Genomic DNA, 51,932 nt, shown 5'->3' with positions numbered 1-51,932 from the left:
TAAATTATTAACAGCAATGTATAAAAACGATACATTGGTTAAATTGAGACTCTGGCAGCCAATTTTGTAACAAGTTTAATTAAGTTAAAATATCATGCCCTAATATTGTATTTAATATGCTTCTCCTAATTATATAATTATCTTTTTAGTAATTTGAAATAAATGTTTTTTTGTTAGATATGGTAGATAGTGGATACGAAATATTGACGATCGCTTTGCAGCTGTACAGATTAAGATTCATAAGAGACATTAAAATAAAATTATGAAGGATAAGAATAAATATTTCTTTAATCATATTTTAAGATTAAATCTACTATTTGCTACTGTGATAGAGGCTTTAATGAAATGTAGTACAGATAGAATTCATTACTTACTGGTATTTAATAGAACTGAAATTTAAGTATCATTGAAGCAAGATTAATTTCACTTCATATCAGACAAAACTAATGTTAAAAGGATGGAATTTTTTGTTTCCTCTACTATAATAATGAAATGATATCATATACAAAAAGCTGTGATGGATAAATAAAATTTTACCAACTATAGTACCCGCATAATCCATTTTGCCTCAATTCATAAGATAATGAAAGGAATGAAAAGAAAAAGGAAATAAAATGAAGATGGAATGGAAGATATAGCAGCATTAACAAAAATTAACCCTACGAGAGTAGCCTATCGACTTTATGATGAATGTCTAAGAAAAGGTTGATATTGTTATACATCATGACGTCTAATAGGTGCCGTGGTGATATTTGATAATTAAAAAATTTAGATCATTCTATTATAATATGTGATAGACAGAGAATTACACATAGATAATTTATAAATCAGACAACAATATTAAATTATCATATCATTATTCTACTTTCAATTGAATTGAATTTTAATAAAATTGATGGTATTAGAAGGATAATTTCAATCAACAAAAGATGTTGGATTATAGTTGTCGATATTTTATAATTCCAGATTAATATTATTGAACTAAGAAGAAAAATATGGATCAATAACGGAAGGGAAAATTTGAGATTTCCACAGAATTAAAAGTATCGAATGTAGGAGAAGGATTAGTATGGAGGGAAATGACTGCATGACTATCAAATTAATAAACGATGGAACACTTTGAAAGAGAGTATGATTTGATGAAATGAATACCTAGCATGAATAATTAAGTAGAAAAAAAAGGTTGAAGGCTTTACTTAATAAGAATGATCGAGTCAGGCTAGGATATGAATAAATGTAGTTTTATTTATGTGATGGGAGGTTATATGACAAGAAAGATTGAGAAAATGTTAGTTGGAATAAATACCAAACTACAATATTAGAAGTAAAAGCTTGAAGATTTTATGACATTACAACGAGTCAACAAAGGATCATAATAAAAACGGGATCATAAATAAAAAGTTTGTATCTTAGGGAGAAAAATACCATGCATCAATAAAGAAAAGAAAGCTCGAAGATTTCGTAGTATGAAAAATTTCGAGCTATGAAACATTAGAAAGAATAGGGTTAAAATAAAAATTATTTTATCATATTCGAATTAAACAAATGAGACTTTGGCAGTTATTATTGGAGAGTACTAGATTAGTATGATTACCTAAATCAGGAAATTTGCTGGTATTTCATTTCTAATTTCATAGAAATAGCAGTATCTTGAGAAGAAATAAAGAAATGTTAGACGGAGAGATTACTTTACCTAAGAATTTTTACTGATATTTCACTTAAGTTGTTATAAGATCAGTAATAATTCTTAAAGATCAAGCAAAGCTGGATAAAATAATTATTAAACCCAAATTTCACTAATAATTCATCCACACTCTTGCAAAGATGACTGTAAAATATTTACGAGAATGAAAAAACGTAGATGGAATAAGTGTCTATCCAATAAATTAATCGGTATTCCACTTCCAATCTAGTAAAAACAAATAAGAGTGTATGTATTATAACAAAATAGGGAAAATGATATCAAGATGTAATGAATTAAATATCGAGTATTCGGGTAGTATACATATTTATAAATATTACAGACTTTTAGAAATGCCTATTCAAAATCTAGCAGTAGATAATAGGAATTATTTAAGCTATAGGCATGAATGAACATATTTATATTTTGATCTCCATTGAAAAGCAAAAGCATTAGACGGCCATCCTCTACTATTAATAACTTTTTCGACGTTGAATAGAATAAACATTGACTGGGAATATGGAGGAGAGAATATTCATTATAGCTCAAAGTTGTTTGCAAAACAAAATCGTATTGATAGAGAAAGTTCAATGTTATTGAATAGAATAATTAATTATTTACAATCCTATTCTACCAGAACATGAATGGGTTGTTCGAAGTCCGATTCATCTCTAATTAATGCTAATCATTCCGTTCACAAAATATTGCAATTAATGGTACTATTTTAGCCTATGCAATCAGTTGATCTATTAGGACTTTGGTTAACCAAGAAGAATAAAAGGAATTGTCTAAGTCGTTTATCATTTAAGAATCAAATTGTAATTAAGAATGCAATAATTGCAGTTGATTTATGAAAATGACTACTGAAATGATGAGCTTCACAATCAATGTTTTCTTCGTTCTTTAATAAGTCCTAACTGAAACTAGTAACGAATTATACAAAATTATAGGTGTTTGGTGCTAGTGTTGTTAAATAATGTATTCCTAGGTAGAATTAAAATAGAGTGCTATGTTGTATAAAAAGTGAGATTATTGAGATCTTTCACGACGTTTTGTCGTTTTTAAATTTCAACTGAATTGATAATGGGCAGCTTCGATTTGGAAGCAAGTTCCATGTTTTAATAATTGAATAAAGGGCTAAAAGTAAAGAATATCAGCAAACTTTGTATGCTATATTCTCATGCTAAAATATGTAAAATTACTGCATATAATTAATGTATAAAAATAAGATATCGCAATATGAATGACTTAATGGATGTGAAAGGTTGATAGCATTAAATTGATTTCAAGTGTTCAATATTGAGTAGATTAATTGTTTTTATTACTATCCCGTTGAAATAATTTTGACCTCAGAAATGTTTCTTTTAAAGGTCAAATGAGGAGATTTATTTCACTAGTTTTTCAAAAATTTAATTTTTAAAATGTTGAGAAATACAATTATTCATTTATAAGACATATAAACTCAATTTCGAAAGGTCAAAATTCAGTCATTTATCAACTTTTCTATTGAGCCTTTAGCAGGAATTTAAAAATAGAAAGCATATACTTTACTTGCCTAGTATGGTATTTGGCTACCTTCTAGATAGAATACGGACATGAAGTCGAATTTATAATTAATCATTTTACGGATGTAATTGATTTTAATGCAGACAGAATAAATTCTATTGTCTCAATCAATGGATATTTGGGGATTTTAATATTATTTCGGCACAAACGAATTTAAATAGTAAAAATAAAATAATTCGGATAGTTTGAATAGTCTGATTGGAATACTTTTGATATTCAGTATTTTAAATACTAAAAGGACAAAAGTTTAGAAATGGCTGGAGATTGCGGTATATGTGTAGCTAGTAAGTGAAGAAAGTTTTAGATAGATTTGCAATAGACTGATCAGTTAAATGAACTACATTCAAATCTCTGGTATCTGGATGGATCATTATTTAGGAAGAGTTATCGTGTCATGATTTCACTTATCTTGCCTCTACTATACAGAATCACAGATTTTTCTACTTTCTTTATCAGTGATTAATTGAAAGGTACTAACTTCCTTCTATGACTTATAATCCTACCATAATAAATGATGCAGGACGATAGAATAAGCTTCAAATGTCGTATAGCTTCCTATCCAGAGTTTATGCTAGCAAAAGGTAATAATCATTATTTAATTGTGAATGAAACTAGTAATGGTAGCTGGTAGCGTTAACCAGCCTATAGTGTTATTATGTCAGTAACAGATTCGTTGTGAAAATATCCCTAAGTAGTATTGAATAAAGAAAGTGAAGACCAATTGGAGGTAAAGTGGTGAATTAAGCAATCAATATCCTCATTCCTTGCTATATTTTAATATAAGTGATCTGCGCTAACTACATAGAATTTGAGTGTAAGTAATCATCAGAAAGCAGTTATCCAGTTCTCTTTCCCCAACATTAAATAATGGATGTTTTAGTAGCAGAATAATCATCGTTCATTGAAGTTATAGAATTGAAATGAGTAATAAATATGAGAATGTTATGCGATACTCTTAATAAGCTTGTATGAATTAAAATGGCTGTATTCGATATTCGTTCAATCTACTGAAGAATACATCGAAACCTAAAGAAAATTACCGTTAGGGATGCAATTATTTCAGTTTCCTTAACAAGAAATGAAATGATTAATGATTTAAGAAGCGAATGATCATCATTAATCTATCTACTATATCCATTAAAACACAGGCTAGGCCATCGATAAGGAAATAATGCATCCAAGATTAAAACTTTCATATAGCCATCAAATCTCCAACAGGCTAATGTATGCAGTGCTTTTGTCGTCAGTTTTGTGCTAGCACTCCTTCATTTTAAATTTTCATCCAGCCGAGTAAACGATCATTGTATTAGAGATCATCATGGCAGAGAAAAGAATGTTTAATAAGTAAGATAGGCTAAGTGGAAATCGAACGACGATTCGATTTGGTGTCCGATAAGATAGATTAGCTGATACGATTGCCAATTAGTATGAACAAAAGAAATTACAATCTTAACCGCTATATCCAATGACTAATAGCATCAGAAACAAAATAGAAATTGAACTATTTTTTTGATGAATTTTATTTCTCTCATGCTATGGTGGAATCTATTGACTATGCTTTCGTAATATGTTGATTAAATACTTGGGTATCAGCGACAATTAGTACTGTCCGGAGATGATAGGCATTATGGGAGAAGATTAAGAGTAATCGCGGCTGTCCTCGTATCCGTAACCATGAGCCCATTAAAGTGATCATCGCTAGTCAACTGCAAAATTATAGAAATGAATGTATGAACAAATCAATTCTTAATTACGCTACCTAATCTTGTTTTATAAGTTTAATTGGATCCCTATTGCTGAATGAAAATGTAGGCTTGAGCAAAACCGGAAGATCGAATGGAAATGGTGGCACCAATAATGGAGACGATCGTTTCGTTCAAGTCTGTACAAATCAATTCAAGGCTAGACTAGTTCCGTAGCTTGACCATATTTTTATGTCTACCATCTTGAATGTTTTACCAGCCAATGGCTATAATGAGACTTTCGTATGGTTTTCTATTTATTGCATTCCTCTTATTATCATCATGTCCATCAAATTATTAACGAATAAAATACTATTGATGACGTAAATTGCCTTTTTATTCCTCAGCCACATACTGTCTCTATATGCACTATCCGACATTAATTAATTCAATAGATATGTTAATCAATTATGTATTTATTTTAATTATTGAAAATTGGTAACTACCCGAATAGAAGACAATGTGTTGTGCTAGCTCAGTTTAGCTATACAAATTCTATACCCAATAGCCATAATCTTAGACTAGAAATTAGACGTATAGAAGCCTGTATGCTTCCTCCGTTAATTTAGCAAGGAATCAAGTGATAATTGTTTAGAAATTAAACAGGAAATTTGCTCATCACCCTGACGGATCTATTTGTCCTTATATGAAAAGGAAAGCCAATAAGCTCTTATATTGGTCCTCGAAGAAAATAACAAGAGATTTACTCGCTTTTGGGTATTCATATGCCGACATTTGAATAGTATTGAATACTCCTGCTAAAATTTTACTAGGTGTCTGTTTGAATAATAATTTATATACACCCACGAGGTTTTGTAATCAGAGAAATACGGCTAGCTTTAATTCTTCTTTTATGCCAATTTTACGGTAAATGGCGATGATTTATAACTTACTTTTGGGTGATAGTAAGAAAATTATCGGATTGAAATTCATTTGGGCCACTACGAATTGATAATTTAAAATTTTTCATCTATACAACAGTATCTTGTTCTATACCGTATTCTAAATAAACGGTCAAAATCATGAATATCTACTGATCTGAAATTTTAATTGAACCACTGAGAGCACGCATCTTGGTTATTACTTTACTTTAAAATCACTGTAGGATTACTGAGCAAATAATCTCCTATCTCTAATTCCTCAATATCAGTATTTAAACGACAGTATTAGACACGTAAATTTGATGCTTTAAGAGTGCATTTCAGTATATTTGGGCTTAGATATACAACTTCTACAGTATAACCATAAACTAGAATCTTCTACCAGACGCCATAAGTATAGAGAACAATAATAACTATCCTATGATTTTTAGCTGGAAAATTGATGATGACAGTCCAGACATAGAACAGGAAGTTCTATTCACAATAGAGACTTTAATGTATATTCGTCATGTATGTAGTAAGGTATTAACTCGGTTACAGATATTCATATGGGGTCATTCGAAAAGCATTCGTTTTAAAATAGTTTGGATCATTTCTACACTGATATCTAAAAAATTCATTAGTTAGGATATCATTTAGCTAATTTATAAATTGCGATGCGAATACATAATTATTGATCAAAAAATCGTTCTAAAACTGCCAAAAGGAGAAACTATCGATAATAACATATTGAAATTTCTCTTATTTTATAAGCGATCGAATTGGCAGCAGAAGCTTAGCACGTTAAAATGTTCTAATTGCAGCTAAATCATTTGAAAGATGGTAGGATCTTGATTTATTGTTTTAAATTCTTCGATGACATTGATGAGTTTTCGATAACGTTTACACTAATCAAACGATAGAATTAAATAAGTGGTTTGATTCTATTAAAATATCATCGCTCTAGCTAATCCTGTAGGACGACAGTTTTAAATTCAAAATTTGCAAGAATTTCACACAGATATTGATGTTTTTCTTTCGATCGTGGTTCCATATATAAATTCCTTAATCCAGAATCATTTCTAGAATAATTTGACAATAACTACTGTCTATTACCTACTATAATTAATTTGAGAGTAAATGTGATAAAGTTTGGAGCTAATACATTATATTTGTATACTATACAGGAACAAGTCTTTATTGATTTAAAGCCCTCATCATTACTGAGGAGACTGTTGACTTGTTGTAAGCTGTGTGTTATCTTCAATATAATAGGATTAAGAGCTTTACATATTAAAAAATCCGTTCGCAGAATGTTGAAATAGAGGCACATCGATTGGCTTTCGTAGCTATCTAAAATCAGACTGGAAAAACTGGTAGCATTGTCTATTAACGTTTGGCTGTCTTTGCACTTTGCTTGTATGATTGATATTGAGCATTTATCCATCGTTCTATTAATGATGATCCCAGAAATTACATAATTTTACACACGTCTATATATCATTTGTCCTTATTTCTTCGCAAGGTGGTGATGTATACTGGTTAGGCTATCATTCGAAAGTTATGCCCTATTCAAATAAGTTATCGTTTAAATTGTTTATTTTGCTATATGAAAATCATAGTAAATTTTGTTTGGGTAAGGCTAATTATCAAGCATAACATCATGAGATAGTTATTTCGTTTAATTAGACTCTAGCTATCAGTATATGTACACGTACTTGGATATAGAATTACCTTGCTGCTAAATGTGATTCTTACATTTTATCGTAGTGTTACAGTGTTATATACTGTATTACAGTAGAAATATCAATGTTAGGATAATTCTATTAGACTATCCTTATTTAGTTAACTTCTAATTTGGATATACTGTATTTTAATATAGCACTGACTTTTTATGACAGTGACACTTATACACATACTGAAATTAATAGTTATAATAGGGAATGCAAATCATCTGCTTACAGTTCGAATCATTGTGATTGTAATTTACTTATGGTAGACTGTAAATTATCATGGAAATGTTCCGTGATAGGACATATCGTAATCTGACTATTCTGTATTAGTCATTATATGTCTATGTTCGTAAATACTGTTGTCTGCGTTAAGGGAGCAGTAGCTAAAATTAATATCTAATTCAGTAAATGATTCTAATGTTAATTGTATTAACTATGACTCATGAACTATTGAGGAATAGTATATAAATGCAGTATATCGTGAAATAAAGAAGAATTGTCCAACTTAGTGTTTAACGTAAAATATGAGGCGTTTAAGTCTTTGTGTAGTCTACTAGTAGAGCAAAAGTGTTTGTGATAGTGCAGATATCGTTCCTTGATACGTAGTTCAAGGAATTGACTTATTGATCGTATATTGCGTTATCTTGTTGCAAAGCTGTTTTATGACACGTAGCCTATGCAAACCAAAACCCTGATCAATCTAGTAATCAGGCTTGATTGTTAGGTTAACCAAAGGCTCTTTACAAATACTAAGATAAGCAATTAATTATTATTAAGATCTAAAGGCTGAGTTTCATGGTTTGATTGGATTAATGCTAAGGGGCTATTAGCACTGATCGAGATAGAAAATTAAGAACACTTTATTTCAATATGGTCGATATAAGCTTTCGAGCTCTTCGCATAGATAGGATAATTCAAAACATATTACATCCATAAATGTTGAAATTGATCAATTAGGAAAATCGAATCAAATATGGTACAAAATTCGCGTACATCAGTTCAGGGGATCGAGCACCTGATTGTAGTTGGCTAATATCACAAATGGAGATTGGAGAATTCAACTTTACTTTCTATTTAAAATGCGATAATTGATTGCACTATGATACCAAACGATATGTCAGCCCGTGTGTTCATTGCCATTTAACTAATTAGCATGTTACATTTCTTGCTGCTACGTCCTGCTTTCTTTAAATATATAACTAAAATAACGATAATAATAATTAAGTATGACGAGATCTTTACTGTACGATTATGTTCAGGGAAATATATTCGATGTAAGGCAGTAGCTTGGAGCTGATCTTTATTGCATATTAATGTCATTTTAATTAGTTTATTATTCTTGGTTATGAAATTGTTACTTTCGTTGACTTCATTTGCTTGAATAGTAGATTAGCATTGGAGTTTGTATTCCTTTTATACCATAGTCGAATTCTTAGGATAGTACAAATGCTAAATAATATCATGGAATTTTTATGATATTCTTAGCTGATATATCGTACATTTTACCTTTAAAACACTAAATTAATATTTGAGAATAGCGGCATAGAATATCCAATATACACTAGATATTCTAAAATAGCAACCAACTGACATTAGAAACTGCATTTTTTCTCGAACTAAAGCAGTGTATTTCAGATTAAAAATTTGATATCGTAATTCTGCTTTTATATCATTCTGTAATATTAAAGCGAGATATAGGGGTATAAAATGTAGGATATATTTTTACTCTAAGCAAATTTTAAACTATATTATTTGCGTTCAAGGAAATAATAAATTATATCTACCTCTAGATATTTTAATACGATAATTAGCTTACATTACAAACTGTATTTTTTTCTCAAACGAAGGCGATCTGTTTTAGACTAAAATTTATTGTTGCAATTAGACTTGTATATCATCCTGTAATATTATAGCAAGAAATATGCGGGTGAAGATAGTTTGATACCTCATTCTCTTAACGAATTTTAAGACGACATTTGCGTTCATGATAATACAAAATTACGTTTACCTTGAAAAATATTCAATACTATCCATTCTTATTATATTATATAAAACAGATTGCCTATTTTATTAATGTAGAATTACTTTCGGTAACGTCAACTGATATAGGCCGAATGGTAATAGTAGATGTAGGAAAAAATTTCTCTTCGCTTTCGGGTCTTTTATAATTAAATCGTATTTTTTTATTCATGTCTTATTGGTAATGTAAGGACTTAAAAAATCTTTAACTCTCTATCTTTACAAAATTATTATCGTACAGCTAAGCATTCTCAAATCAGAATTCATCGTAAATGAATATAATTGCGAATTCATACTTAATGAGTATATTGATTTTTATATGCCGTAAACTGGAGATTATCCAAATTTCAATCTTGTAATTGCATGCTAGTCTATCATCCTTCGTAATTTAACAAGAATACATAGTACGATTTAATTATGAAAAGTTTTAGATTTTATACTCATGAGATTCATGTCCATTAAAAATAAAAATTATTATATATTCTATCTTCTTGAATACGGTAATTGATAATCTACTGCTAGCGAGGCTAATCCAGATAAAGATCATGAATATGATTTAGAATATCGAATTCTCTAGATTCTACTTAAGAATAGTTTGATGAAGAAAATGAAGATCAAGACGAACTCAATCTCATTTTCTGATTCCAAATTCTTATGGTAGTCTACCAGTATACCACAAGATCGCTGTGAGATACTGGTCTGCAATTAAGTATTGAAATACTCGAATTTCAATCCAGAAAAATAAGATTGAAAGTAACAGTCATGCAAAGTTCTTTCCATGTAACTTTTATTAATTGGCATGAATTAGAATAGCATAAATAAAAAGAGCTGTAAATATGTTTAGGATTTCAAAATTCTTAACTTTTGATTCAGAACAGCTGGATATAAAAGTGGATATTATGGTCTACTCTACAGCTTAATCAAAACCCATCTACTATTTCAGACTCAAATTTTCAATTGTTTTGAAAGCCTTTTCGGTTTTCTAGCTTGATAATTTATTGTTATATTTCCTGAATGCGTACTTTTTATCTTTAAATTATTTTACAGGATTGATAGAATCAAAGCAATTGCTATATACAAACTCTTTAACATCGTACTACTATTTTTAACCCATTCTGTAAAATCTATTCGGGATATCATAAGAATAGACGAAATGTAATCGACATAGTTTGCAAACGGAGTTTCTATATTTCATGTTAAGCTTAGTTCATGAAAGAGAATTGGTTAAAATCTGTACTCTAATTATTTCCTATTTTCATCTTAGCGGCCTCTCGCAGAAGAAAGTAATAAATAGTAAATAATCCTTATTAATTCTTCCCTACTCAATCCATGAATGTTAATAGCTCACCTTCAGTACTGGGAATGCTATTTATTTATTAAATACTAGCTATATGATTATTCTACATCATAATGTAAAGCAATTATCTATAACTCCACACCGACTCATTTCCGCGTCGCTTAAAATAAAGTACACATTACATTGTAAGGCTTTCTTAGCATTATCAAGTAGATTCTTCTAAATCTATTTTCGGTTAATGTTGATGTAGAAAGATCTATAGCGGTAGATGTTAAACATATTTGATGCTAGTTTATAGCTAATTTAATGAATAGAGTTTAATTCTTTTATATCTACTATGACTTTTCAGATATACAATAATTATCATTAGTTATTATTACCCTATTCGGTACTTAAAATAAGCACACATTGTATCGTAAGATTATCTTAGTTTTCTGGTCGCCGGCTTTAATCTGTATTTGATTATGGTTTAAAACACGTCTTAAAAATAAATTTTTTAGCACATCTAATTCTAGACTATAGCTATAGATGTTCTAATGAATACTTTACAATTATCAATATCCTATTTTAATTTCTAGGGATGACGATATCATCAGTTAATGTTGCTTTCTTCTTCATAAAATAAATGCAGGTGGTATCATAAAAGTTCCTTAGCCGATTCAACCAGTTGATTCTAGTTCTACATTTGGCTAACTTTGATCTAGAAGAGATCTATAAAATATACATTCTAACACATTTAATTCTAGAGTTTGGATAATCTAAGTAACAGACTGTAGTTTTTAATAATTCTAGATAATTTTCTGGGTATGATATGATCATTGCACATTGATATTGCCAATCTTACTCCTTAAAAGAAATACTCATAGTATTATAGGATTTACGTATTCTTTACTAGTAGCTGGTTTAAGCCTACTTTTGATTATTATGATTTATAAGAGATCTATCGAAAAATTAAATTTATTAATTTCAGACTATAAATAATTAATTAATCTAATGGATAGACTTTAATCAGCTGATTTCAACCTAGGTTGGGTTAATTGTTAAAGTACAAGAGATCTATAAAAAATTTAACTTATCCAATTTCAGGCTATGGATAATTTAATAGATAGATATTAATTTCATATATATCTAGAATAAATTTTCAGGGCTAGAATATTATAAACATTAATGAAAATGTATCTATTCTTAATTATTCCAGCATCTGCATCTGCATACTTGTTGTTTACGAGAATTAATGCCTAACTAAAATAACAAATAGTACGTAGCATAGAAATTATTATTGTATGGTTGACATCATAAGGATAGAGTTGATATGAATTATTCATGGTCTAAAGAGCGTTACGAATAAAATTATTCTCCTATATTACTCTAGAATAACGTAGCCCTTTATTAATTCGAAGAATGTATCGTACCTGACTAAAGATTCTTGGTGGCTCAAATGAATATTCATTTATCTTCCTAGAAAAACGTGTCTTGAAATCCTTTCTACATATTTAAGCAGAGAATTCATGTGATCTCCTATTTTAATGCGGCTTGATTCCTTTACAATTCCAATAAGATTAATTCCTCTGCCAGGTTATTTAAATAACTCAAGTTATTCTCCTCTGTTAATTCTCAATTCTCGACATCGTAACAGGTTAGACAGATAAATTAGTATCTCTGTTTAAATGCCTATTTTTTGTTATACTGAAAAGCTTTAAAAACCGATTGGTGTCTGTATTCGTGCTAGTAAATTCAGCAATCGTTTACACCTTAAGGCAGAATGTTAGTTATAAATTAATCTGAAAATGACTTCTTTGCAAAAGTAATTTAGTTACAGTAAAGAAACTAAAAGCATTTTTTCTAGCTATCCATCGTCGATTTTGTTAATTAGTACCAGTAAATATTCTGAGCATAGGCCAGTAAGGTACCGTAATTTACCTCTTATAAGACTATTACTGATATGCAAATTAATATCAGAGTTTCCTTCTAAGAATAAAATAAAACTGTGAGATAAATTATCTACGTATTCATAATCTTAATGATCTATTACTGTACATCTTGGTTTTATCATATAGTTATAGCCAACTCTGGGGGAATGTAGTCCATTAATATGCAGACTGTTTAATACTTACTGGATAAACATCAAAGGATAGTAGTCTTGGTAGTGGCTATAATCAGTTCATAATTCAATTTAGAGAAGCAATACTCTAAAATTTCTACTGTCATCAGAGTAGTAATCTCCGTTTTGTATCACAGTTCGCTTCAGAAATAATTTATTTTAAATATTAAATCAATCTCGTTAGTGTTCGCAACCAGGATAAAAGATTGGTTTACCTTTTAGTTTAAGGAGGAGGGCTGATAATTAAAAAATGAATGTGCTTTCTTAGGATGAGCGTGATCATTTATTCAATTATTATTAATAAACTGTGATAATTCGCTAAAATAGATTAGCGTAAGAGTAAATTAAAGCATATGGGAATATTTAAATTAATATTTTGCGCCATTGCTAACATCGAGACAAACTCTTTGCCAGAAAATCGTATTATATCAGACATAGCGAAATCATTTATTTTGCCGTAATAAACTGTGATTTTTCAGTCAAAATAGATTGGCGTTGGAATAAACTAAAGCACATAGAGGAATTTTAATGTTCCAATTTTAATGTTTGATTCTATTAACTCATATGCGGACAATTTCTTTCTCACAGAATCGTACTACAGTTGACATAGTGAAATCATTTATTTAGTCATAATTAACTGCGATAATCTTGCTAGAATATATGATAACTGGCGTAAAAATGAAGTAAAGCACCTGACAATATTTTAATGTTTGGTTTCATTTACTTACGTGCAGACAAATTCTTTCTCATAAAATTATACTCTAGTAGACACAGCGAAATCACGGTTAAAGGATCAACTTGATTTGAAGGGCGAATATTTGTCCTTTACTTATGATTCATACAGTCTTACTCCATATATTTAAAATTAGTAAAAGTCCAATATATATTTGGCCCTATTAAAATTTACGATTCGATATGGAATAGCAACAATATCCATGAATTAGCATTGTAATTTTTTTATGTTTAAATGCTATCCACTACACATTTTTGATGCAAGACTTGAGCACTAACTTCTCTATTCCAGCCAATTTACGGGATTGGTGGTCATATTTTGATCATTTATACTTTAATTTCATGAAAGCTTTCTTTACTTTGAGGAAACATCAAGTGGTAAATGTGCCTACATATTCGTCGTTGCCCATGCGTTCCATATTATCCACAATGTTAAATTATTGAATGATAGTAGAGTAAACATCGAAAAAGCTAATAAATTCTATTATTATTCGGTAAAGTCTTTTCCTGAAATGTAATAAAAATTAAATTTGGATAGCAATACTAAGCCATTCCACTCATACTTATCACTGCGTCTTGCTAACCACCACTACCGGAAAATTTCTAGCACCTTTTATAAAATAAAATTATTTTGACCGTGAATGACTCAGTTAACCATTGTTTACAGTATATGGCAACACTACCTTAGCTCATTGTCTTCATTATTGATGCTATCTATGATAGAGATCAATTAACTAAATAAGGCAGTCCAATATAGAAATTTGGAAATTATAATTGAACATCAAGCATGAAAGATTGAATTTTGCCTTTCATTTTATATTCTAATCTCTCTATTTCATTTCTATCATGTTAACAGTAAGCAATTCGCAATAATAAACGCTAATTAAATGCTTTCATGAGTCTGATTAGAGTCGAGTTCCTTCACAGTTTGAATTGAATTCTATGTAAGAGCGATAGTGATCTTTTACTAAATGTAGCTAATAATATTATGGAATGAGACCAAGGTCAACAATTATAATAGACAAGAAATATGTAATTCGATCTTTGACGGAGCAACTACAATTTTTGACTTCAATTGGTAATGATATATATTAGTAAACGAGAGTTGTAAACGGAAACTAAACTTAAGAGAATTTTAGAATATTGCAAGTGGAAATCTAAAGACTTACCACAGCTTATGGTACATTTCTTTTGATTGTAGATTGACATCGATTTATTCTCTTGTACGCGTGTTTGGCCTTGAATGTTATTTTACTAACCAATTTCTCACATTTCGCTCATTTCATCTCATAAATAAAAAGCGACAATCATCATCTACTTCTTATACAGTAAATGAATGTTTTCTGTAATAGAATAAACAAATATGACAACCCAAAATATCTGCCTTTCGTGCCGTCATTATTGACATTATATTCTGGCATCATATTATGCCGCCATTTGATATTTTAGTATTAAGGATACTTCCATACTGTAGTATACTAATCAATAATAACTAGATATGTAGTAATTACGTAAAAACTTCAAGTAGGGCATATAATTAGTGTTTACGTTTAAGAAAGAGACAATTTATTATCATGGGAATTTTAATTTCACACCACGTACTTGATATTATCAATCTATTTCATAATTACGCTTTCCTTATAGCATCAAAGTCGATATAATCATTCCTTCATTCGCCGGAATTTTTGGGTTAGAGATTTTTCACATAAATATCAATTGACGCGGATGATTTTTACTATTTTACTGAATATATGATATAAGAATCAAGCTATAACTGCGAAATATTGATAATTTCGAAGTCGACGTAATCATTCCATCAAGTACGCAATTTAATAGCATTCATTGCATTCCTTGTAGTATCAAAGTCGATAAAATCATTCCTTCAGATAATGGTACTCGATGGTAGGGATTTTGGGGTGGAATTAAAAATTTTTATATACAATATAAATTGACCTTGTTTTATTATTTTGCTGAATATTTAATAATGAGAATCAGCTATACAATTGCGGATTTTAATAATTTCGAAGTCGATATAATATTCTGCCAAGTAAGCTATCTATTTGTATCTACTGCATCACACGTTAATTCAATACAAGCTAGAATTGATGTTATTCAAGTAGCCATTTCGAAATTAGATTTTACGATATAATATCAGATTATACAAACTGTAAAATCGATTGAACAATTCCATTTGACGGTAGGAATTTTAACATGTATCAATTATTTGCGTATGACATAGAGACTGGCGTTTTATGACTCTATCAGGTGTTTTGCCGCGTAATTACATAATCTGCACAACTGCAAAGTCAACATAATCACCCTGAAATTTGGAGTGAGAATTTTACAGTATAATTACTTATTCCACAAAGCATGAGAACTAATATTGTCTAGTAATTTTGCAAAATATTTTTTACTTAATAGTTTTCTTATGAAGGATAATAACACGATATTAAGCAATTTTATTTTATATCACTATAGAATCGTCGATATTTTATCATGAAACTGATAGCGTAAGCTTAATGATATTCTTAGTTTTCTTTGTAACGTCGATAAAATTAATCTACTATATAAACCACAAGGGTTGTCTTGAGCTGGCATGATAGGAAAGCTTAAATAATCCTTTTAAGATTTTGCTGTTTGTGAAATGTTGTGTAAATCAAAAATTAAAAATACTTTCAGTGGAAAATAAGATCGGATTAGATAATATATCGCAAGAAGAAAATGTTGCTATTTCTGAATAATGTATAAATAGAATATCATTAGATAGATTGGTATTTGGATCACATAATAATCAGCAAATTTATATCGTTATTAAACAGGTTACCAATTCATTTCTAAGCTATAGTTTTTCAACTTTACTTTTAGATTACAGCGGGCTTAAAAAGATCTCGTTATTAGCACTTTTTGTATGATTAATTATACTTCTATTTAGATACCGGTAATGGAACATCAATTTTTACTAAGATGATTGATTTTACCTCCTATTTTTATCTTAAACTACATGCACAACAAAATATAATAAGAGCAAACTGGATATAAGATATCAATAGATGGCTAATCCTTATTTTTCTGCATTATTTTACAGACTAAGTCTTTTGTCAGCTTTATTCTCCTTGAACACTATTAAACGTGAAAGCAATCCTGCAAGAAAAATCATGAACAATACCACAGCTCAAGAAATGCTAGCTAATCTACGAGCTACTGTCTTGCCGACCTACATATTTACGGGTATTTTCGCTATTGGATTTATCGGCAATTTTCTTGTTTGCTTAACCATTTTTCGTATCAATCAGTATCATACATCTACGTATATCTTAATTGCTAGTATGGCAGTTTCCGATGCTTTTGGATGCTTGTTCTTGATTATCTATACTGTGATATCAATCTATCTCTTGCGTCCCAACGACCTCTCTCTATCTACTAAAGAAATCCTGTGCGATTTCTTAGGTGTATGCAGTTATTCATCATATTTTACATCAACTCATACGTTAACGATGATTAGCATCGATCGATATTATGCATTTGTTAAAGCACCTTTTAAGCCATTATTACGCAATCCATGGCGTATAAAGTTAGCTGTCGTTCTTACATGGGTTTTTGGTTTCCTAGTTGCCTTGCCAATAATTCCTGCAGGAGGAATTGATCCTAACTATCCTTTCATCTGTGATTCAACCCATGCGTCATTACTACATAATCAAATTTATTTTATGTTAATCTTGGTGATAGAAGAAATTATTCCTGCTGTCATTATCGTTTATGCGTATGTTTGCGTAATTAAAGCACTGAATCGATCCAGCTTCAGCATTAAGGGTAACGTGGTTAATAATTTGAAAAATTTACAAAAGCGTAAATCCGCTATACGTAAAATTGTGATCGTCACAGCTGTCTTCCTAGTTTTGACTGCAATCTTACATATTACTCGCTTAGCAGTAGCATTAACCAATGCTACCGTGGCTAATTTATTTATCGCTAATGAGACTATTTTAGGTATGATAACCAATATTTGCTATGGAATTGCTTTCCTTCAGCCTGTAGTAAATCCGATTATATTTTGTGTGATGAGTAAATCATTTCGAAAGTCTATCGTAAATTCTTCCCTTAAGAGAAGTCGATCGCAAACGATAGGCGTAACATTTGCTCCTTAATTAAAGTAAAAATGTTTAAATCTTTCCGGCTTAAGTATTATTATAATAGTCTTAACGTTAGCTTATTTGAATTAATTCAAAAAATGCTGTTGACATTGTTTATCGTTAATAAAGTTATTTCAGAAGTGATTGTGCAATATCAATCGATAGTCTTGATTGTCTTTTTGATGGGTTAAAAATTAATAATTTTGACACAGTTTGTATCTATAAAAAGTCTAGGAATTTAATTTAGTCATCGATTGATTACTAAAACAGCATGCAAGTAACCCTCGAAAGCTTCTATTGTCGTTGTTGATATTACATGGTCAAAATATCAGATAGTAAGTATTAATTTCGACACTAAATCGAATATACAGACTCACGCTTGCTAAATTAGGAAAGTTGCCAGTAAATTTTGCACTGAAATTAAATGGATTGGCCATCAATTTTCGAATGAACAATGATTAATGCACTCTTAATTCACATTCTAAAGTTTTTCTTAGACTCCCTAAATATTTAATTTTGGTTTGGTGCAATTAAAAATCAAATATTTTATATATTCCAACAATTTTCTAGCTTCAAATTATTTTGGATGGTGTCAATTATATGACTAAAATTCTTATTTTTAAAGGGGTATACGAGCCTTACTTGAATGTGACGTAACTAAAAGTAGATTAATCCCTTCAACGTGCTATCTAAGAACGCTCGGTAAAAAATGAAATTTTAAACTAGAATGCTTGTGAAAGATAGAATTAAGAGTTTAAATAAATATTTAACTCATTTACAGCAAGCTTATTATGATCGATAAATTCTTAGAAATTCAGTATGCCGTATGGTAGAATACGATATAAAATTGCGAAATTATTATCGCCTATTGAAACACTAACCTATTTAAAGCTAAACTGGTCCGCTTGAAGAACACAATTAAAATAGATCTACTCTATGCAGACTTGCTCGTATAAGAAACTTTAGTCGATTCAGTTCCCCATGATTAACTATAAAATCATGCCGGAAAAGCGAATTTAGCTATGCCTTGACTACTTAGCATCAAACAGGATGCCAAGATTGCTAGATTATTAAAACGTTAGGTATTTATGCAAATACATAAATCAAATATTGGTCCAGCCTTCCTTCAGACTAAACAATAAACTTGTATTAAATTTGCAAATTAATTAATAACTTAATCATGCGAACAACAGATATAATAACTTACCATACAGTACTAACAGATTTTAATGTTAAAGTATCCTGTTGCCTATAACAGACATACATACATTGTTGCAATAAGTATAATCTCTCCTCCTAACTCAAACTTTTATTCGATTAAGCAATTTAAAGCTTGTGATACTGCCAGAATGTGCTGTGATCTAGGTTAATGCAAAACATATTCTAATTAGCCTCTCTTCCAGTCTTGAATCTTTATTAAATCTACGAAGTAATTTGTAGCGGATTATGAAAGTATCAGATAAAATGACTTAGTAGTGCCGTTTAAATAGATTGATATGCAAATACAAAAACTCTCTTAACTATTATACTATATGCCTGTTATTCAACCTTGAATTAGATGAACGAGCTAAGTTATAGTTTGACTACTTTACATAAGTAACAATTATAGTGTCCGATAGTTTCGTTATAATAAAATATTACTCCTTTGGTACGGTACAAAATCACGAACAAGTGAAGCTTTTCCTCACTTTAAACTGTCTATTCCAAGTGATAGAAATTAGATAGAAATACAAAATATTAAGTACACATATTGGATCGTTATCGCTCAAAGGTATACAACAATAACTATTTGGTCGTTACTAGTTACTTCAAACTATAAAATACGATGCAACGCTGCAAATATCCCCTAAAGGTTGATTCAATATCAGGATTATTCAGCTATTCTACAAAATCTACATCACATAATTTATAAAAGTATACAGGACTGAAAACTTTTTATGACTGCATCAGCTACTTCATTGCATTACCAGAAATAATTTTGGTTTTACGGTTAACTATCCCATAGTAGTAATCGACGATAACATTCAACGTGATACGGCAGATATCTCTCAAAAGTTGAGGCCGTGACTGATTAATTCAGCTATTCAACGAATTCTATAATGCATAATTTATAGAATAGCACAGGATATCAAAATCTTTAGTACTGCATCAACACCTGCTCGTATTAGTTAAGGTGGTTTTGGTTTTATGATTAATTATCCTATTGCAGGAATCGATCATAATATACTATGTAATGCCGCAGATATCCCCAAAAGGTTGTTGCCTTAACCGGATAATTCTGCTATTCAACATATTCTATAATATATAATACACACTGAATATTTAACGTAAAAGCAAAGTCGTCCAAATTCTTGTGAGATAGTTAAGGGATACTGAATCCCAGAGACTGCATTAATTTAGAGGTTTGTTTCACGTTATCTTTGTCACGAAGTTGATTTGTGACTGGAATATATCAGCCTATATTATTTCTGTAAGATTAAATAAAGCAGCCATTTTAGAAGTGAATGAATAGATCTTATATAGTAATGATTATTTCCACCATACTTACAAAGTTTAGGCTTCAAGTTGATTTTTAACTTTGGTCCTTCATGTACTTGTAATCTCAAGGGCGTGTAAATCATTGCGTAATTCGTAAGACTAAGAGTAAGTAATCTCAGAAATTCCATTATGGTATGCTACCCGGATACATGGTTTTAGAAATCAATTTCTGATCTATAGAATTACACTACCATATGGCGGAGCTAATTTCTAACATCTAGCTACTTAATTTCCTCTGAAAACTTTGATTAAATTTTGATTACTTTAGATTTAATGCATTTATTTCCTTATGTCCAATTACTTTTTATGGCATTATCTATTAATTTAAATGGATATCACCTAACCCTGTAAAATTCTGAAATATTTTGTTAAATAGGAGCCAAGAAATCAACACTGGGTAGCATATGATTAAACAAGTCCTATAAAGCCCAAAATTAAGTGTTTATACCGCCTATCAACCATATGGGTTTCATAGCTGATTAATAATTATTTGATTTTATTATTAATTTGATTTGTGGATTTTAAATGGAGAAGTGACAGCAAATGCGGAAGAAACTGAATTTATTATAAATAAGAAGTGGCAACCAATAGTCAGTAGGATGCACTCGATACCTTAATTGAATTAAATTGCTATTTTAGCCATACTTTATCTTGTGCAAATTAAAACACTTCTAGCTGATTTTTCTCGCTGCACGGAAAAATCGCTTCAAACGATGTTAACATAAAAAATTGAATATTCTGTTTGTATTAACTCTATTTTCTGTTATGCAAATTAATTGAAAGGCTTTCAGCTAAGCTGATTGGATAACTGGTACATTATCGTAAGTGATGATACAATCGCCTCTGCAACCTTTGTAGGGAAATTTTTAATAGGCTTTAAAAATAGCGATTCTAGAAAAGTTGTGGTAATTCTTTTGTTTTACCCAGTCTGTAGAAGGTATGATGAGTATTAGGCGTACAAATTCATCGATTTATTTTCATACTCTTTCCAACATAGCCGTGATAGTTACCACATCATACATACTACAAAGTTAATATAGAAATCTTTCTTTCTTCAAGAGAAGAACATCTCTCGCGTCCAAAGACACTAAATAAATTGTAATTTATTATTGCCAGTGAGGTATGCCGAATTAAAATAACTATTATTTCGAAACTTTTATGTCAATCAAAGTGTTTGATCTTGCACTTATTTAAATATGGCCTTATGATTTATTGCAGCTCCTATACGTAAGGTAGTAATCACAACAAGTTTACGAAATATTCTATTTATTTAATGTTATAATGACCTTTCATCTATCGAAGGCAAAGTAATTTTATATAAAATTTTTAAAGTAAATTTACAATATTATCTTGACACCAAACTATTTCGTTGATGAAGGTACTTTATGGGTTCTATTATAGCTCAGGTGTCCATTTTTCTAACGTAGTCATTTTATGGATCGTATTATATTTTGTATGGAGTTGGCTAGATTCTGTAACTAGCTGTTGGCTGATTAAGAAGAATTCTAGTATAGCACAATACGGCAACCATTTCAAAAATAGACAAAGTAATGCCTTTTCTTTTTCCGTATCATCTATTGCAAGTAAACTTTCAATCGAATGTACATATAATAGTCAGAATTAGATTTAATCTTTCAAATCCGGTAATTATTTCGAAACGAAATCTCTTTCTCCGTTTCAACATTTTCCAAAGTAACTGTTGTCTTAGTCGATTCTAGTCACAGGCACTAATCAGCACTAATAAAATTGGATTTTTGAGATTCTTCTAACGCTTCTTCCTAATAATATAAAATTTGAACTCATTAAAAATAAAGTAGCTCTTTAATTTCCTGCACACAAGCATGCGATTAGATCTTAACTGTTATCCTAATCCTGCAGCTTATTCAGAATATGGTCACCTTTTATTTCCTATATTTAGGAGTAGTTCCACACTTCTTTTGAATTTTCTATACGGCATAAAACGTTCATTCTCTTAATTGATTTTAACGTCTGCTGAGAATTAGACCGAACCATTTACCCTTATGCTATTTGTAGACAGTGTTAGAACTTTTGGAAGATTAGATTCAATGCTGATTTTCTACCATCTACTCTATAGAGTCCATTCTCTTGATTTGTTTCGCTATCCTATCTACTGCTATATATATATTCTTCTAGCCAGTTTTTTCGAATGCGTGTACAATTAAGTCGGATGATGATATAAAAACAATTTACAAAAGTCCAATTTTATCCTACTTTTAATTTTATTTTTCCGACTAGAAGGAATAAATACAATCCAGATATCGATGAATAATTCCAGTTACAATAATTTATTAATTAGTCTTCGTGAAAGACCGATTTTGACTTATTTATTTACTGGTATCTTTGCCTTGGGATTAATTGGTAATTGCTTGGTAGTTGCGGTGATTGCATGCCAAAAGCGATATCGTACATCGACCTATATTTTAATAGCTAGTATGGCTACTTCAGACGCTTTTGGTTGCACATGTCTAATCGTTTATACAACCATGGGAATCATTCTATTACATCCTAACGATTTCACCTTAGTTGGGAAAGAAATTTTCTGCGATTTCTTTGGTGTTACCATTTATGCAAGTTATTATATTTCGACCCATATATTAGTCATAATGAGTGTTGATCGATATTTCGTTTTTGTTAAAATACCGTATCAAGCTTTACTGTATAATTCATTTCGCCTTCGACTAGCAATTATTCTAAGTTGGGTAACTGGTTTGTTGGTTGTATTGCCACAAATTTACACCGGAGGTATTGATCCACGATTTCCTTATATTTGCGATGCTATCAATGGACATTCGCTTACAGGGCAAATCTATTTCATTTCGATCGTCGTGTTTGAAGAAATTTTACCTGCAATTATCATCATCTACGCCTATAGCCACGTTGTGAAAGCAATTAATGAATCTAGTGCTACTATGCAACATTCATCCGCAAATAATATGAATGCTGGCAACTTGCAAAAACGCCAGTTTGCTGTACGAAAAATTATTGTCATTACTACTTTGTTTCTCATTTTAACAGGCATTGTCCATATAACTCGATTAGTGGTGTCATTAACGGATGCAACAGTTATTCACTTATACATGAGAAATGAAAATAGTTTAGCATCGATTATTAATATATTCTATGGTATTGCTTTCTTACAACCAGTTGTCAATCCAATTGTGTTTTGCCTCATGAGTAAAACTTTTTGTCAAAAGATATTAAGAACTTCGAAAGAAAAACCCTCTATGGTTCCAGCAATTTCTTTAACTTACGTTAGTAACAATTAAAACGGAATTTTAATAGTAGTACTATCGTATATTTAAAGAGCATTTTCTGTGATAGTTGTCGATTTTATAATCACCACATATGTGTGTCAATCACTATTGAATAAGAAATTAAAATATGCTCTCTTGAGTAATGTTGTATATGATGGCTACTTTATCCATAATTGTTGCAAATAAAAGCCTTCCTGCTTTTGTTCATGAAAACTTGCGCTAAATAGCGATATTGTTAAGCAATACTTTACTACTTGCTCAATTCGTTAGTAATCGATGCTTCTAGGTATATATTAAAGTGTAAATAAAACGGAATTAGCATCGAATCGTGCAGAAAACCTATCAAGTAGATTCACTATTTGAATCCTTGGTTAATCATGACTAAGAATTCAATAATATATTTCAAGCATGAAATATGATATAATTAATTTATTGATAAGTGCAAAGATAAATAATTTTGTTGAAATAAGTATTCAATTCATTCTTCTCGCTTATTATTCGATAAATACATAAAGTAAAATTAGTAGACAGCAAATGATCCACTGATCCGTATTTGCAAAGCGCTGTAATCGCGTGAGGATACATTAACTTAGAGAAAATATTTCAAGTTAAGACAAATATTATATAATTAATAGAAGGCATTAATTGAACATGAAAAATAAAGTCTAGATATGGCAATATAGTAACAGTACATTACCTGAGGTAAGCACGTCAATAAGATGGTCCTATAGGTGTTGTATACAACAAAACAACTATCTATTTGCATAGTTTTCTACTCAAATTTGGCCAAACTGTAATGGCGCCCTTATATTTACCATAGTTTACAAGCTTTTTTAACTCAATGACTAATTTGCAGTTTTTGAACATTATTTATCGTAAAATAAGTAACACCGATTAAATTTCCGATTGGATACTAGGTTCTATCGCAATAATTGGTATTGTTACTGTAGATGTCTTAAAGAATCCGTTAATAGTTTCAAGAAAGGTTCCATTCGCACCTTAGTAATAGCGAAGAATAGAAAGTAGATACTACTAGCTGAAATGAAGCACTGACAGCAATAGCAAATACATATAGCAAATTAATTACAGATCGTATTACATATTTTTAGACGGTAAAGTATACGTGATTCGATCACTTCTGAAGCTAGAAAACGTTCAATTGGAATATTATTACGTCGAAATAGCTACCAAAAGATCGTTTCAAATAAATTTGTAAATTATTTTGATTTTTGTCCCAAAAGCCTCAAGGATAATTCAAAAAAGTTTAGAAATATTGCAATGCAAAATCATCGATAAATAACAAAATGGTCTACTAGAGCTAGCTTCGTAGTTTTCCGGCTTCTCTTCATATAAAGATAGGTTTCATATTGGTAACAATGCAGCTACGTTTATGGGCATCATTATCGAGACTCTAAAAGACCAGCTTGCTAGCTTAAAGTAGATAGTCATCATCCTTTTTTACTCTTTCCTTTACTGATTCCAGAACTTCTTTCTTTACATTGATAATATCTTCTTTATTTGTAGCGAAGCGTTGAAATACATCTGACCGAAAGTCATCTAAACGATCCAATATAGCCTTGATACTAATTTTAAAAAGCATACATTAATTCTATATTATTTGAATTCAAATTCCTTATTAAGTTACACCTTAGCATAGGTATTACTTATATATCATCATTAAATAAATAATCTATTATTGGTTCAATAGTTGTAATTATACTAACAGTAGTTCTTGCTGTTTAATTTGATTGTATACGTCATGACTTTCACGTTTATCGGGAACAAGTACTTCTACGCTGGGTATTAATTTAACACCGGCCGTTAACTCGTTCCATTTCAACTGCAAAAATAGATAAAGGTGAATATTTTTTGTAGCATCAAGTATCTAATGTAACTCTTTTAAGTAAAAATATCTGTAAATTTGATGTTTCCTAAAATGGCAAGGATATGTATTGAAACTAACTGAACTCAACTGCAAAGCAAAAATAGTGTACTAAAATCTCATAATGTTACGCATCCAATGAAAACCTGCTAAAGCAATATACGCATAAGTTTGATATCATAAAGTGATGAGAAGACATGCATAATGTTGTATATTCCAAGTTATTCATAATTAGTTATACTGTAATGTAAAATAATAGAACAGTGAAAAAATATTTAACGTTAAACTTTCTAAGATTGCCGTCTTATGGAAATATTTGCGGGCATCCATTCATGACAAAAGGAGAATTACGTATGTTTAGCGCACGACAGGCTGTTTAATTTTAGAACTAAGAATTAAATCGCGTTAAGCACCTAGTCCAGCCATTTTATATAAAAATTTAAAATAAATTTATCATGGCGTAAAATGACAACGATACTAAAATCTGTTTAATGCTTTTACCTTATCATAAAATGACGTCTGTTTATTAAGGCGAACAACGTAAGAAGAGCGATAGCCCATGCTTCGCAAACGAGGTGGTAAGAGACATGTAGTTGTGTCGGTAATAAGGGATAAATCCATCTCAATAAGACTTATGTCAGCATTTTGCATTACTTCATGAATATCTCCAACAGCTAAACCAACCTAGTAGAATACAGCGTAATTTCAGCTCCAGTTGCATTCATAATTTAATTCTTAATATAGCAGTGTTCAATTCTGATAAAATTACGGGTTCAAACTAATCAATTTGTGATTTACCAATAAATTAGCAAAAGCGATATTCATGACGACAACAAATAGTACAATAAGTGTTAATGCCAATCCTGAATTTTGCAGTTGACCGCTAAAATAAAGTTGTTGAAATGTTTCAGCAAAACCAATATCACCAATCATCATCGTTATTACGCGTACAATAGAATATCCCATTTCGCTAAATTCCGGCTAATCGTTGATAAGATTAATAAATAAAATGGTAGTCAACAAAGCGCAAAATTCAACTCATACACTGGTGCCTATAGGCTAATTTTAATACATATGTTATTTAAGAAATAGGTATCATGTTCTACGTGTATAGAGTGTTAATTGATAGAAGATCCCACAAAATTGAATTAGTAACTGTCTGTATTTATCTCGATTTGATTCAAACTTACAATTTGTCGCAGAACCATATAGAAAGCAATAGCAAAAGCTAGTAAAAATAGAATTATGACCAGTGATGCTCTTATAATGGTCTTCATAATGGTGATAAACATAGTAAGATAGAGACCAATACCGAAAGCCCTATAATTGAAAAAAGTTATTGAGCAAATAGACTATTGTAAAATTCCATAGATCAAAGCAATTCCCTTCCATTTTTGCTCCTTGTGCAAGCACTTAATATCAAGAGCTACGTTATGAAGATATTAAGAATTTCCTGTATTTATCACAATGCATAAATAAACTAATTTCGTAGCATTTTATAGAACAGTTAAACCATATATTGGACTACTATATAATTGGCTTCTCGAAGTTTCGATAATTAGAAGTGTATTGATAAAGCAATTTTAATGTTCCTTGTCTCTCGTAACGATCTATAACACCTATGGTCATCGTATATTATGCTAATCGTCGAAATATTTACACTTTAATTAGAGCTAGCATGAGGTAGTTATTATAATAAAATGCAAACCTTTTTAATTGGGCTAGGAAATTGACGATTGCTAGAAATATGCACATAGCTCCAATCTGAACCGTTAGGTTGGTTACCTCACGTTCAAATGGAAGACTTATACTGAGAGCCATAACTTCAATGGCCAATTCAAGGAATGACTGGGATATATTTTTTATATAAATTTTCGGCTATCCATCAAGTAAAAAATAGCAATTAATTGTTCTATATGTGGATTATTTCTTTCCTACATTTTTTGAGCTGTAACTGTTCTTATTTGAAAAAAATCGAATATATCAAGAGTACACTCGTATAGCATGGTATATATATTACATCAAACAGTAGAGAATGTAAAACATAATTGACATTTCGCTTTCTAAATTTCTCTTATATGAGTATATTTCTGCCTCTGCAGTATCGTACGCTACTTAAGGATCAAGTATCTATAATAGACAAGGGTCCTTATTGTGCATAAAAATCTTCCTATTTGAACGACCTACTAATATTATTTATTAGTACTACAGCTCTCTTTTAACGAATCGCCAATGGTTTTAAAATACAAAGGCAAAAATTTAAACAATAAAATACTTCTGAAATAGCGTATCAGCTGAATATTATTCGTTCATACTTGAAGATGAAAATATCACACTGAATTGTTAGATACTCACTGCCAACAAAAATTTGAAGATGTGCAATATTGCATTGAATATTATCGCCGTCGTCAGGATGATATATCTGTTATATATCTCTTGGGAATGCTATGGTCATAGATAATTAGAGAAAATGAGCACTAGTATGCTTTTATATATATATAAACTTACTGCATATTAAATTTTAAAAGTTAGAGTTTTAAAAATTGCCAATTCAGATTTTAGACTTTAGATATGACATAGTGATAAAGTGTCTTCTCGAGAATACAACAAGAAATACAGTTTCTTGCAAACTTCACTTTATTACATAAGATTATGTTCGTCTCATAACTACCAAGGACTATCTAAATGCTATCAGACTATCTACACATAAGATAGCTCTAGTCGAAAATAGAATGATTATTTATTAAGTAAGATAGTAGCTGACTTATATTACCACTCGCACTGGCTTATTTGTTGGAGGTGCCACATTGCCAGTCGTATTTCGAATATATTCATAGTATTCGCGAATGTTTAAACCAATAGGTACCGAAACAGCTAATAGAAACAGTAGGCATACAGCAATTCGCACATAATAAAAATATTTGATGCTGGTATTCCTATGAAAGGATTTGTCCAAAATTTTTTAATAGGTGATAAAACCCCGTAAAGGATGAACATCTACCCCTAAGGCTTAAACTAATACAAATGCATAGCATAGTTAACTAACCATTTATAATGACGATAAGCACGTATTAAAGGATGTGTCATCAAACCAACTCTTTGTGAAGCTAATAGGCTCTGCAAGAAATGTTATAGCTTACTTATTGACTAATATAACATTCGCCGTATCCAGTAGAATAATTTTATATAACTTAGAATTAATACAAAATTTTGCTATACGCAAAAATTAAAATGAAGATCTTACAGAGGCAGCGGTGTAATTATCTCTAACATCTTTTAATCTTGTATCAAACGGGGGAGACTCCAGATATCGAAAGTTAAATACAACCTAAATTATAATGTTAATAAACCAAGATAGAGCGTTTAAAGTGATCATCGTGACCGTTTGAAGTAGCAGTTTGAGTAACGACATGTATAAGATCATTTATTTTTCCCTTTGTTTACTGATACTTATTCTTAAAATCAATAACCTCTTTATTGCCATCTTCGGTTTGATTATAGCTTATACATCGGTCCATAACAATCTAAGCAAAGAAGCAATCATAAATAAAAATATTTCTATGGTAATTACTGGCTGGTCATCGTATTAGTAATTTTACAGATTGTACGGAACAGCGTTTCTCTTTTAATTTTGACCTAGAATACTATACTATACTATACTATACTGTTAAATAAAATTTATGATAATGCACAGAAAATGATTATATTTCGAAGCTGTTAGGTTTATACTGGCAAGTACAGATGCAAACATACCGAATTTATCTTAGAAAAAGGAATTCTGTGGTCTTATGTAATAGAATATTGCATAGTAAGGAAATGAGAGCGTAAACTGAAGACACTTCGAAATAGCTCGAATAAAAATAAATACATACTGAGATGCTTCAATGTTAAAACACTCTGATTAGGGATTAAAATACGATTAATCTACCTTTGAGATTACGTAAAGCTGAAGCTGTGTTTGTATAGATAAAGTGATCAAAAGTTATCGAATTTTTACCGAAGCAACATCTGGAAGCTTCTCAATTAATCTCTTCATCGGTGTATAACCGTCCAATTTTCTGTTTTCCATGGCTTTCTCCCAGCTACGTTGAAAAAATCGAATATTTTCTTAATATACTGTATCAAGAAAGCTCCTTGACTGGACTTGAATAATGTATCACTAACTATTTGCTCCTGATTATTTGCAGTCCAATTTCGGTTTGGTTATTTTCAATAGCAATATCTAAGCAGCTTAAACCTTGATTATTAATTGCTGTAGGATCGGCTCCGCGAGTTAGGAGTAATTTTGCAGTCTCAGTATGGCCATTTGCACAAGCAAGATACAATGCTGTTTTCTTTAATTACACATAGCAAAGTATATATAAAGAAAATTAGTCACCGATTTTATATGAAACGTTACCGGAACTTAAGTATATAGCATGCGAATTGTTAAGATGGTTTACTGCACTTAGATATATTAATTTTTATGAAATTAGCATTAACGATTCAGACTTTGGTGCAAGTATGTCAATGAAATGTTGGGTTATTTAATAGATAGCATGCGTTGGCGCATCATAAATAAAATGTTGCGCCTATTACTGGCCATGATAATTCAGAAACGTATAGGGTAATAAACTCTGCTAAAATATTTCTTAAGTAACACTTTCAATGGATTTAATACACACAAGCTGATACTTTTAGCAGCTTAAATAGTACTGCTTTTATGTATACATTTAAAAATAAGATAGCAATTCAGCTAGAGAATTGCTAAAGTATTACTCACATCTGATCTGTCCACAACATTAATTTTTGCTCGTTTGTCAAGCAGTAATTCTACAGTTGTAGTATGTCCGCTGCGTGCGGCGTAATGTAGCGGGTAATTACAAAAGAGGTCTCTGTGTTGAAGAAATAAAATAATATAATTATGTATGGAATAAATGAAATATAAAATTAATTAATAACCGTCAGTATGTTCGCACTTATTGTTAATTTCTGCTCCAAATTTTATAAGGTGATTTACAACACGATTATGGCCAAATTTTGATGCTAAATGGATTGGTTTCTGTCCATTAGCATTCCGAGCATTAATATCTTTAATTTTCGTATATTCTAAAATATATTTAACGGTATCCCGATGATTATTCATAGCAGCTAAATGAAGTACAGTATTTTTGATGTCATCGGATAATTCAAGGCTACCACCGTTCCTTACTAATCGATATAATACCTAAAAATATCAAGATTACGTATAGTTAAAATATTCTAAGAGTGCATTGCTACTAAATAAACTAGTCCGGTCATGAATTAAATAAAGAAAAGCCTGTAATTCAGTCGCTTACATAAACGTCCGATGACATTTTAATACCATATACCAGTATTATTTTAGACGCCAATTTCAAATTATGAATTAATTTTTATAAATCTATTTTAAATAACATTTTATAGTCTAAGGTCAAGATTAAAATATTCTATGCTTACAAGAATAGCGCCCATTTCTGCCGCAATAAATGTTGGAAGAACTCCGCTATCATCAGGACGATTGACCAGAGAGCTTGCACCGTGCTGGAAATAGTAAGAACGGAGCAATCTTCTTGAAAATTTTAATTTTTGTACGTTAATATGGAAAACTAGATCATCTGTACCTCAAGTAATACATCCATGGTTATATGATCATGTTGTTCGGCGACATAGTGCAAGCAATGTCTACCTCTATCATCTGTCGCTGTAATGTCCGCACCCAATTCTAATAGCTTTTTGACAGCAGCCGTACAGCCTTTCCATATCACTGCAAGAAGTGGTGTTTGATTTTGTTTATCTGTACTTTCGATATTGGCTCCCTACCGAAATCATAGAAATTGAGGTATTCGATCTTCTGTAATGACTTACTACGAAGAAATTTCTATAGCTTAAATATGCACAATAAACTCCTACGATAACTGATTTAGAAAAGTTTTTGAAGTCACATATGTAATTCATTAATAGCCACGTTACAAATAATAAATGTACGTAATTCAGCTTGCGTCTCGTAAAGATTTCAGTAATTGGGAAATGCAACGCAACCATCTTTCCTAACTTTTGAAAGCCAGGACTATTAAATAGAATCCTACTTACTAACCTTATTTATCATGCTCTCAATTATCAGAACGTTGTTGCTCAGAGCAGCGTGATGTAAAGTTGTTTTTTCTTCACTATCTTTAGCATTAACATTTGCGCCCATACTGGTTAAATATTCACATATGTCGCATTTACCATTCATAGCTGCAATATGCAGGGGTGTGAATAGTTCATTCTAGAGGTACAGAATGAATTATTAAAAAATTAAAAAATTTGACTTGGTCACGTAAGCCGATATAATATCATTAGAAAGAAAGATATTACTGATATCATTCTCATAATGAACCTAGGTATGAATAAATTAATTAAGTACCGTTTGAGCTTCAATTTCAGCTCCATATTTAAGGCAAACTCTAGCAGCCTAAAATAAAGTTGAAAAACTTGCTGTTAAGACTAGATTTCTTTTTATTCCGTTATCGATTTAAATATTAATCAATAACGTTGAAAAGATTGAACTCAAATGATATGGAGACTTTGATTTCTAATATTCTACTTACTATTACTTCTAAATGAGCATTATCGAGCAAATTACATAAATACCTCAACCGATCCATGATCCGCAGCAAGATGTAAAATCGTACCCCCTTCTTTATTGGAAATTTTGATAAAATCGTGCATTCCTTTTGCTTTGGCTAGTAAAATAATTGCGACAAAATGCCTTAATTAATAACTGAATTGTCAAACTAGATTTATAAGGTCCAAGTTTTAAAATTACGCTTATTCTACTCATGCGAACATAGGTCGAAAATTAAAGAGACTAGCTTCAACTTCTCTAGTCGTTGCTAAGAAATTGAAATATCAATCACTTTGAGCTGGAAGTAATATTAATATTCAATACATTAAGATTGTTAGTCTTACCGTGCTGCAATAAAATTTCAAGGGCATCGGTAGTTTTTTGTAAAACTGCATAATGAGATGCCAGTCGGCCAATATAGTTTTTCTTATAAATATTTGCTCCATATCGAAGCTGTTAAATTATAAAAACGATCGGATATATCCGATTTAATACCGAATAATACAATTCATATTCATGAAATAAAGGGATAGCAATAGCAGCTTTTTAAAAGGCCAATAGCTATATTTGATCAGAATTTTTATTAGAAGGTATAGGTACTTAGTACCTATAGCATATTATCGGTTTGCGTGCATTTCGTATAAGAACAAGGAAAATAGAATGATTTCTTACTTACCATAATCTCCATCATTCGCTGATCACTGTAAAAACCAGCTATATGTATTGGATAGTAATGCTCATTATCATGATGGTTAACGACTTTACTGAGTACATTTCGTCTTTTGGCTTCCATAAGTATCATCTGACGTACGTTAACAAATAATTTTAGTGTTGCAATAATTCAAACATAGTTGAAAAATATTAATAGTAGTCGAACTTGAATTTTATTATTCTGAACAAAGATTTAGTGAAGCCTTTAACATATATCTTTAATTGAAGGTAGCAAAATATCTATGGGTGAACCTTTTGCTAATTTTAAAACGAAACAACGATAACTATGTTTTTTACCTCGCAAATCTGGTGACTGGAATGCTGGCAACAGTGAAGTAGGGGAGTTTCTTTCCCTTTAGTTTCAACATCAATATCAGCTCCAAGGTCAATTAAGGCCTTAGCAGCTTTAGTACTATTATATTTGGCTGCAACATGTAATGGAACAAGACCAATCTTTGCGGTTTTAGCATTGATATCTAAATATGAGCAAGATAACATTATCTAGCATACGTAGTAATATAGCTTAAAATTTTAATGAGACATCATCTATCTGTTTCGGTTTAAAAGTATTCTCTTTTAATGTAGATCCATTTAGTTGCTATTTCTAACTTATATATTGTACTAGCAGAATTAGGACGGTACAGTTTACTTACCGCCTCCGTTTTGAGCCAAGCAAACCAAAATCTGGTCTTGATCATACTGAGCAGCATAATGCATTAGTGTGAATGTGTTGGCTTTATCGAATAGATTTATTTTCTCTCGATAAAAGGCAATTTCCATCATATATTCAATATCACGCATAGAACCTTCTCGTATTGCCTACAGTATAAGTATTAGATATTAGTACAATGTATAAGAAGCTTTTAAGAGTAAATAGGAAACTTTTAAAAACCGGTTGCTATTGCTTCAGATCGATTCATAGATTAAATCTAATTTATACTCTTGGCTACTAAGTTTTAATACAGAAAAATTCGTTTATTCACTTGATGCAACGAGAAATAGAATAAAGCCCTGTGAAGATCATTTCATCTGATAGTCTCATTAGCTTTTAGCTTTGTGATGCCAAATTCGCTTTTACTGGTCACTTGTTTTCTGATTCATAACTTTAACCTTAATTGGCAGTAATCAGGGGAAGTATGGGTATGGCTTGTTACTTGTGCCGCATTGAACTTCAGAAAGGTTAGTTTGCTTGATAAATATAAAGCTAATGTACGATAGCAGTCATTTCGCTTGGCTATTTTTTCATTCCTTTAGTATCATCAAGTAAGTCTACAACTGCTGTGATATTAGATATCTAATGTCTTGTAGTAATTTCTAATCGTTTACTTATCATCAATAATTTCATTATTAAATTAAAGGGTTTGATGAAATTAATATTGCATTATGAGTACAAAGTTTAGCTACACATTTTCAATGTAGTATGCAGTACCAGTATCAACTAGGCAGTGGCGAGAAATGTCCTTATTAACTCAAGGATATTAAGATACTAAGTTACATTCGATAAATATAGATTCTCGTATTAATTTTGTTTTAGGATTAGGTTAGTAATGCTGATTTAGGTGGTAAACCGCAGTAAAAAATGTTTAGATTCCTAATTATAAATAAATTATAAATTCAACAAAGTTGTAACGGAATGCCTTCTATAACATAAATTTGATGTGGATTGGGAATCAGTGATTCTTGTAATAAGATTGAAGTATATTCAAACTGTACTCTCATCGTCATCACGCTTTTGGGGATTCAATATTTAAATCTCTTACAATAGTATAGCTTGTAGAGTTTAAAATTTAACATTGATGCTATTTACATTTTCAAATTTCCACAATGTTAATTACTACTGCGACTGTTCGTCATGGCCTCCAAAGTCAACGAAAGCTCATACGCGTACATTGAATCATTGTACATAGAGTTATTTTCTATTACGAATATCATGCAAGTAGTTGATAACTAACAAGTTGATTACATAGCGTACTCATGATGACAAAAATAAGATATTTGATTAATAACGATAACCGATTTGGTGTGATGCAGTTTGCAGTAAGTGTGGCATTAAGGCTGACGATTTGCTGTGGAGAAACAAAGCTGGACTTAATATCCATAGTTTTAGTAAACTGTTCAGAAATGACAACCCTTCTAAAATTGCCCCGGCGAATTCAGTCTATAAAGTTATTTAAACTGCGATGTGATGGCGTCCAGTACCGTATATGAACCAGAAAATGAGACGAGATAATCACAAACCTGGTGGATATCTTTCGTTGTTGAAGTGGCCATGGCTATTCCAAGGCTAACTAAAGAGTTATTGATAGAATTTTCGGGTAATTTACCCTTCCTTTTTCGACTAGTGACGCGAGTAAGAAAGGATTTGATATCATCGGGCTTCTTTTCAGTATTTGATTGCTTATTTTCCGATCTAAATACTCCAAATGGGAATGATTTTTGTTTCGGTGATTTATTGTCCGGATTTTCTTCATCGCTACCCTGAAAGGGCAATACTGATGAAGAATTTTTTACCATGGTGGGTTGAAAAATCTTGGCAAATTTGTTATTTCTTCACTATTGATGATATTAAAGCCTTTTACTTCTGAACCGTACGTTTAAGGGGAAATCGTTGTCTAGTGTAATTTTTATTCTTACTATTTTTGTATAGGCATTTAGTAGCTAAACAGAATAATTCAATACAACTGTAACCATTGTATGGCATTGTTAATTATATTCCACTTAAACAATTATCTAATAGTTCATTAATATTCCAGCTAGTTAATGAACCTAGGGTAAATAAGAGAGCACTTATAACGTTTTCATATGATGAGAATACCATCCTAAGGTATGCAAGATAACCATGACTTGCAATTTTAAACTTGCCAACGATATTATTGTATTCATTCCTACATGATAAGTTCTAAACTTTCAAAACTATCGTAGCATATGTTCTATAAAAGCTGATACACAATATAAAGTAAGCTATAGTAAACATTATGTAGAACTCGAGTTGACAAAGGCAATTACAGCCTAAGTTTGAAGAATTTTTTTACCTTTTATCGTTATTTCAATATGAACGAGCCAGCTTTATGCGCTGAAATTACTATTTTATTATTATATACTTTTGCGCTGTGAGTAGCTTGGGTAACAATATGTGCTTGGTGTACAATGCTTTATAAGCTAGATTGAATTCTTGTTTAAGGATTTGAATGATTGAATGTAGTATACCGTCGGATCCCTTCATATTATTTTGATGCTTTTAAGAAGAGGGTCTTATTTATAGACTACAACTACGTAGACATTAGAAACCCTAGAGTCTCTAATGTGTCTCACAGGCATGTACCGTATGTCATCTGCTTAATTAAACTTTAGTGAATCACATCGACTAGGAGAATTTTAATATGTTTATAACACAGAATAATATTTTATCTTACCGCTAGTAGCCTACTCCGTGGAAGCTTGGGGATAATTTTACTAGAATTTTAATATGTTTATAACACAGAATAATATTTTATCTTACCGCTAGTAGCCTACTCCATGGAAGCTTGGGGATAATTTTACGAGAATTTTGATATGTTTATAACACAGAATATATTTTTTTCTTACCGCTAGTAGCCTACTCCGTGGAAGCTCGGGGATAATTTTACGAGAATTTTAATATGTTTATAACACAGAATAATATTTCATCTTACCGCTAGTAGCCTACTCCGTGGAAGCTCGGGGATAATTTTACGGTAGAAATCGGTAATTACAAAGTAGCTACAGCATAATACACAAAATGCCCATGGATAAATTGGAAATTAAGTATTCCGATATTATGAATACGATTATCCTGAGCCTCGAAAGCACTTTGATTAATTCCGATTGCATGTACTGTACGTATATATGTATTTACGGTCAATCCCCGAGAACCGGCCATTCCCTATGACTGGCCGAGCAACTAGCCATTAACTTTGTCAATCCCTATGAATGGCCAAGCAACTGATCACCAATTCGGTCAATCTCTCTTTGCATCGTCAAGTGTATCAACTGAATCATAGTTTTGCGTCCACTTACCTAATTCTTTCTAAGTGTAGGAGATTAGATTTTGATGAATTCAACCAGTTTACATCAATTTGAGCATGATGACACGGTTAAAATTATATTGTAGTTGGCATTTCTACTGCCAGTGCTATACGAGTGTTAAGTTCTTAATTAATATAGTGACGTAACCTAACACATAGATCCTTGTAAAGAAGATACCTTTTTATTTTATAAACTCGATCTTATATACCAGCTCATTTACAGTTTGTATTGTAAAGGTAGTAACTCATACTATCAGATATTTACGCTTATCTACACACACGTTGCTGTACCACATTCCCTTAGTAATTGCAATCATCTGGCAACTACTGTACTGTACTATAGTGTAATGAATATTTCAGCAGCTGCACGTAACAACGAGCATATCATTTTGCTGAGCAGGAAATTATAGATTAGCGTAATTAAAAACTTGTAATCATGAAGGATTGGATAACTTAATTGAAATCCACACATCAATCATTCCACTGTAAATAGCGATCATTGATGGCGCAATGTCTGTACAGCAGCCATTGCCGTAAGCATGATTTAGCGCATATGAGTGACTAGATGAAATGAAAATATTTTATAAAGCAAAGTACACCAGAAATAATGAAAATAGGGGCATATCAATGTTGAATGTGTCGTTTAAAAATATTCTAACTCGTAAATCAAATTAGTATTGTCAATCACGAGTAGTTGTCAATTGTATCGACGCCACCTTATGCTAAATGATAGAAATTCAAAAGGAATAGAATTTTGCGACTCTCTGAAAGACATTTATAAATTAGATGGTTAAAATAAGCCAGATATAATTTATATTCGCATTTCGGTTGTTGTCCGCGTATTTCTTTATTTTGGAGATGTTACATGATTTAGATTTTTTATTATATTTATAGATAGAACAGGCATTACAGAGACGTCAATCTCTGAAGCTAAATAAATTTGCCATTATAGGTTTATGAAAGTTTGGAATGAAATAACTAAAAGCTTAAAATCTTTACTCTTCTATGAGCAGCCCATAGTTCATAGATATAAATCCAAGCTGCCCTGATCTCTTTTAGTCAAGATCTTGTCATGCGATATTCGTAAGGAAGATCATTACTGACATTGATTACGTAAATACAGAAAGGATTGTTGTCTTATTTATCAGAACATAACACGCACAAGAATTAAGTATGTTATCCGAGAAAATGCATACATAATCCAATAATTAAATCGATTAATCGTAGCTTACGAAGGAAGAAAGATTTTGTCTATAATAATATCCGGTATGCGGAGACATTGATAAATAAATAAGACTTCTATACGCTAGTATACACAATCGAATTGCTTTTAAAGGAATCCGTGAATATAATGACAGCTATTTAGGCAGTTACTTATTGTTGGCTAATATATCTTAGGTTAGTCAATAGTTTAAGATTTCGTAGTATCTTCATTCGCTTTTTTGATTTCTTGTTCCATTCTGTATAATCGTTGGAAGACATCCGATCGAAAGTCGGTGAACTTATCTGACATGTCTTTGATTCTACAATCGCGTTTGAAGACATAATAATTAGTAATAGCATAAGTTCGATATAAGATCTGATATTGTAGTTCGTTTGATAGCTGTTGTAAGATATGGCTCATCTTATAAACTACCTATAGCTGTCACAAGAGCAATTCCTTTACTTACTCTAAGTGTTGCTCTCTTAACTCTTCCAACATGGTGATGGTTTTGCATTTTGCAGCTGCATTCTCGGTAGGAACTTGCAGTTGAACACCTTCAGTTAACTTTTCCCATTCATACTAAAGAAACAATAAAATATCTATTAAATATCATACTAAGTTATGATGGTCCTATGTAGAAAAAATTAGTCACGTGCAATAGCTATATATAGTTAATATCCTCAACCTTTTCTCTTAGTTTTATCTTCTGATGTTTTCGAAGAACTAATGCTGACCGAGAAAAATAAACTCGCAGCCATTTCGGTAAATGACATGTTCTGACATCGCTAATGTAGGAAAGATCCATCTGAATTAAACTGATATCGGCATTTGATCTGACTTCATTTATATCTCCTACAGCCAAACCGACCTTAAATACGACAGGGCATCATTATTAAATCAATTAAATCGAAAAAAATATTGGTAATAAGTAGAATTAAAAATAACTCAATATCGACATACCAATAAATTGGCAAAGGCAATGTTAATAACTATCACAAAGAGGACAATGATGATCAAGGCTAAACTGGAGTGTTGCAGTTGATTGGTGTCGTATAAATGTTGGAATGTTTCGCGGTAGCTAATATCTCCCACCATCATGGTTAGAACACGTATAAACGCATATCCGAATTCGCTGAACTCCGGCTATAAACGTAATTAATGTTAATGATAGATTTTGCAATATGTAAAATTGCTACTACTTACCAGCTGTCTTAAAACCATATAGCATGCAATGGCAAAGGCGGTTAAAAATAGAATAATGACTAGTGAAGCTCGAATAATTGTCTTCATGATGGTAAGAAACATGGTCAAATATAATCCGATACCGAACGCCCTGTATTAGTTTTATGTAAGAAAATTGATAAAGTTTCCATTAGTTCATTGAAGAATTTAATAACTTCGTATCAGTTTTAAATGAATAGAATTGACTTCATCTAATGTCACCCATTTCGAAAATATCGTAGACTAGATGTAGCGCGTACCTAGCTATTCACTTAAACTTGTATACTAGTAAGCTATGCACATTCACTGGGTTTCTGCGAGTTATAAAGTGCTTATGATACGCGTTTATATTCTACATTAGATAGTGGTATCTATTAGGTAACGAAAGTTTCTGCACAAAATAGATACTACACTGGTTAATAGGAAAATTGAAATGAAATTTATCCATCTATCTGGGTTTTTCTTAACGGAAAATAATGATGCGCGATCGTAACATTCTGTTTAATGGTGACAGCTAGCACGAAATATTTACTTTCTCTACTTATTAACACATTTTTAAATTGATTCACGATAATGATCAATACGATTTAAGCTTAACAATATTAAGCAGAATTCTATTCAAGCCTTACCTTTTCAGGTGCACTAGAAAGTTGATTATGGAGAGGAAAATAATTAGAGCTCCCATCTGAACTGTGAAATTCGTTGTTGGCCGTTCAAAGGGGATACAATACAACAGAACTAATAATTCGACTCCAATTTCCAGTATGGAAGTTCCAGTGTCGTTAATTATTCCGATTTGTTTAAGCTTCCTGGGCTAGAATAGACGATACAGAACTGTCATTTAAATTATTGCTGAAACAGATTATGTTACATCTAAATCAATTAAAAACTGTGATTAACGTATTTGTTAAGCCTAATGACAAATTTAAGGCTTGGTCATGCTCAGATAAATGTCAAACACCACGTAGTAAATCATTGTCCAATATTAATTTATAAACTAACCTGGAAAAGATATTTGGTTAAATTGATGAAAATATTAAATACCACGGCACAAAAAGTAACAATATTTCTTGTATAGACTGCCTCCGAATACTAATTATCGGCAATCAATGTTTTCATCCAAATGGTCCAGATATATCCCAAATTATAGATCAAAAGAATAATAGGCATCAACATGAGATTAGATACGTGATTTCACTCAGAAGTAACTACATCTACGGGATTAGAAGCTAATAAAAATATAGCTGAAGTGCATTAATACTAAAAAAATTTACTTTATACCTGCGCCACTACTGCTGCTCCAACAGCGTTGCTTGCAGTTTGATTACGGACAGCTTCATAATAATTCCCAATATTCAGGCTAACTGGTACGCAAACAGCCAACAGAAACACTAGATTGACGAAAACTTTTCCATAATAGAGATATCGTAGTAGGGAATTCCTAAATTGATGAATAATTTTTGTATTATCGTTAATGTGTATAAGAGAGTTTTATTTTAATTAGATATTGAATTTAACTCTAGCAGAATCATGAGTATAAATTTACACTCATCCTTAATACCATTTATAGTGTCGATAAGCCCGAATGAGGGGGTGCTTCATTAATTTGATCCTGTTATGCGAAAGGATACTCTAATAGAGCAATAGTAAATGCCTTATAAGGAACAAGTTGGTCGCAGTCGATTGCGTGCGCACAAATTACTCTTTGCCCTAAGGATTAAGTTCCCTGAGGCTGTTTATTAAGACTCGTACCGATGCTGCTAAATAACCATCATCAACTTTTTTATGCCTGGTTTGAAATGGAGGAGTTTCCAAATAGGCAAAGTTGAAAAGAATCTAAAAAAGTTTTGATTAAAATGATTGTGATCATTTATTAGATCTCTAATAATACATATTCAGGTTTACCACTAGTATAATTTGTCGACTAGATTATTTACAATATAACGATATTACCCTATTAGCTTTTAGCTGTTATCTCATCCATTTATTTATCTAGAATCTTATATTAATGTGATGTTGAAGATAATCGCTTTCGACAACGTCATTATCTAACCTCTTCTTCCTTGGACTCTCCAATTTCATTGGTATATGTTACACATCGATCCATAACAGCCTGCAATAGATTAGAGAGTACCATACTGCGATTGAGAATGTAATTCATACTTTCCTCTTCTACAAGTGCTACATATAAGTTTTAAGAACTGAAACACTTTCAAGGATTATTATAAGATTCTGAATTGTGATATAGTTACTAAAGTCTTTAAAATAATCACTGTTATCGATTACTTTCTTTCTTAAAGCAAGAGCATTCAGGTAAGAAAAGTGATAAAATAGCATCTGTTAATGTAGCTAAATAAATATACTATGAAATATAATGAGTGTAAATATACGTACTAGACCACAAATGCTTCTACTATTATTTACGGCCTATAAAAAAACATATCACAATTTATACTTACACTAGCGACAGCAGGAAGCTTCTCGATAAGTCTCTTCATTGGTGTTTGCCCATCAAATTCTCTGTTTTCAAGAACTTTTTCCCAACTAGGAGTACAAAATTAAGTTAGACCTCAGAACAAATTTTCCGATAGCAATATTCTAATTACGGTAGTAGCTACGGCAAATTAAGAAAACGATAAAGTCAAGAAAAGTAAATAAGCTCCTAAAAGATTAAAATATCAAATTTCGAATCTTACTATTTACTACTGATAATTTGTAGTCCAATTTCGGCATGCTCGTTTTCGATCGCTATGTCTAAACAATTTTGACCCTGATTATTGATCGTGGTTGGGTCGGCTCCGCTTGCTAATAATATTTTGGTTACTTCTTGATGTCCATTAGCAGATGCTAAATGTAGGGGTGTATTCTTCCAGATTAAAAGTAAATTAATTGTATTAGGAATTTTAGTTATTTTAAACAGCAATGTAAATTTAGGAAAAGTGAAAATATAAAGAGTATTGCAGTTTTGATATGATGCCATTCTCTCAGTACGAACTACCTAAATTATTATGTTTCAATATTGAATATCTGCTAATCTTAGATTGTCTATATTATTTCATGAATAAAGATTATATTTACGTAATAGAATTTAATGTCTTTTACATTATAAATGTAAATTACAATGACGAAATAATTCTATTCCATGCGACACCAGATACAAAATCAATGAACTTATATTAACTACTGTATTAATCGAAACTGACCACCATATTTTGATTGCTATGAGTACTTACATCGGAACGATCTAAGACGTTAATTTTAACATTTTTAGAGACTAAAAGCTGGACTACCGCGTTAAATCCACCTTTAGCGGCATAATGTAGAGGATAGTAGGAATAAATATCCCTATTTAATAAAAAAATTATGATTATTAGCTTGATTCAAGCGTCATCGGCCAAAATGGTAGGCCAGATGATCTATCAAACGCCCTTATTTCAATTCTTGACTTCTTACTTGCTGTTAATATCAGCACCGTTTCTAATCATATTGTGAACGACACGATTATGGCCATATTTAGCGGCAATATGAATAGGCTTTTGACCGAACGTGTTTCTAACGTTGATATCTTTTGTTTTGATGTCTTCCAGAATATGCTTAATTGTATCGCGATGATTGCCTTTAGCTGCTAAATGCAACAAGGTATTTCCTTCTTCATCCAAGATGTGCGGAGATGCACCATTTTGGACTAAATAATATACTGCCTATAATTTTTAAAAGAAAATGAACAAACTCATCAGATATATTCGCATACACTAATGCTAATCGAAATATAAGTGGCCTTGCCATTTACTTGGGTGTTGTGTCTAATATTGTATCTAAAGAATTCTATTAATTGACCAGCAATAATGAACTGATTTATAACTTAAAGGGTAATAGTATAGAGATATACTGTTACGAAGCTTACTCCAATAGTTCCTGCTAAAGCTGCAAGGCGTAGTGGTACAATGCCTTTGTTATCAGGACGATCTATTAGTTGCTTTCCTCCATTCTATTTAATAAAATTATAGTTCAAAATGTTAAAGGTAAAATGATATCTGTGCATGTAAATGCTGTAAGCTTACTTCTAGCAAAATCAACAAGGTGTTCAAATCAGCTTGCTCAGCTAGATAATGCAAACAATGTCGACCATTAGAGTCTGTAGCCGTAATATCAGCCCCTAATTCAAGCAATTTCTTGACAGCAGATGAACACCCTTTATAAACAGCTGAAAGTAATGGTGTATGTTCTTTGTTATCGCGAACTTCAATATCTGCTCCCTGTATGAAATGAATTGATGAAGTTTAATTATGATCTTACGATATTGACCCTACAAGAAGCAAAAGTCATGCAATTGAGACCTTCTTAACAAGCATCGGCGAACATACCTGCTGGATCATGAGCCCAATTAAAGGAAGATTATTACTCAAAGCTGCATAGTGCAGGCATGTTTTTCCTTCATTGTCTTTTGAGTTGATTTTAGCTCCTCTATTTGTGAGAAACTCGGCAAATTCGTAATTGCCATTCATAGCCGCAATGTGAAAAGGTGTTAATAGTTCATACTAGATAAAATAAGCAAGTATTCAATATATAGCGAAAGAACTACAAAGATAACTTTGTTTATCAATAAACGCCAACAAACTATATTATACTATCGTACAAAATATGCGATACATCGTATCAGCAATATCGCCATAAACAAAAAACTATGATTGGATTTACTGTTTGAGCTTCGATATCCGCGTTATATTTCAAACAAACTTCTGCTGCCTAACGAGATGAATAGATGCAATTTTTCATATTGATTCCGGTTCCATATTCCATTTAGGTTAAATTTTCATTATCTTCGAATTAAATCAAATGCAATAAGATGCTTTGTAAACTTACCGCGATAGAACCAACATCTGCTGCTACATGAAGAGCTGTGCCTCCCTCATTATTAGATATCATTATATAGTCGTTCTGTCCCTTAATTTTGGCTATAAGTAAATGGTTCCAAAATCCAGTTGTACATAAACTATTGCGTATAACGCATATTTTCATCAAATTTATGAATATATTCAACTTACCGTATTGCAGTAGATGCTCTAAAATAGAAGTATCTTTACGTTCAGCCGCAAAATGAGAAGGCAATCGACCGTTAATGTTCTTTTTTACTATACTTGCGCCATATTTTAGCTACATGACGAGTAGTTCGTCAAACGGGTTGAATATGTTTAGCTAAGAAAGACTGTTAATTTAATGCGATACTGTCTATACTAATTAACTACAAATCTGTTACCAAATACTTTTAGGCTTACCAAAATATCAATCATCCTCTCCTTATTATATAAAGCAGCAAAATGGATAGGATAGTAGGATTCATTATCAGGGTGGTTAACTATCTTTCCAGTAATATTGAGTTTTTCAGCTTCTCTTAGAATGATCTAGTTCATATACGATATGCAAATAAATCAATTTTAACATATGCAAAATAGGACAATAATAGCGATATGTTACTTCAGTGGCGATTTTAAATGTAGTCTAAAAATAAAAAAGTGATTCCTGGAACAGATTTATGCTGGTTATTGCAGTTCAAGAGAATAATTATTATTACAATATCGTAATACCTCGGCGACTCCCTCACTTCCGTATTTACAGCAAAAATGCAAAGGACCTTCTTTCGCTTTAGAATTACCACAAAGCTTTGCGCCAAACTGAATTAGAGTTTGAGCTGCCTTGGTACAATTATGCTGGGCGGCGACATGGAGAGGAGCAATGCCATCTCTGCCACTTTTACTGTTAACATCTAAATAATAAAAAAACAATTGTAGGCAATATTAACTGGATGACAATCATACAAGGTTAGATAAAGATATTAATAAGCTTACTCTTAGAGATAAATCTGTAGCTATTGTAATTTATAAAATATGTATACCATTAAATATGAAAAATTACCTGCGCCGGAGCCAATCAAGCAAGTAATAACATCGGATCGATTATATCTTGCAGCATAATGCATAAAAGTAAATGAATTCTCTTTATCAACTGAGTTGATTTTATCACGGTAGTAGTTGAGAGCAAGTAGATTTTCTATTTCTTCTATTGAGCTCTTTTTGATTGCCTGTTAATTTATGTAAAATTTATATGAATTAGTACGATGAATTAATATCTTTTGTAATTCGTTATGGTAACGATCTGGTACCAAGTTTAGTAGTAACGTGGATTGGATGTAGCTTGAAAATATGATTTGAAACTCTTTAGTAAGCTAATTATAACGCAGTTGAAACACCATGTTAATTTAGATCGATAACTCAGATATTTTAGTTCCTTGCAAGGTTAATGTCTTTGCTTTTAACTCTTTGCAAAAAACTCAGACTGACTTTATCATTAAATAAACAAACTAATGACAAAAAAATTAAAGATTGAAGCGTGAAATATTCCTATTCCTTAACTTGCACGGGTAGTCTAGAATACTCTGATAAGCAGATTTCGCTAAACTATCTTAAAGTTAACTATCCAGATTAATAGCCATTCAAAATTACAATATACACTTGGTGATGACTCTCTCCCTGTTAATAAATTTTATTTATCGGTTTACCTATTACTAAATTTTTAACGCGAATGGGACAAATGAAGCTTTAACCGCTGTATCTCACTTAATTAATTAAGCGATATGGCAGATTTCAACTATGTATTTTAGAAGTAAATTTACGAAAAGAATTAGGACAACAATATAAATAGATATAGTAAAGGAATATGGAGACAGTAAAAATGAATTAACTTTTAATCTTATTCGTAATGAAATCATGATGTTACTGCACGGTTTGGGGGAAGGAAAAATTCAAGACTTACATTGATCAAATTCATAAATCTAATATAATTAATTAGAGAATCATTAACAATATTTATAATATCGGTCTTAGGATCAATCCTCTACATTTAGCTTCCTCACGCATAGGATGGAAAGTTCATTATATTATTAGCTAATTACTGATAGCAGTATCACAAACAATTCTCATTATGTCTTCAATAGATTGTCAATTTAAACTAAACAACCCCTAAAGACAGCATTAAGACAGCATAAGTTATGTCGTACTTGCCTATTTCTTTAGGGAAAGATGCCCCCCCCACAATCATTTGCTATCACTTCGTCAGGCAGCAAAACTTGATCTTTACCCAAATTTTAAACTACTTTAAATATAAATCAGCTATTTTAAAATGATACGAGTAATAGCTGCATTGCATTCTTTCTAAAATAACTATTGTAGTATTATAATTGAGACCGAAAAGAAACAATTAGCCAACTAGTTAGCGCCACTAATCTAGACCACCTGTCTATTTTTATTGACATCATTTCCAGACATAGGTCAGTTGCAGCAGTTCTGCTATTAAAATGTCATAACTTTGTGCTTCAGCCTATAAAATTTAATTGATGTCGAAATATGAATATTGTCTTATTTCTAAGTTCAAATTACAGCTAAAAAGTCAAAATAAAGTTATTAGATAATGATAGTATTTGAAAAATGAATTACTAAATTTTAAATAAATTCGAGTTTAGTTTAGTTTGATGAAGATAACTAATGATACTACAATCCTTGAAAAATTTACTTTGCTCATTAATCTCTAGGTACTTGCATTCAACTCTTTAATCAGAATTTAAATACTGTATATCACCTTTCAATCGGATCAAATATAACGACGTAGTGAAAGATAGAAAGGTTTGAAATTTTTGACTGCGTTTGGCGATCGAAGCATAAACTATATAATGGTAGTCTTTCATTGAATCAATAGCGTGAAATTGAATAACTGTATCTTAAAGATGACAGTCTAATCATTATCAAGAAGTATTTATAGTGTTAATTAACATCAACTATCGCTTACAAAGGACTCGTATTTTATTTATCGATATAATAATAAGTTAAAGATGGTTGCACGAAATATTAATGATCCACAGAAGAGTTAAAATTATGATATAGATAAATTTACGTACTGGGAAAGTGCAAGATTAGATTCGTAGCCAAATAGAAATTTACTTTTTTCTGCTTACACTATAGTTATTTAACCCATTTTAAATTAATAAATAAATTTATATTTCTAGTAATTAGAGTTACTTTTAGTAGTTTTAATTGATCAAATCCAGTGCTACATTAGATTATCGTTCCTATTTAAATATTATGGCTAGGGTTAGGGCTAGAGTTAAGTATGAAAAAGAATTTTTCTAAATATATATTTTCACTCTTGTTAGCTATAGCTAGATAGTTAATAAGATACTTTAATTAAAATTAAAAAAAGTAGTAAAAGCAAGAAAGTTTTGATAGTTTTCGAATTAAATCCGTAAGTTACAGTAATCTTTCACGCTAAATTCTTCAGCTTTTACTTAATCAATTATAATATCTCAAATATGAATTCTATTACTCATCAGGAAAGCTTATGATATCAAAGACGAATCAGAACGAATCTAGTAAAATGTAGCTTTGAATTTAGCGATGCTTTTAAGCTGCTCATCGTATAATTATTGCTCGGTGTCAGTTATAGATTTAACACGTTATTCTTAAATTAAATACAACTGATAGCTTATGGCGGTAGGTTATTCTTTATCTCTTCAATATGACTGCATTAGTTATATTGAAAAACAAAGAAGTCCCTATAAACCATAACTGTATAATTATATAAATTTCATACCATTTTAATTTACTATCATCAATTCTACAATCATGTTTCTTGGTAAGATTAAAGTTAATAAATAAGTTATAGCAAACAAATTTCTCACCTCATAGAGATCCCTTGCCTTAGTATTCGCCACGGCAAAGCCAAGGCTAACTAATGAATTATTAACGGCATTGCTTGTTGTAGATTTTGATCTTTTCTGCTGGTCGCTAACTTTAACAAACATAGTATTAATACCATGTTCGATAGTTGAAGAGCGATTCATGTTTTTCTTTGATCCCCAACTGGGAAATTTCCACCTATTAATAAATCGAACATTATGGCGATCCGGCTCGTCATCGACGTTTTGATCAAAAGCCTTGATCTTGGAAGTTTTTTTCATGATTTATACTTCTTCTGTATACAAGTAGCAGAATTTACAACAATGCGGCACTCATACAGTTAAAATGATTTAATTAAAATCAATCTCGAATTTTGGCTGAAGTTGCGTTATTTCAACTTTTCCAATTTACTTGTCAGAATAAATAAGATAGGAAGCGGGATTAAGCCTGATTTTGATCTGCTTACAGATTATTTTTATAATCAATCGGTAAGGTAGTAACTATAAATAATGCGTTATGGTAATGGCGCTACAGCCAAGCAAACCTTTAAAGGCTACTTTATAGCATGTTCTATAGAAACAGGCAAGTCCAGTTTCGGTGTGCAATCGTTGACAAAAACAAGTAACACAGCCACGATTTAGTTGGCTAGAACTAAAATATAATAGATAGGCAGCATTCATGATTTCATTGCGTCATAATTTTGATGTCTTTCTATCATTATACTACTATATCATGTTTAATCTAGTAAGCAATCATGACTTGCAATTTCTATTGTATGAAATGCTATTCAGTTATCTTGCTATTGTTTCATAGAATAATGTTAGATTATTAACCACGATGAGATACTTTTCATATTAATTTTATTTGAATCTATCATTCTTATTCATCTTCTCTCCTAGTCGCTACTTATGTAGATGCCTGTCTAAATTGTTACTGCCTTTGCTTTATATAGAAGAATAAATAGTAGGTGCCTTGAAAAGATTAAAGCTTAACAATATAATTTATTATTCATGAAAACAGACGTAAAGAAAAATCATTAGGCTCTGATTTATTTCCCATCCCAAGTAACATAGTATAATGTATAACGAATAAAATTGCTGCTTTCTTATCGAAAAGATGGCAGTAAAATAATATCTATGATTGTTTGATATATTATAAACGTTAGTCTTAACGGGTTATATTATCAGATCACTTTGGGTGTGATTAGTGAGATAGTTATAGTTAATAACTATCGTATAATTAATTGCTAGACGTTATTGCGTCGTTTCTCATATATCTAACTCTATTTTGAAGAATCAGCTAAATTCATTATATTTGGATCAGATTCATTAGTTGAGGCATACAATAACAGTACATAGTTATGGCTATGGCTACGGTACATTTAAGAATATCTAGCGAAATTTTCATTTTGCGTCATCACGATTCTCAGAATACAAATGCGCTATACATAATTTTTAATTGATGGCAATTTAATAGTTTATCATTTAAAATAATACTTGGTTAAAATTTTAAAAAATCAACTATAACAAAGCTTGGATCAGATCATTTAAAAAAATAATTTATGAAATGCGTATCATTAATTTTAGCAACCATTATGAAATTTTAGTAATGTTAAATGAGTTACCATCTGCCTTTAGAACACGCTACGGCCATAGCTTTACTTAGCTAAGATTATTAAAATTAAAATTATAGCTATATAGGAGCAAATCATTTACAGCAATGTCAAGCTGCATCCGTATTCTAAAGTCCTCCAAATGAAGCATTTTTTTAGCTTCGCGACATCAGTGAAATATACTGTTATGAAATCATTGTTAATACCATGGTATATCACATTTTAAATGGTTTACATAAGCATGAGTTTCTTAAAATTGATTGAACAGGCAATAGGTAAAGTGTCTTATCCTTAAATGATTTAGAAGAAGAGCTAGACTGTATTATTTTCTATATTTTTTCTTGATTTCAGAAAGATTAGCGATAGAAGCAGGGAATTTGGATTCAAAAGCAAAGGCGTAGGGTAACGAAGAGATTTCCTTCTTACCAGATCCCCATTGTACGCAATTCATTGTATTAGTCAACTAAATGTGCTACATGGTAAAATTTATCGTCATGATTTTAAACGATTCTATTCAGCGCATTTTGTCTTCCTGCTTCAATAGTATCATCTGGCTCGAGTTAATTTATTAGATTAGTAATTTTGATAATACAATAATCAAATTCATTTCAAGCATCAACAGTATTTACTATCGGATTTTATTAATTTCAGTAGTTTTTTACAGTCATTATAAACCACATCCTATTCAAGACAGCTTACATCGGTCAACGCTTCTGTAGCTAATTTTGAGCTGTAAAACGTTTCATTTTCATTAACAATTCTATGCCTGAAAGGTCGGTAATAATAAAGTTGTAGAATTTTTTTATCTCTAATTTAACATTAATATCAGTTTCTAGCGAATTTGAGAACTTAGTGGCTTTATGTTATGATATTTGCCAGTAGCAAGTGATGGGAATGTGAATGTGATCTTTCTAGAGATTGAGGGTTTGTTGTCACAGTGAAAAATTACTCAGATTAGTATACCAAAGTGTTAGTCTTGATTGTCGTTAGATCTGAGAAAAGTCATATAAGGACGACGAATGAGCGTTTCAGCACTCTAAGTTCCACAATATCTACATACTCGTATCTATTTAGTAATTGTATATAACGTTAGAATTCACGTTACAAATATATTTAAGTGTGTGTGGTTTTAAAATTAAAGTACTAATTGCTTAAGAAGCGTTCAGGAGTCGTAGTGTGAAGAAAAATTTAATTATAAATCAGTTGTTTGTGGAGTACAGCTGAGAAATTGATTTCTCATATATTGCTCGGATAGAGACTGGAAAATACTGGAGAAGCAGCCCGAGTTACTGTACTTACTCTAGAGTTCTTTACCAAAGCTTTGCCACAAGCGACGGTTATGACATAGCTGGATGGAGGATAAATAAGTCACTTACATACCAGTAATGTAATGTTTGAAAAGCACAATAAAAGAATTATTTGTCAACGAAAAAGACCGATTAAGCTAGTTTATTTATATGCAAAAATCGAGCCTAAGCACTAATGGGATATTTAAGAACAAGCTGTTAAATGCAAATCATTTTTATGTAGAAGTATACTATACTGTAACGGAAGCTAATCTGTGTTAAGTATGTAATGAAATATGGCAACATATCACATTACTAAGAATATAAAATCTTAACTCTGCTTTAATACTGTGTACGAGTTAACAAACTGCACTGACGCCGTTTAATTAAGATCTGAGTACACAATCTCCATAAAAACGTAATTATTACTGAGCTTAGTGGTGTAACTGTTAACAACTATATATTAAATTAACCTATAGCTCAAAGTATAACACATACAGTAATAATGAACATAACGCAAGAAATTACCGTTCACGAAAAAACAAATTAACGTTTGGATAACTTCTAGATTACAGAAGACTAGTCTTTTTACAATGATAATTATCGACTTTAAGAGACGTAACTATATTATATAAATGAGGATTTGCTACTTAAATTATAATTTTATACGTAAAATCAACAAATATTTAAGGAGTGCATAAATATATTAACTAATAGCAAAGCGGCCACCTATCCTTAAGCGGATAATTGATTAATAAGCTTTTAAGTACTCGCAGTTCAAATTAATGCCGGATCTTCATTACTTATTTTTTTCAGTAAGCTTTCTATCGTAATTAAATGATGGAGAACATCTGATCGAAAATCAGCAAAATTATCTGTGAAATCCTTGCTACTGTAATCGCAATATAAAAGTATCCAATTAGTAATTGTAACAGTTCAATATATATTGATACTTTATAAAAATAT

General features: G+C 31.0%; 4 protein-coding genes across 4 annotated transcripts; 2 read left to right on the top strand and 2 right to left on the bottom strand.

Annotated features, from left to right (window-relative positions):
- Positions 1-16,781: 16,781 nt before the first annotated feature.
- TRIADDRAFT_56808 (uncharacterized protein) lies at positions 16,782-17,876 on the top strand (the record flags this gene model as incomplete). Its single annotated transcript, XM_002113011.1, has 1 exon — positions 16,782-17,876. The coding sequence occupies one exon, from the start codon at positions 16,782-16,784 to the stop codon at positions 17,874-17,876; it is 1,095 nt and encodes a 364-aa protein (XP_002113047.1).
- Positions 17,877-22,681: 4,805 nt separating this feature from the next.
- Positions 22,682-23,686, top strand: TRIADDRAFT_56807 (uncharacterized protein; the record flags this gene model as incomplete). Its single annotated transcript, XM_002113010.1, has 1 exon — positions 22,682-23,686. The coding sequence occupies one exon, from the start codon at positions 22,682-22,684 to the stop codon at positions 23,684-23,686; it is 1,005 nt and encodes a 334-aa protein (XP_002113046.1).
- A 1,420-nt stretch (positions 23,687-25,106) lies between these two features.
- Positions 25,107-27,377, bottom strand: TRIADDRAFT_56806 (uncharacterized protein; the record flags this gene model as incomplete). The annotated part of the gene is made up of 6 exons (XM_002112574.1): positions 25,107-25,257; positions 25,399-25,514; positions 26,058-26,240; positions 26,355-26,537; positions 26,747-26,876; positions 27,265-27,377. 6 exons carry the CDS (start codon positions 27,375-27,377, stop codon positions 25,107-25,109), a joined length of 876 nt encoding a protein of 291 aa, XP_002112610.1.
- A 15,414-nt stretch (positions 27,378-42,791) lies between these two features.
- TRIADDRAFT_24774 (uncharacterized protein) lies at positions 42,792-43,868 on the bottom strand (the record flags this gene model as incomplete). Its single annotated transcript, XM_002112573.1, has 3 exons — positions 42,792-42,991; positions 43,469-43,598; positions 43,707-43,868. Coding segments are annotated over 3 exons (492 nt in total), but the record flags the coding sequence as incomplete, so codon positions are not given.
- Between the last annotated feature and the right edge of the window lie 8,064 nt (positions 43,869-51,932).

Source organism: Trichoplax adhaerens, genomic scaffold (assembly GCF_000150275.1).
Source record: "Trichoplax adhaerens TRIADscaffold_5 genomic scaffold, whole genome shotgun sequence".
NCBI classification, from domain to species: domain Eukaryota; kingdom Metazoa; phylum Placozoa; class Uniplacotomia; order Trichoplacea; family Trichoplacidae; genus Trichoplax; species Trichoplax adhaerens.
This window is presented reverse-complemented; position numbering and strand designations above follow the sequence as displayed.